The following is a 72,089-nucleotide window of genomic DNA, read 5'->3' as shown; positions in this document are numbered from 1 at the left end:
CACTATTCAATTACACAGTAGTACTTAATGTGGATGAAAGATGAGTGAGTGTGTTTTGTGTGTTTTCCTTTCCTAATCCCAAATAATTGGTACCGACCTATCTCCTAAATATTATTTTACTTGTTTGTTGTGGCTTGCACTGACACCCATAAATATTATAGGTTTACTGATATTTGTGTATTTGTAATATTTAATATGACAATTATCTGGTATCATTTGTGTGTATATTATAATTTTAGTGTAAGAGCATTGATAATAATTTTGTAAAAGATTGTGTGTGCCTTCAAACTGTTGTTCGTGCTTGCACCTATTCAACATTGCTGGGTGCCACTAGGAGATGTTTAATTTCTGCTGATAAACCCTGATGAACTGTCTAATTAGTGATAGTGAATATTATGGACTGTTACATCACTTGTTCAACATGATGGGTGCCACTAGGAGATGTTTAATTTCTGCTGATAAACTCTAATGAACTAATTAGTGATAGTGAATATTATGGACTGTTACGTGCACTTGTTCAACATGATGGGTGCCACTAGGAGATGTTTAATTTGTGCTAATGAACTCTGATGAACTGTTTAATTAGTGATAGTGAATATTATGGACTGCTTCCTGCACTTGTTCAACATGATGGGTGCCACTAGGAGATGTTTAATTTCTGCTGATAAACTCTGATGAACTGTCTGATTAGTGATAGTGAATAGTATGGACTGTTACCTGCACCTGTTCAACATTACCGGGTGCCACTGATGGACTGCTTCTACTGAAATGATGTCACTGGTTGGTGTCTGCACCTGTTCAACAATGCTGGGTGCCACTGATGGACTGCTTCTACTGAAATGATGTCACTTGTTGGTGTCTGCACCTGTTCAACATTGCTGGGTGCCACTAATGGACTGCTTCTACTGAGATAGTGTCACTTGTTGGTGTCTGCGCCTGCTCGCCATTTTTGGGTGCCACTGTTGAAGCTGTTTAAATACTGCTGATGAAATGTTATGAGACTGCTATTTGCACCTGTTGATCATTGCTGGGTGCTACTGTTGGAACTGTCAACTACTCTGAGGAGTTCTACTTGTTTATTGAACTATTGAAAGGATTTTATGTGAATATTTGTACGAACTGACTTTTTGTGTGTTTACTGTTTATGAAATGTTATGAGACTCTTACCTGCTACTGTTCGTCATTTCTGGTGCCATTGATTGATTAATACTTGTGTAAACTATTATGTAAAATCATATGTATGCAAGCATTTGTATTCCTTACTGTATTTATTTAGTTATGTGTTATTTACTTATTAATATTACTTTTTAATTTTTGTCTGTATTTTTTGGAAGAATTTGGTGGTATTTTCACCACCAACGCTGGCAAAAATACCATCAAATTCTAGCCCATGGAGGAGGGGCATATGAAAGGTGGCTACACTGAGTCACAGCGCCAGAGATTGCGCCAAAGAGTATTATTCAGCCGCCTCCACTGGCAGTGTTTGTTGAGAAGTGGTAGTGGAGACTTCTTGTCGAGAAGTCGTCGTGGAGAGTGCATTTTGAGAAGTGGGCAGTAGGAGTTCCGATGTAGCCATGACTAGTTGTGAGCATGTTGTATGCAGTTGTTCTGATGGGCTAGACAGCTGATGCTGTTCGATTGCGGATGTTGTAATGATCAGAGTGTATGTTTCGTCAATATATATGAAGGTAATGATTTTTTTTATTTTTATTTCAAATGTCTTAAACAATAATGCCTCTTGGTCACAGGTTCAGTCAACAAAGCATCTGGCTTGTGTTCATGTATTAGAGTGTAATTCTGGTTTCTATGTGCAAGTATAGTATTTCAGTTTTATTTAATTAATTCAGTGTAAATGGTGCTTAAATTACCTTGTTTTATTGAGGAAGAACCGTGCCAGATGTGTACGTTGAATCACACTTCCATACACAGAACAGTTACACTTGTGTTTTGTTGTTTCGTAGGTTTTATAGTTGCTGGGGACTTAATTAATTAATTGTGTTAACGGAAGTTTTCTTTCATTCTTTGTTGTTATTCTATGCAGTCAGATTGCGTACTAATACTGGTCAGGGCCAACCGTTTACGAGACTGCGTAACCGGACAGACAGCGACTAAAACTTAAAAATTATTTGCATTTTATTTAATTAAGCCCCCATGCGACTTTCACTCACACAAAACCAGTAAACCACAAGATTCCGCACTCACAGCTCCATTCCATTATGGGACCTCCACAACAGCAAAACACAGTTGCAAAACCGACATGGAACGACGAATGATGCTGTACATCAAATACTTGCCCACAGCCATCTCGCTCAAGTCCATCAACTTTGTGCAAAAAAAAAAAAAAAAAAAAAAAAAAATCCTCAACCTCATGCATAAACATTCATAGGATTGTGACAATGTGTGAAATCATGTGATGTAGGAATTGTGCAAAAGACACGTGTGAAAAACTAAATAAGTAAAGCACACCAGACAGCTAATAAACTACAAAATAAGAGTAATTGACTATGGACTTAAGTAAAAATAGACTATCGATAAAAATAAGTCATTAGTTCTGAAATGGACAGTGTATAAAGAACAAATGTAAGGCATAATAAACACTAAAACTGTATGCTACTTATTTTTTCCTCATAAAAACAAAAGAATAGCTATTTTACTTATTTTCTCCTTATAAAAACCAAGAATAAAAAATTATCTTGTTTTCCCTTTTTTAACACTTGTAGCATTTGTTAGGATAATATCTCAATACTTATGTATGTATCTTTTTTGTGAAAGCAATTCTTGGAAATAATTATATGCTAGTGTAAAAATCACATTATTTACTTGTACAAGATATTAGAAAATGTTTTAGGAATAGGTTTTACTTAATTACTACATTTATAAAAAAAATATTTCTAACAAAACTGATGTGAAAGACTACTCACTTTCGATAGCAAACTTCTTAAGAAACAAACTTCACACTTAAATAAAGAAAGAAAATAATTCAAAATTAATAATGATAATAGCATTAAAATATTCTTCTCTTGTCAATATAAACATATTTTTAAGAATAATGTAGAAGAATATAAATATATAAATTAGTAATACAAACTAGCATAGAACTAGAATAATGTGGCTGAATAGTAGGCATCAAAATTTAGATAAAGGAATAATTTTTGACTTAGACAACGATTCAATCATTGCCTAACTTCAGTGCAAAAATTAAGTTCGAAGGGTGGTGATATGTAAGGTGTCAGGCAAATCCAACACCTTCCATGAAAACCCTGACATGATAGCAAATCCGGCAGTATGTCACATAGCTCCAAATAAATCCTGACATCAAATTAACCAAAGTAATACGATCAACGAGTGAGCAAATGGAATACCACAGACTAACACAAGAACGCCGAAATGAATATCATACCTTCCCACTTTGAAACAGCCGCAGTTCCGAGGGGAGAAACGAGAACAGAAGCCGAGAGCAGAGTCGTGTAAGCTAGAAGGCCCTCCGATAAGGGACGGACACCCACATCGCCGGCCGACTACCAAACCCCCCCCCCCCAGCCCATGTTAAAAGATACATCCCTCCAGAAGAACAGTATAGATCTTACGATAACACTAAAAGGGCCACACCAGCTGCAAGTTTTAGCGTGAGAATATACGCGTCTCTGTTACATTGCGAACATTGCCCCACCACGAAAAGTATAACGTTTCTCATTGGATAGACAGAATGTTTGTAGGCAGAGCTTAAGGTTGACATTGAGACTCTGATTGCATTGCGTTGCATTATAAAAGTCTTAATTTAATTTTCCAAGCTACAAGTAAGTGCCACATTTGTAGATGATCGTCTCTGTAATGCGCACCTACAAATCTGTGCTAATTCTGTTCCAAAAGTTATACCGAATCAAATGGTTCAAATGGCTCTGAGTACTATGGGACTTAACATCTGAGGTCATCAGTCCCCTAGAACTTAGAACTACTTAAACCTAACATCAAACACATCCATGCCCGAGGCAGGATTCGAACCTGTGACCGTCGCTGTCGCGCGGTTCCAGACTGAAGCGCCTAGAACCGCTCGTCCACTCCAGCCGGCTGCTTGCCACACTCTTCAGATGTAGTACTAGCTTGGCCTATATTTGCAATTATTCTGCAGAAGGGAACAGAGCCCTCACCCAAGATCTAATACAATTTGCAAAAAAACTGTGCAATAATTAAATGCACTCTTTCCAGTTCTGCAAAATGCTCTTTTTACAGCTGTTTCTCAACTGGTATAATATCCATATATGTAACTTTATTTTCGACAGCAATTGTAAACTTCAAGCAATAATCGATTATTTGTGAAGACAACTACCCTAAACATTTAGTCTGTCAACGAACAGACAATTCTCCACAGTTTGTTTGTAGAACTGTTTGCGCTAGAATCAACGGAAGAGAACACATGTATAGCTTGTGAATGCTGTATTATTGTTTCTCCGGATGCAAATAATCGACACGCTACGTAGTTAGAGCACCGATGCAAAACATTGATGGATTATTTTGCATGGCACGGGTTTTGACGAAGTAAAGAAAATGAAATAGGGAAATAAGAATTTAGGCACTCAATTTGTAGGTTGTGTTGCAGTTATAACTTTCCTCAGCGTCAGTCGAAAACTTCGAATATACAGATGTTGGACAAAAATTTGGAAACACCGCGAGAAAAGCAAACTTGCACATAAATGCAGATGCTAGCCAAACCTGCGGGTTGCGCTGTTGTATTTGACCATGATCAGCACCCGTGCAGTGTCCCCAAAACGTTGCACGTATCAGTCGTGGACAGAAGAAGGCTCTGTGTAGCTATGAGTGCATTTTGTCGGATCTAAACGACTTCGGATGTGGGCAAATGTTTGTGCGCTTATGGGGGGTGGGGGAAGGGTTAACCAAGCGAACCAATGTATTTCGTGTTTCAATATGCACCGTATCAAACGTGCTGTGAACGACTTCATACACAAAGGTAAGGAAAGTTGGGATACATAGTGGAGCGGCAACTATTGCCATAGGAAAGCTGGACAGGAACAGAAATGATTAGCAAACAAGTTAATACAACAAACAGAAGATTTACTTGTATTTCTCCAAGTGAACGAAGACTCAATACAAACAGTAGAGCAACAAGTAGAGTCCATGCTATCACAATTTCAGCTACGATAAGGCTGTACTAGGCACCATCGATGGTGTCATCACGAAGTGGGTCTGAGCGCAAGTGGGGCTGAGTCACAGCCGCCCGCTATCCAATATGGTGCTCGTGGTCCAGGGTCATTGGAAGTGTGGCAAAGCAGGCGTGCATGATTGGGTCCACCAGATCCCATGCTATTGGCATCTAATGGAAAATTACGATTCCTTAGCTATGAGGCCCATGGATTGGTATCAAAATGTGGCACTATGTATACGACGTACAGGGAAAATGGAAAATCATCATCTGCTGTGTCATGCTGTCAGAATATGAACTACGATAAGGCTGTACTAGGCACAATCTATGGTGTCATCGTGAAGTGGCTCCGAGCGTGAGTGGGGCTGAGTCGCTGCTGCCCACCATCCTATATGGTGCTCGTGGTCCAGAGCCATTGGAGGTGTGGCACAGCAGGAGTGCATGATTGGGTCCACTAGATCCCACGCGACCGCTGTTGGCATCTAATCCTAATGCTACGATGCCGGAGGAGTGATATCAAAACATGAAACTACGTATATCGAAATGTGGCACTATGTGTACGACATCCAGGGAAAGTGGAAAATTATCATCTGCTATGTCATAATATAGACGAGTGATCGTGAATGCTGTTTAAGAGGACTCTGACGAAAAATAAGAGGAGAGCAGCTGCGAAAGTCACTAACGAATTGAATGTTGCATTCACGAACCCTGTTAGCACAAAAACAACATGCAGGGAGGTCATAAGTACGGAACTGCAGGCCGATCTGGAATTTCAATACCTCTCATTAGTGATTCTAATGGCCGTAACAGGAAAACACTGAGTTGTCAGTTAAGTATTTAGCATGCTGTCGTTGGATAAGCAGCTGCAGCAGCAAGTCGTATACTCCTAGCTCACTCATTTGTCCCATAGTTTAATTCTTAATTTCTTTGCGTGTTTTTGGTACTTGCATTGTTTAATTCATAAAGTTCGGGCGTATTATAGTATTTGAGAGTGTAGCATCGCGTTTTAGTACCTGAATAGTGTAAATTCGCGTAGTCGTTTGTCTTCTGTTTTTGTTTTGAACGGCCAGTGTCGGTTGGTCACAGTCAGTGTGCTCCCTGCCGCCGTTGGATAAGCAGCTGCAGCAGCAAGTCGTATACTCCTAGCTCACTCATTTGTTACATAGTTTAATTCTTAATTTCTTTGCGTGTTTTTGGTACTTGCATTGTTTAATTAATAAATTTCGAGCGTATTATAGTATTTGAGAGTTGTAGCATCGCGTTTTAGTACCTGAATAGTGTAAATTCGCGTAGCCGTTTGTCTTCTGTTTTTGTTTTGAACGGCCAGTGTCGGTTGGTCACAGTCAGTGTGCTCCCTGCCGCCGTTGGATAAGCAGCTGCAGGAGCAAGTCGTATACTCCTAGCTCACTCATTTGTTACATAGTTTAATTCTTAATTTCTTTGCGTGTTTTTGGTACTTGCATTGTTTAATTCATAAATTTCGGGCGTATTATAGTATTTGAGAGTTGTAGCATCGCGTTTTAGTACCTGAATAGTGTAAATTCGCGTAGCCGTTTGTCTTCTGTTTTTGTTTTGAACGGCCAGTGTCGGTTGGTCACAGTGTGCTCCCTGCCGCCGTTGGATAAGCAGCTGCAGCAGCAAGTCGTATACTCCTAGCTCACTCATTTGTTACATAGTTTAATTCTTAATTTCTTTGCGTGTTTTTGGTACTTGCATTGTTTAATTAATAAATTTCGGGCGTATTATAGTATTTGAGAGTTGTAGCATCGCGTTTTAGTACCTGAATAGTGTAAATTCGCGTAGTCGTTTGTCTTCTGTTTTTGTTTCGAACGGCCAGTGTCGGTTGGTCACAGTCAGTGTGCTCCCTGCCGCCGTTGGATAAGCAGCTGCAGCAGCAAGTCGTATACTCCTAGCTCACTCATTTGTTACATAGTTTAATTCTTAATTTCTTTGCGTGTTTTGGTACTTGCATTGTTTAATTAATAATTTTCGGGCGTATTATAGTATTTGAGAGTTGTAGCATCGCGTTTTAGTACCTGAATAGTGTAAATTCACGTAGCCGTTTGTCTTCTGTTTTTGTTTTGAACGGCCAGTGTCGGTTGGTCACAGTCTGTGTGCTCCCTGCCGCCGTTGGATAAGCAGCTGCAGCAGCAAGTCGTATACTCCTAGCTCACTCATTTGTTACATAGTTTAATTCTTAATTTCTTTGCGTGTTTTTGGTACTTGCATTGTTTAATTCATAAATTTCGGGCGTATTATAGTATTTGAGAGTTGTAGCATCGCGTTTTAGTACCTGAATAGTGTAAATTCGCGTAGCCGTTTGTCTTCTGTTTTTGTTTTGAACGGCCAGTGTCGGTTGGTCACAGTGTGCTCCCTGCCGCCGTTGGATAAGCAGCTGCAGCAGCAAGTCGTATACTCCTAGCTCACTCATTTGTTACATAGTTTAATTCTTAATTTCTTTGCGTGTTTTTGGTACTTGCATTGTTTAATTAATAAATTTCGGGCGTATTATAGTATTTGAGAGTTGTAGCATCGCGTTTTAGTACCTGAATAGTGTAAATTCGCGTAGCCGTTTGTCTTCTGTTTTTGTTTTGAACGGCCAGTGTCGGTTGGTCACAGTCTGTGTGCTCCCTGCCGCCATTGGATAAGCAGCTGCAGCAGCAAGTCGTATACTCCTAGCTCACTCATTTGTTACATAGTTTAATTCTTAATTTCTTTGCGTGTTTTTGGTACTTGCATTGTTTAATTAATAAATTTCGGGCGTATTATAGTATTTGAGAGTTGTAGCATCGCGTTTTAGTACCTGAATAGTGTAAATTCGCGTAGTCGTTTGTCTTCTGTTTTTGTTTCGAACGGCCAGTGTCGGTTGGTCAGTCAGTGTGCTCCCTGCCGCCGTTGGATAAGCAGCTGCAGCAGCAAGTCGTATACTCCTAGCTCACTCATTTGTTACATAGTTTAATTCTTAATTTCTTTGCGTGTTTTTGGTACTTCCATTGTTTAATTCATAAATTTCGGGCGTATTATAGTATTTGAGAGTGTAGCATCGCGTTTTAGTACCTGAATAGTGTAAATTCGCGTATTCTCCTTCCGCCGCCGAGCAGTGTCAGCAGTGCGCAAGTAGCAGCATTACTGCATTTACTAGGCAATCTTGTATTTTAATAACCGTTTAAATTTGCGATTTGTTTGCGCTCTTTGTAGATTAGTTCAGACGTTCTTTGCAAAACAGTTTTTAGCATGGATAGGGACTGCAACTGCTGTGCTCGGATGCAGGCTGAGTTGGCATCCCTTCGCTCCCAGCTTCAGGCAGTGTTGGCTTCGGTCACACAGCTTGAGGCTGTTGCCAATGGGCATCACTGTGGGGGTCCGGATGGGGGTTTGTCGGGGACGGCCAGCTCGTCCCACGCATCCCCTGATCGGACTACGACTGTGGTTGCCCGGGATACTGCCCGCATTGAGGCTGATCCCTCACCTGTTGTAGAGTGGGAGGTCGTCTCAGGGTGTGGCAGGGGGCGAAAGACATTCCGGAGGGCTGAACGGAAAGCCTCTCCAGTTTGTCTGACGAACCGGTTTCAGGCTCTGTCTCAGGCTGATACTGATCTTCGGCCTGACATGGCTGCTTGTCCTGTTCCAGAGGTTGCCCCTCAGTCTGCAAGATCCGGGCAGTCGCAGAGGGTGGGCTTACTGGTAGTTGGGAGCTCCAATGTCAGGCGCGTAATGGGGCCCCTTAGGGAAATGGCAGCAAGAGAGGGGAAGAAAACCAATGTGCACTCCGTGTGCATACCGGGGGGAGTCATTCCAGATGTGGAAAGGGTCCTTCCGGATGCCATGAAGGGTACAGGGTGCACCCATCAGCAGGTGGTCGCTCATGTCGGCACCAATGATGTGTGTCGCTATGGGTCGGAGGAAATCCTCTCTGGCTTCCGGCGGCTATCTGATTTGGTGAAGACTGCCAGTCTCGCTAGCAGGATGAAAGCAGAGCTCACCATCTGCAGCATCGTCGACAGGACTGACTGTGGACCTTTGGTACAGAGCCGAGTGGAGGGTCTGAATCAGAGGCTGAGACGGTTCTGCGACCGTGTGGGCTGCAGATTCCTCGACTTGCGCCATAGGGTGGTGGGGTTTCGGGTTCCGCTGGATAGGTCAGGAGTCCACTACACGCAACAAGCGGCTACACGGGTAGCAGGGGTTGTGTGGCGTGGGCTGGGCGGTTTTTTAGGTTAGATGGCCTTGGGCAAGTACAGAAAGGCCAACATCCTCAACGGGTGCGGGGCAAACACAGGACATGCGGGGACCAAGCAGCAATCGGTATTGTAATTGTCAACTGTCGAAGCTGCGTTGGTAAAGTACCAGAACTTCAAGCGCTGATAGAAAGCACCGAAGCTGAAATCGTTATAGGTACAGAAAGCTGGCTTAAGCCAGAGATAAATTCTGCCGAAATTTGTACAAAGGTACAGACGGTGTTTAGAAAGGATAGACTGCATGCAACCGGTGGTGGAGTGTTCGTCGCTGTTAGTAGTAGTTTATCCTGTAGTGAAGTAGAAGCGGATAGTTCCTGTGAATTATTATGGGTGGAGGTTACACTCAACAACCGAACTAGGTTAATAATTGGCTCCTTTTACCGACCTCCCGACTCAGCAGCATTAGTGGCAGAACAACTGAGAGAAAATTTGGAATACATTTCACATAAATTTTCTCAGCATGTTATAGTCTTAGGTGGAGATTTCAATTTACCAGATATAGACTGGGACACTCAGATGTTTAGGACGGGTGGTAAGGACAGAGCATCGAGTGACATTATACTGAGTGCACTATCCGAAAATTACCTCGAGCAATTAAACAGAGAACCGACTCGTGGAGATAACATCTTGGACCTACTGATAACAAACAGACCCGAACTTTTCGACTCTGTATGTACAAAACAGGGAATCAGTGATCATAAGGCCGTTGCAGCATCCCTGAATATGGAAGTTAATAGGAATATAAAAAAAGGGAGGAAGGTTTATCTGTTTAGCAAGAGTAATAGAAGGCAGATTTCAGACTACCTAACAGATCAAAACGAAAATTTCTGTTCCGACACTGACAATGTTGAGTGTTTATGGAAAAAGTTCAAGGCAATCGTAAAATGCGTTTCAGACAGGTACGTGCCGAGTAAAACTGTGAGGGACGGGAAAAATCCACTGTGGTACAACAACAAAGTTAGGAAACTACTGCGAAAGCAAAGAGAGCTCCACTCCAAGTTTAAACGCAGCCAAAACCTCTCAGACAAACAGAAGCTAAACGATGTCAAAGTTAGCGTAAGGAGGTCTATGCGTGAAGCGTTCAGTGAATTCGAAAGTAAAATTCTATGTACCGACTTGACAGAAAATCCTAGGAAGTTCTGGTCTTACGTTAAATCAGTAAGTGGCTCGAAACAGCATATCCAGATACTACGGGATGATGGCATTGAAACAGAGGATGACACGCGTAAAGCTAAAATACTAAACACCTTTTTCCAAAGCTGTTTCACAGAGGAAGACCGCACTGCAGTTCTTTCTCTAAATCCTCGCACAAACGAAAAAATGGCTGACATCGAAATAAGTGTCCAAGGAATAGAAAAGCAACTGGAATCACTCAATAGAGGAAAGTCCACTGGACCTGACGGGATACCAATTCGATTCTACACAGAGTACGCGAAAGAACTTGCCCCCCTTCTAACAGCCGTGTACCGCAAGTCTCTAGAGGAACGGAGGGTTCCAAATGATTGGAAAAGAGCACAGATAGTCCCAGTCTTCAAGAAGGGTCGTCGTGCAGATGCGCAAAACTATAGACCTATATCTCTGACATCGATCTGTTGTAGAATTTTAGAACATGTTTTTTGCTCGAGTATCATGTCGTTTTTGGAAACCCAGAATCTACTATGTAGGAATCAACATGGATTCCGGAAACAGCGATCGTGTGAGACCCAACGCGCTTTATTTGCTCATGAGACCCAGAAAATATTACAGGCTCCCAGGTAGATGCTATTTTTCTTGACTTCCGGAAGGCGTTCGATACAGTTCCGCACTGTCGCCTGATAAACAAAGTAGAGCCTACGGAATATCAGACCAGCTGTGTGGCTGGATTGAAGAGTTTTTAGCAAACAGAACACACCATGTTGTTATCAATGGAGAGACGTCTACAGACGTTAAAGTAACCTCTGGCGTGCCACAGGGGAGTGTTATGGGACCATTGCTTTTCACAATGTATATAAATGACCTGGTAGATAGTGTCGGAAGTTCCATGCGGCTTTTCGCGGATGATGCTGCAGTATACAGAGAAGTTGCAGCATTAGAAAATTGTAGCGAAATGCAGGAAGATCTGCAGCGGATAGGCACTTGGTGCAGGGAGTGGCAACTGACCCTTAACATAGACAAATGTAATGTATTGCGAATACATAGAAAGAAGAATCCTTTATTGTATGATTATATGATAGCGGAATAAACACTAGTAGCAGTTACTTCTGTAAAATATCTGGGAGTATGCGTGCGGAACGATTTGAAGTGGAATGATCATATAAAATTAATTGTTGGTAAGGCGGGTACCAGGTTGAGATTCATTGGGAGAGTGCTTAGAAAATGTAGTCCATTAACAAAGGAGGTGGCTTACAAAACACTCGTTCGACCTATACTTGAGTATTGCTCATCAGTGTGGGATCCGCACCAGATCGGTTTGACGGAGGAGATAGAGAAGATCCAAAGAAGAGCGGCGCGTTTCGTCACAGGGTTATTTGGTAACCGTGATAGCGTTACGGAAATGTTTAATAAACTCAAGTGGCAGACTCTGCAAGAGAGGCGCTCTGCATCGCGGTGTAGCTTGCTCGCCAGGTTTCGAGAGGGTGCGTTTCTGGATGAGGTATCGAATATATTGCTTCCCCCTACTTATACCTCCCGAGGAGATCACGAATGTAAAATTAGAGAGATTAGAGCGCGCACGGAGGCTTCCAGACAGTCGTTCGTCCCGCGAACCATACACGACTGGAACAGGAAAGGGAGGTAATGACAGTGGCACGTAAAGTGCCCTCCGCCACACACCGTTGGGTGGCTTGCGGAGTATAAATGTAGATGTAGAATGTAGATGTAGATGCTCCTGAAACGCTATGAGGTTAGAACCTGGTGACCTATACAGTGAACCGGTTGCCCCAGTGGTATCATGTCAAATGAAAAAGCAATACCGCACACCAGATAATTAATTGAACTGAACATGAAAAATGAGTATCACAACTCAGAATTATTGATAAGGGTTACATCAAGGTACTAAATGAAACTACAAGTCACTATAACAATCTGTTTCTTTGCTACATGCATTTATATTTTTATAATAACTGAATGAAGAATAGAAATAAATACAAAAGGGCACAAGGATTCAAAATCATGTACGCTACCTGAAATTGCCAATATTTTTCAAGAAGAATTGCATAACAATCTCTGATACACCACACAGCATCTTTGCTCATCCATTCCGAGATGACTAGAAGCTGTATTGTATTGTAACGGATTTCCTACACCACATTAGGCATAGTGATGTGTCGTGTTCAAGGTGATTCCATATTTTGTGTCCATGCCTTGTGATATAGAATGTGATATCTACTCAGCGTACGTTTCTGTTTATTTCCTTCGTACACACGGTGTATTCGATTTCTTTATTTACTATTACGCTGTGACTTTTCGCATCTGAATAATCCCGTTTTATTGAGCGTATTCTGTCACGCACCTAACATAATTTGCTCAAAACTGTGACTTTCTCTTTAATAGCTGCTTTATTTCCTTACTGTGCCTTACTCTTGTGCTTTACTCTTGTTAGTATCTGAACTGCTGGGTATTAGGAACAGACGTTATGTTAGTGATGTTGGGAGAGTGATTAAATAACATTAAATGGGATACAGTGTGGCCCAAATACGATGAGAAATACATTTATCTTCGGAACATGTGTTTTTACACAGGAATGAGCAGGGAGGATTTTAAAGAACATGTTTTATTGTGTACTAGAAAATTAAAAGCAATACTGCATATATTGAAGGAATATCGGAGTGAACAGTCAGAATTATTTTAAAAATAAAGAAAAGAAAGTCTGTCGGTATCATACTAGTATAATGCATCAACATGCTCAATTTATGCTGAAGAGCTAAAGGACCTCTACAGAGAATGGCCGAAGCTGATAGATGCAATGACATAGCCAGGATATTGTCAAAGGAGGTGTTCCGATTTATTGAGGAGGACCTCAAAAGGGCTCATGTTTTTCATTTATTCTGAAAACACGGTTTTTTTAATGTTATGTACCTAATTTGCTTTCGGGAGGTCTTCATACAAATGGTAATTAGTACATAAAATTAAGCTACACAAGCTTATCTTATGAAAGTGTAAAATATACTGTCAACAGTATGTAAAAATACCTAAACGCACGATTTCATATTTCTATATTGGCCATATGGTAACTTTACTCCGTTGCCAAACGAATTATAATTCCAACATAATGTATTGCCTCTTTGCTATTAAAACGCAGCTCAGTCTTCTAATAAAAGGTTCACTAGCACCTCCCCGAATCGCGGAAGCGGCTTGCTAACGGATGCGACTATCTCTGTGGGTCGGATAAAACTTCAGCCATTATAAACAGTTCATTACCATTCGTACGATATCACTGCAAGAGTAAGCCTCAGGGGTTTCTCATCCATATCTGCATATTTTGACCTTATAGGAAGTAAATTCAAGTATGTAGCAAACTTTGATTTCTTTTATACTTAACATGATATATTTTATACTTTAATTCAGCATATTAATCAAATTTTCCTGCCTTTAGTGCATAATATTACAGAATTGTGCGTAACAATGCGTCTTCTCAATTTTTCAGCATAAAATATGGAATTTCCATAAATAACGACTTACCATTTTCTTCAACAACGATAGCAGAGTTTTCAGCAAGCGGAGGTAAAATCTCGCTGCGTAGAAGTGCTGTATTTTGGCAAACAACTCTTCTTCTTTCAGTCTCGATTTGAGTTCAGGAAGCGATCAGATACCAACGAATATGAATTTTATCGGGCTCCATGATTATTACCGACAGGACTGTTGGAATAAACAGATCTGGTATTGTTGGGTTAGACAGAGAAGTTAGAACAGTTTCTGTTGGCGAAAATGGAAAGAATCTGGAATTATTCAACCTTACACTTTCCCAAATTTCCTCATTTAGGTATTCATCTACCACTTCTTGCAATGGAGAAATATCATTTCCTGCAGATAAAAGCATCAGCCTAAATGAGGGGAATGTGGATTACTATTTATCAGACAGAGAAAAAATGCCCCTCTCGGAACACAAGAAAGACGAACATGTTCCGTTTAAAAGAGTCTGACTGAAAAGTAGGGTACCATCTGCCTTCAGTCTACCTTCCTCAGCACCTTTAAAAATTTTCCTAAATACTTTGGCATGCGAACATATTCGCACTCTTTTTAAGCTGCAACTCACCTCTCACTCTCACACTCCTAACTCTAACTCGTTCACGCCCAATAGTCCGTCGCTCAACGTCGCTCATAACATTCCACTCCCAATTCCCATTCTCATTTGCTCATTCAGCCTATCTCATTGTCATTGTCATCTGTGTCACTGTCTCCCGTCTCACACCACAGTCTCCTTCGTTCTATCCTACCACTATTGTCTCATCTCACTGTCACAGTCTCCCTCTTGTTCTCTCTCACCACTACTATTTCATTTATTCCTTCCCAGTGCTGCTGTCCCTTCTCGCTGTTATTACGACTCTCTTCCTCGTTGTCATTGTTATAGAAAATTAAGGCTTTCGTGGCCACTTGTTGACAAACTGCCTATTGGCTTCTGTCTCGGGTTCTTCAGCCGACGTTCATCTAATGATTTTTCTGACGCTTCGCCAGCACGAGTGGCTGGCATTGTCAAAGCTTCACCCTCCATTGCCGATGGTGAACTGGAGCCGAGCTTTAAAAAAAGAGATGGGGCCCCTCCACGCCCGCACCAACGTGGTGACCAAACCAAAAGTTCTACTGTCACCTCCGTAAACATGTTAGTTGTCTAGTATGTGGATCACAGGATGCTGGGCTGTGATGTTGTCCGTGCGTCTGGGTAAGGCTACGCATTAACACGGTCCATCAGGTGATAGATAGTGGACGAAACGCGAGTGAGGGTAGCGATTTGAAGAGCAGAGGAAAAAAGGTGCCATGGCTCGTGCCGTGGGAAAAAAACCTCTGCGACAGTGGGATGGGTAGTAAGAGCAGTAGTGGCTTACTAGCTGTGATAGTTCATGCAAGGTTGGATTTGTTAGTATAGGTATCATGCATCATTACCATGACAACCGATGGCGATGTGTCCCAGTTGTTGCTGCTGCTGCGTTTCTGGAACAATCAAGATCGTTATACAGTAGTGGGAGATCGGCCATAGATCATCTCACTGTGTGGGGGATGTGTGGAGCTTGTTTGCATGCAGTGTACGGTACGGCTTCCCTGTGTGGTGCCAGTTATTAGGCAGTGTACTCCAATCCAGCTGGATATCCAGTAATGGGTCTGATTAACAGGGGCTCGCCTGTGCCGTTATGTTTGCGTATGCTTGGCCATAGATGTTATGTCCTTACAAGTATGTCTTTTGGTCTTTTATGTTTCCATCTATGGTTGTGGTCGTAGTTCCCCAGATTCAGAATAAACGGGTTCTGCGAATGTCTGGAGTTTCTGTATAGTCTTGTGGTGAGTTTGTGGATTACCTCCGTGAGAGTCTCAAGTCGGTATTCCCGGTGAAGGTCCGCGATGCGTGTGTATCGTGGAGCATTGCTTATGATTTTGAGTACTTTGTTTTGTATGAGCTGCAGACGGCGCAGACGTGTAGGCGCAGCGTATCCCCAGACAGGAGCTGCGTACGTCATCAGGGGTCGGATAAGTGTCATGTACATGGACCTCGACACCCTTCTGTTCAGTGTGCTACGCCTGTTGAGCATAGGATAGAGCTGTTTGAGCCTCGCGCTAGCTCGGTTGGTCATGTGTTGTATGTGGTCCCCCCAGAGTAATTTCCGGTCCAGCCAGACACCGAGGTATTTGACTTTCTCACGGAAACGTATTGGGCGTGCATGTAGAGTTATTGGTCTGCAGTAGCGGTGTTTGCGCAGTTGCTTCGGTCTTCTAGTGAACAGAACGGCTTCGCACTTGTCGACGTTTACTCTAACACGCCATTTCTCCAACCAAGGCTCGGCCACTCTGAGTGCAGTCTGTAGGCGTGACGTAATGTTTGATGGTTTCCAATCTTGCGCAAGGATGGCTGTGTCATCCGCGTAGATTGCCATCATTGTGTTGTGTTTGGTTGGGAGATCGTTTATGTAGAGGTTAAACAGCAGGGGCCCTAGGATGCTTCCCTGGGGTACTCCCGCATGTATACCGTGTTGTGTTGATTGTTTTCCCTGCACGTCAGTGTTGAAACTCCTGTCTGTGAGGTATGAGTGTATTAGACGCAGCAGCCCGTCAGGGAATCCCGCGTCGCTGAGTTTGCGGATGAGGCCGTTGTGCCATAGACGGTCGAAAGCCTTTTCGATGTCCAGGAACACTGCCCCTGTAGCTTTGTTTATGTTAAAGCCATGTGTTATATGTTCAACGACCCGTAGGAGTTGTTGTGTTGTGGATTGGTGATTCCTGAAGCCGAATTGCTCCGGTCTCAGGATGTCATTTGTTATGCAGTGCCTAGTGATGCGTTTGAGAATCACCTTCTCAACAATCTTACTGAGCGAACTCAGAAGGCTGATGGGTCGGTAATTTTGTGGGAGGCTGTGGTCTTTCCCCGGCTTCCTGAACATCAGGACCTTGGCCGCCTTCCAAAAGGCGGGGAAGTGTTGGTGTTTTAGTATGGCATTCGTTATGTGTGTTAGGTACTCAGTTGCTTTATCCGTGAACTCCTGGAGGACACGGTTTTGAATGCCATCATGACCAGGGGCTTTCCTAGCAGCGGAGTGCATTATAGCCCAGGAGACTTCGGCTGTGCTAGCATGTCGAATGTCGTCGCGCGATGGTTGGGCTAGAATGCGTGTAACCTCTTGGTCAGTAGCAAGTGTGAACACTGGATCTGATGGTACCAGATTCGGTGTGAATGACGCTGCGAGTGTTCGAGCCATTAGTTCTGCTTTCTCTTCCGCTGAGTATGCAGGTCCGTCAGGCCCTTGAAGCGTTGGGGTGTATATTTTCTCCCTGGTGAAATGTCGGGCTAGCTGCCACACGCCAGGTCGTGCGGTGTCCAGCCCTTCGAGTTTTTGATTCCACTGTTGTGTTCTATGTGTTTGTATTTTATCGTGTATGATGCCCTGTAGTCTGTTAATGTGCCGTTTGAAGTACGGACGCCTGGTGCGCTGCCATTGTCTCCTGAGGCGATTCCTCATTGAGATTAGGCCCAGGATTTCCTGGGGCAGGGCCGCACTGCGTTGTTGTGAGGTGCGATCAGGTATGGTGCCTGCCATTGCGTCCCGGACGGCGTTAGTGAGGGTTTCCACTGCCTCGTCAATTTGTCCTGTTTCGTTAATTTCGTGTATAGGTGGGATGTGGCTATCAAGCGTTTGCTTGAACAATGTCCAATTCGCACGCCCGTAGTCCAACATCTTGCGTTGTTCTGTGTGCTGCAGTGTTTCCTCGATGTATAGTATTACAGGTTGGTGGTTTGAGGGCAGATCGTTTTCAACGGCAACGTTGAGTGTCGCTGTAATGCCCTTGATGAGGGCCATGTCTATCACGTCTGGCCTGTGTCCCCTCTGATAGGGAATGTGCGTCGGTTCAGCCGGCGCTAGTGTAATGTAGTTTGCTCGCGGGCGCAGACTATATGTACCTGGCGCGCCAACGTCCGAGGGCTTCTCCGCGGTCATTTCCGGTGCGGTTCTCCTCTTGCTACCTGCGACGGTCGTTCGCTGCAGTACGGGAAGCCAGGATCCGTTGACCTTGAGGCTTTCCTCTTTCTTGTTCAAACTGTTCGCGTGTTTTTGTATTTCTACAGCTTCTCTGAACAAGCGCGTGTGATAGTGCTTCTCTACAGCCAGAACTTCCGTGTCGGCGAATTTTATTATGTGGTCGGTCTCATTGAGTGCGTGCTCTGCCACGGCCGATTTCTCCACCTGCCCCAACCTACAATGTCGCTTATGCTCGTTGATCCTGGTGTTGATGGATCGTCCAGTCATTCCGACATAAACTTTACCGCATGTGCATGGTATACGGTATATTCCCGACATTGCAAGTGGGTCTCTTTTCTCCTTCGCCGATCTAAGACACTCTTTGGTCTTCCTTGTCGGTTTGAAAATCGTCTTTACGCCATGTTTGCGCATAATACGGCCGATTCTGTCCGTCATTCTGGGAATGTATGGCAGAAAGGCCGTACCCGACATTTCTTTTTCTGGTTCCTTACTTCGTCGAGTGTTTGGCTCTGTTACACTTCTAATATAATTTTTGGAGTACCCATTGCTCCTCAGGACAGTTTCCAGGTGTTGCATTTCTCGTTTGAGGTGTTGCGGCTCACATATTCGTCCTGCTCTCGTTACGAGCGTACTAATCATGCCTCTTTTCTGGCTCTGGTGGTGGTTTGACAGTTTGTGCAGGTATCGATCCGTGTGTGTCGGTTTTCGATACACGCTGTGTGCCAGGTTTTCGCCGTCCCTTGTGACCAGCACATCTAGAAATGGCAGTTTCTTGTCCTTTTCTACTTCCATGGTAAATGTTATGTTGGCATGGAGGCTGTTCAAGTGTCTTAGGAAGTCACCGAGCTGTTCTTCACCATGGCTCCACACCACGAAAGTATCATCGACGTACCTGTACCACACCTTAGGTTTGCAAGTCGCCGAGTCCAGTGCCTGTGCTTCGAATTGTTCCACGAAGAAGTTGGCCACCACTGGACTGAGAAGACTACCCATGGCCACGCCTTCCAGCTGTTCGTAGAAATCTCCATTCCACGTGAAATAGCTCGTGGTGAGACATGCATGGAAGAGCTTTCTGATGTCCTGCGGGAAAATGGAACCGATGTGCTCCAGAGCGTCACTGAGTGGCACTTTCGTAAATAACGAAACAACATCAAAGCTCACCAAGATGTCGTTTGGTGCAAGTTTGTTTCTTCAGCTTCTCAATGAAATGTCCTGAGTCCTTAATGTATGTGTCGGTCTTCCCCACGTGTGACTGGAGCAGAGAGGCCAAGTGTTTTGCCAGCCACTCGTGCTGGCGAAACGTCAGAAAAATCATTAGATGAACGTCGGCCGAAGAACCCGAGAGAGAAGCCAATAGGCAGTTTGTCATTGTTATAGACTCTGTCTCTCCTTATAACTGTCTCCCACTCACTTACGCTCCCTGCGTCGCTTTATTCTTCTCCCACTGGCAGTGACTCCATTCGTCCTGGCACTGTTCTTTCAGTATTAACTATGTTCCACTGCTACTGTGTCTCTCTCCTTCTGACTGCCGTCGTCTCCTTCACTTTTTCTATACCATAACCGATGTCTACTATCCTTCAGTATTTATCACTTTTCCATATCTGTGCAACTGTCTTCCTTTTCAGCATAAAAATGCGCAAATATATTCACATACCAAACTTTTGGAAAAAAATTTGAAAGTGCTGGGGAAGGTAGAATGAGCCAGCTGGTACCCCACCTTCTCAGTCAGTGTCTTTCTAAACAGGAGCATATCCGCCTTTTTTGTGCTCGGAGAAGCCTTTTTCCATTGGTTTCCTTTTTCTCCCTGCTACAGCAGGACATGTCACTGATATGAAAAAAACTGTATGGGTAATTAAAATTTTGATAATTTACTTACGTGAAATTGAAATATTGCTAAATTCATTTTACACCTCATTTTGCTTGAACAAAAATTTTTCCTATGGTTAAGTACTACGAAATGCGGTTCCCAGAACCATTCTAGTGACGACAGACACACGTTACAGCATACGTCTCCTTGATAGTCACTTTATAAACTACGTTTCCGCCTCGCACCGGATTTTAAGAGCGTATTTTTCGCCTACAAGTACGGTAACTTTGAACCTCTGCATCTCGCAAACGGATAAAGATGACAAGAAAATTTTCAAGGTTGTGTGAGATCGGTATCTTAGGATTATACAGTGAAAATTACACCCTTTTGCTGAGCGTAACCGTCTTGCACTCTGTGGCTCTGTTTTGGTACCGAAAAAATGTGTTTTTGCGGTGTTTCTCGATAACAGATAAGGATTTTTGAAAACGGTAAGGCAGCACTTCTAAACAAATGTCTAGAGAATATGAAGTTAAAATTTGAGCAATTTGGTGCAGTTAATAATTATTTAGATTTCGCTAACCACAGATTTTACGTGCGTATTTTACGTGTATATGTAAGGTAATTTTGAACTTCTGTATCTCGGAACCGGATGAAGATTCCAATAAAATCTTCAAGGTTGTTCGAAATCGGAATCTTAAGCATATATCGTAAAAATTTCAACCGTCTGCGTGCACATCCAACTTCGAATCCGCGTCTTGGTTTTGGTAAGAAAAAATGGTAAAAAGCTCTTTTAAGGGGATTGCTAAGGAACCGCCCACGAATTAATGGTGCCCCCATAGGTTCCTAAAGGCCTGCAGTAAAGCACATTAAATACAAAAACAATCAACCGGTGGGCTCCATTTGCCTGAGCAGGAGTAAGTGCGTAGTATTCATATTTTGACTCTGTACACAAAGATAGTGATACTAAGACGATCGCTCTGTTGGGTAGACTAATAGTTTCTTAGCTTAAGGGCTATCCACAACAGTTGGCACTACCATTCTGTCACCAATAAAACCTGAGGCATGAGCCACGGAAGAATTCCGTTTTTATGCGCAGTGTTTTGGAACATATTAGGTAGTGCATACTATTCCACACGTACCGGTTTATCGGTGAATTTCAGTACTGGGAGCCTCCGAAGAGATATTCTTTCCGCCTTTGATGCAGCTCTTTTCATTTAATCAGAGAGACTGGATCTTTAACATAATTAGAATCTGCCAGGAAAGAATGGAATTAGGAAGGAATTGGCTATGGCCTATAGTAAGGGACAAACATCGGCAATCGCCTACACTGAAAATTGGGAGACATAGAAACCCATTTTCAAGGTTCCCGGCTCATGGAACTACCTCGCCTCCCTAATCAAGAGTACGTCAAGGCGTGGAGCTTCCCCAGTCGGTGGAGAATTTAGAAATAAACTAGTTGTTATGCATTATGTTTTAAATAAAACAAAATGCATCGCAACAAAAGATAGAATTCTTATATTTCTTTTTTTTTCCTTCAGTGTGCTTGTCTAGCCATTTGACAGTGCACGAATGCACACATATTATAACGTTTAATGTAATGGAATTTATGGCTTCAGTTGTTATAGCATTACAAGAGCGTAAATAGATTTTGGACGAAAGGGGTGGAGGCAGAATCAGGACGCTATAGACTCGAAAGAATTGAAGCACCCCGCTGATAAAAGCTTTTAGAAACAAACGAACTATACAATGCACTTTTACCATATGCCCCTTCCGCTTTCCAACAAACCCTTCCCCATTGATCCGTATCGGAATTCGTTGGAACAGATAGGGCGATATTTTGCCATTTGGGCTACTAATGATAGAAATTTGAGCAAATTCTTAAAGAAAGGCAACCATCGATGTTTGGTCAATAATTTTGTTCATTAATGGGATATTTGGGCGACACAGGCAAATCGAATCGTATTTTTATGCACTGATTTTAACATAATTTTACTTGTAATATTATTTACCGCTCCATTGTCCTGTGAAACACTGAATTACAGCAATCCAAAAGTTCTACCAGTCCCCAACTAATGACTCCAGTGCTAACATTAAACAGCTGTAGATAGGTAATTAGGCTGTTCTAGCACAAAGTACATATTTTTAACTTATTGTAATGCAAGTGGACGAATCAAAATCGATTTTCCTCTTCTTTCCTGTTACTGATTTATTCATAAATAGAAACTATGGTAACAGCAATAGGCATAAAAACAATAAACAGCACCACTTACAATAAATTCAACTGCAAGTAAGAATTGAAATTATTAACAAAACAACAACTGAGCTGAAGTAAGGCCAACAATATGAAGTAGCTGGTCTTGGCTAAGTTAGGGATGGACGATACCTGATAGTGCTATCAATATACAGATAATATCTGTGGATAGCCTTGATAATTGTGAATAGTATGTATCCCTTTTTCATCGTATGACTGAAAATAAAAATATATTTCAGTTACACTACATGGAAACTTCGTTTAGGTAATAAGGGGGGTGGAGGGGGGGGGGGGTTCCGGACCCACTGGAGCCCTCTTGCACTACGTCCATGATAGATGACAGCCAATACAAAAAAAAGATCGTGGCGGATTTCAATGTAAAATTGGGACAAAAAAAATAATTCCTTTGCTGTGGGAAAATTTATGTGTATATAAGAACTGGCAGGTATCATACGTTAGCAAAATTTGTCAAAGACCATAATATATCCTTTCAAAAATACTAACATAAATTGGCTTTGGCAAGGACTCAGTGCAACAAAACTTAAAATTGTTTGTATTTTATCAATCAACAAAGAAATTCTACAGGATGTGGTGAACTAAAACTATCTTTGGATTGCAAATGATAACACTCGTAAGAGTAAAAATAGATGCAAAATTAGAAGTCACTGGGCAAGAATTTGAAATTACACTACGAAAATTTATTTTAGAGTGGGGAATTGCACTAAACTAAATCAGACAAAAAGGTCATCATTTTAGAAAATTATAATGTACATGGACACAGATGAAACAAACAAATTTATGACGAATTACTTATGCAAGCAACAGTACGTGCTTTAAACACATTATTTTCGTCGAAAGGGGCTTGATCTATCTCGGTTGTCTCATAACTGCCTAAAATTCATCACAGTTTCGGTACAAGGAAGGAAATGTCATTACATGCTGTCACGTACTAAACTAACACAAATTTCTGTTGTATTCGAACTACGGTAGGACAATAGTTTTCATATGTCATTATGTAACGCCAAATTTGTGTTATTCTTGCAGAACGCTGGTATCATCAGAACTGATTATTGAACGCACATAACATGTAACATACATTTAGTGAAAAATGAACTAAACCACCTCACGTTAGTTTTACTTCACAGTCTAATAGCGTCGTAACTCATTCACGATTTTGTATTCTGTAATTGTACAGTTCATATATATTATTTTCTGCTGAGTGCTACTAAGAGTAAAAGCTCTGCATAGAAAGAAAGTATATTTACTTACTAGAGAATTGCGTAATTTGTTTGATATGTCTATTGGTTCTCTTTATTTTTGTTTATTTCACATGTTGGACCCAATGTCAATCAAAACCAGAAAGGAGCACCATCCTCAACAATACTACTGAATATGTAAATCTGTACTTCGGTGACGGTTATATGCACTGAAGCGCCAAAGAAACTGGTGTAGGCATGCGTATTTAAATACAGAGACACGTAAATAATACGGCACTGCGGTCAGCAACGCCTGTATTAAATAACAAGCGTCTGGCGCAGTTGTTAGATCGGTTACTGCGACGGCGATGGCAGATTATCGAGATTTCAGTGAGTTTGAACGTGGTGTTATAGTCAGCGCACAAGCGTTGGGACAAAGAGTCTCCGAGGAAGGAATAAAGTGGGGATTTTCCCGAGTGACCATTTCACGAGTGTACCGTGAATATCAGGAGTCCGCTAAAACATCAAATCTCCGACATCGCTGCGGCCGGGAAAAGATTCTGCAAGAACGAGACCAACGATGACCGAAGAGAATCCTTCAAGGTGACAGAAGTGCCACCCTTCCGCAAAAAGCTGCAGATTTCAATGCTGGGCCATCAACAAGTGTCAGCGTTCGAGGCATTCAAAGAAACATTATCGATATGGGCTTTCAGAGCCGAAGGGCCACTCGTGGCCCTTGATGACTGCACGACACAAACCTTTACGCCTCCTTGTGCCCGTCAGTACCCATATTGGAATGTTGATCACTGGGAACATGTTGCCTGATCGGACGAGTCTCGTTTGAGATTATACTGAGCGGATCGACGTGTACGGGTGTGGCGACATGCTCATAAATCCATGGACCCTGCGTGTCAGCAGGGGACTGTTCAAGCTGGTGGATGCTGAGTAATGCTGTGGGACTTGTGAGTTGGAGTGATATGGGACCCCTGAGACGTCTAGATAGGACTCTGACAGGTGACACGTACAGGAGCATTCTGTCGGATCATCTACATCCATCCATGTCCATTGTGTATTGCGTCGGACTTGGGTAATTCGAGCAGGACTATGCGACGCCCCAGACGTCCATAACTGCTGCAGAATGGCTCCAGGAACACTCTTCTGAGTTATACACTTCCGCTGGCAACCAAACTCCCCAGAGATTAACGTTTTTGAGCATATCTGGGATGCCGTGCAACGTGCTGTTCAGAAGAGATCTCCACCACCTCTTACTCTTAATTATTTATGGACAGCCCTGCAGGATTCACGGTGTCAGTTCCCTCCAGCACTACGTTAGACATTAGTCGAGGCCACGACACGTCCTGTTGCGGCACTTCCGCGTGCTCGTGGGGGCCCTACACGATATAAGGCAGGTGTACCAGTTTCTTTTGCTCTTCATTGTATTTCTTCTAGCTATTATCTTAATAAGCAAATCTCGTTGCGTAGTTGGTACTACAGGTAACTTTCAGTAACTTTATAAATATTTTACTTTATTTAGCTAAAAAATTCCTCTTGTACTTTGTAACCTCCCCACAAAAATTTTAGTAAAATGAATAACAATATGAATATGATTATAATTTTTTTTGTGTACCCTCAGAACAAAATTGGTTCCCATTTATAATCTCCGTACAAAAATGCATTCACATTTAATGTACCCACAATATTCTTTTCTTATCTAATGTAAACTTGAAACAGAAAAATTCCTAAACCTCGTAATAAAAAAATAAATTCAGTAACCTGGTAAATTTTGGACGACAGCTGTGCTGCGTTATGGCCCTGTAAGATAATTTTGAATAAAAAAGCAAAAAATTCTTACCTCAATAAAAACGGCGAATATGTATGCTCTTATATAAAATTTTTCCGGCACAGCTCTGTGCAATGCTGGCCGATAGATTTGTCATTTATGAAAGGAAGCAACTGATTTTTCTTTTGCAACAATAGGAATGATCATGGATTGAAGAAATTAGTAAATTCTTTAAACTGAAATGAATGTTTGTTAGAAATTACTTTATATCACGAAGATTATTATTAGGACATTTTTAAAAGATTTACATGGGAGTTCACATAACATTACCAGATATGCGCGAGGCTGCTTTTTACCTTATACAATAAAACTCAGGCTCCGGCATCGCTGCATCGCGACCGGCCCAGCCAACACGATACAACCAGAGCAGACTAGCGCAGACTAGCACAGACAAGCAGACTAGCAACCACTTACTGCTACAGCTACACAGTTCCTACTCAGTCAATACTGCTCTCTGGTCAGCGATTCTCTTATACTTTGCATATCGCAGGCAGCGCATGAGCAATAGATCGAAATTACCTCTGCTCGGACCTCTTACATAAAATTATATCTGCTCGGACCTCTTACAACTTTATTGATTAAGTTTTTTCATTAACATTGTATGATCAAAAGTATCCAGACATCTCCATGTATATCACTGTTGACCACCAGATGACACGAGAGGCGGACACGCCAGTGTAGAAAGAGACGGGGTGCATCGTGTTGTCAGCAGAGGAGCAGCTACAGTAGACTTGGTCTGTCAGGAGAGCTCGGCGACTTCGAATGTGAGTCATTAGTTGTCACCCGAGTAACAAAATCCGTTAGTGCTTCTAAAGCTGTCGTAGTCCACTATCGGCTGTGTGATTGTGAAGCGGAAATGCGGAAAAACAACCACAGCTCAACGAAGATCAAGCAGAAGTAATCTACTGATAGCGACCGTCGATCAATGCGGAGGGTGGTGGCAAGAAATCGCATGAGATCAGCAGATGGAATCACACGTAGGTTTCTGTTTCCAGCAGTCCAGCTAGGAAATGCTGTGGATAGGGAGTCGAAAGAATCAGGTACACTTATAGAGCACTTCTCAGAGGCCGTAAGTATCTCTAGTCAATGCCAAGTGACTCTTGAGGTGGTGTATAAGTGACTGGAAACGAGTTATTTGGAGTGATGACTCACGCTATGCCCTGTGGCAATCCGATGGAACGTTTGGCGTTTGATAGAGGTCTGGAGAATGTTATGTCTCACTATGTATAGTATCAACAGTGTGTAACCTCCCCGCAGAAAATGTTAAATAAAAATGAAAATGGAGCCAAGTGTAACCTCCCCACAGAAATAATAATTAAAAATGGTAATGGAAATGTAGCCAAGTATAGGCTCGCCACAAAAAAAATAATTAAATGAATTTTTCTAATAATATTGTTTACCTCCGAACAAAACTGGCTCCGATTTATAGTCTGTGCGCAGAAATGCATTCACATTTAATGTTACCACAAAATTCTATTCTCATTTTATGTCAAGTTCGAAACAGAAAAATTCCTAAACACCAAAATAATAAAAAAAGTTTTATAACCTGATGAATTTATAAGGACAGCGACGCTGACCTTCGGCCCTGTATTCTGAATAAAAAAAGCAAAAATTCTTACCTCAATAAAAGCGCAATTACATCTGATCTTAATTAGTCATTTTTCGACACAGCTTCGTGCAATGCTGGCGTATATTTTTTTTTGATTCTTGGAAGCAATGATAATGCATTGGAAGTATTCTTTAAATTGAAATGAATGCTTTTCTTTAAAAGAGTTGCTTTATATTACAAAAATTATTATTGGGGCATTTTTTTGAACAAATTAAATTACAATTAACATACATTATTAAATATGCGCAAGGCTGCTTCTTTACCTTCTACAACAATACACATCCTCCAGAATCCTGACCAGAGTCGCGAGCAGAGCACACAGCCGACGCATGCCGACTCCCGCAGACTACACCAGACTACTACTGTCGACTACTGACTCGCTACTACTACTGTCCACTCGCTACTAAAGCCGACCGACTACTACTGTCGACTCGCGCAGTCAAGCGCAGACTAGCGACAAGCAACAACTAACGATAAACTACTCTCTGGTCAGAGATTCTGTCATGCCTCGCCCATCGCTGGCAAAGCATACGTCTTACACAACCCTCCACTGGTGGTGGGGGGGGGGGGCAAAAATTTGGCAGCGATGGTGATTCAATTGGACTTGCCATGAGCAACAAATTTTTCTTAATTAACTAAATTTACAATCACAGAATATATATATATAAGTACAGAACATGAAATAAAATATAGTGCACATGCACTGAGTACAGAACATATCAAGCAAAGACAAAATGTATACACAATGAGTACAAATCAAATGACATAAAGTGCACACGCACTGTAGTTCAGAATCATGTTAACAAAATGACAAAGTGCACGTGCACTGTAGTACAGAACATATCACAAAATTTATACGTAATGAGTACAAATCATATTAACAAATGCCATAGAGTGCACATGCACTGTAAAACTCTTTGTCATTTTTACAATAAATAAACATAATGAGTACAAATCATATTGACAAATGACAAAAGTGCCCACGCACTGTAGTTCAGAACATATCAGCAAATCACAAAAATGTATATGCAATGAATACAAATCGTGTTAACAAAATGACGAAAGTGCACATGCACTGCAGTACAGAACATATCTGGGAATCACAAAATGTATACGTAATGAGTACAAATGGCATGAAGTGCACATGCACTGTAAATATCTTTATCATTTTAGAAGAATTAGGAAAGGAATGGGAAGGATTGCGTCATGGTTGTAGCACTTTAGGTTGCACGCAGCGGCACTGAATGTCCATATCTTTCTATAGAAACATAACACCAAGTGAGACAATCTGAAGTTCTTTTCCCTGAAGTATTAATCAGTGTAGCCAAAACACTGAAATGTAGTAGTAATATTCCATGTTATCATTTTTATCCTACATTAGGTACACCAAACAGTGGGACCATAATAACATTTCCATCGCTCAAGGTGGTGGACAGCATGTCGTGTCAACACCATGTTCTTGTAAAGTACACCAACGTAGAATTAGTGCAAAAACCAAATATAGTGCTCCATGATCATGAGGATAGACAGGACAAACGGATATTGCAGTAATTTCTGGTAATTAGGTCAGAAGGTGAAGGACATTAAGTCACATAGTAGTCTTCATTGAGAATTACACTAGTCTAACAACTGATTTGAGTAATTGGTGGCACTCATCGCCCAGTTACTGAATATTTCTGTACCATGTATGTAGTATTACAGAATAATGTTCATAAATTATCTGAATATATTAATTATTGGCACTCATTGCCCAGTTACAAACCATCAGAAGTCATCATTCAAAACAGGAGCTAATAAATGGCATAGTATTAACATAATTCACTTAATTATAGTAATCATTGGCATCATAGGTCATCTTATTACAGTAATCAGTGGCATTCATTGGCCAGTTACAAAGCATTTTTTTATGCATTATTCAGAAGTGATAATTCAAAATGAGTTAATTATTGGTATAGCATTTATAGAGTATAACAAAAATATTATTTACAGAAATACAAAGCATCATACAGTATTATTCAAAAGTCATTATTGAAGTGACATGCTATTCAGAGCTGATCAGTATTACTCAGAATTCTCTTAAACTGGTAGCATTATTTGGGACTAGTAATCATTTTTTTTTTTTTGTGTGCTAGCAATGCATTGCGTTGGGATCGATAATTAATCACCATAAATGACTTAGGTTTAATGAACAACTGCTTATAGCACATTAATTTCATGAATAATTTCTCCTGCAAAATATACAAAATGGATTATTAAACTGAAAGAAGAAACGCATATTATGCTGAAAAGTAGTGAACTTCGAATTAACAGGTAGTGAAATGTGTATAAAAAATATATATGTTCTCTAGCTGTCCTTTCCAAAACCTTCAGTCATCATACCATGCAATATAAGACATACTGTCAAAACCAACTGCAACAAATACTTAAATAACTACATAGCATCTTTTAACTAACAGTAAATATATAAACTTCATCATGATCCTCATCTGTAAAGAAAAAACTTCATTATTCATATTACCATAACTCCATTATTATCATCACCTGGAAAGAAAAACTTCATTATGCATAGTAGCATATTCTTCATCATTATTCATCACCATTCATTATCATCTGCAAAAAAGTCACTTCATTATTCATTATACAACTATTCCTTATTTCTAGCATATTTCATCACTAAAACTAAGATGTGTAGTTCTGTCTGACAGCCTGCATCAATCGCCTCGTATTCTGAAAGAAAAAATTAGTTAAGACTGTTATTCTACGATGTGTATAATATATTCTTGTTAATGCTTATTAATTCTGATCCATTTACTCTTCGTCACGAGGTATTGCATTTTCTTTCGTTCATTCCGAAGGTGAAATTCCATTTCTGTTTAATTTATTTCTTTTACACGTTATTTCTTTCTGAAAATGATGAACAAAGATTAATGTCTTGCATTTAATTCATATACCCATTAAATAAAAACTGGTTTATAGTAACATAATTGAGCATACAGCATAGAATGACTGAAAACATAATATGTCAAAAACATCAACAGTGTTCAGAAGCAAAAATGTGCACAGTGTATCACAATGTAGCAGCAAAAAAAAAGTAAAGTAGTCACGATGTTGAGATATCATATGGCAAAAATGTCAAAGTCAAGTGGTGTTTGTTATATCTTAACTATTTCATAGTGCATACAAACAAAACAGGAAAACAATCATACATACATAAAAAATGGAAACATATGCACGGTCTGACATGTAATGATAAGAAGAGCAACCTGCTAACCTTACCTTGCCGGGCACTTGCCAAGAAAAAATACGATAATCATCAGTAAGTGTTCATGTGGATATACTTGCATAAGTGGTCATAAAAAAATTAGGAAATGGCATTACAGTGTGATAAATCATAAAATATGTTCATTCAATAAAAGGTTTGATGTTCGACATGTGGTGGTTCCCATTGGTTTTTCTGGTTCTCAAAGTTTCGGTGTGTACTACATTGGGGTGAGGAATGCTGCGAATTCGATATGGACCTGCGTATAGAAGCTCAAATTTACTGCACCTAGTCTTTCTTTTGTTGGATAAATAGTGTGTACGTACTAATATCTTCTGTCCAATGTGAAAGTCAAGGCGTGTACAAATCTGTTTTTGCTGTCTTCTCCGCCGCTCTGCAGCACGTTTGATGTTGTTCAGCGCAATGTCAATTATTTCATGGTGTCGTAGTCGACGAGATATAGGAAAGGTTACTAATTCTTTAATTTTGTTAGGTGGTTCATTTTTCAGTATAACAGACGGAGATAGCATAGTAGATTCATTTGGTATGGAATTAATTACATCTTGGAATGAGAGTATGTGTGTGTCCAAATCAATATGTTTTTTATGGCAGTATATTCTACACAGTTTACCAATTTCTTTCATTAATCGTTCACAAGAGTTCGAAGAAGCATGGTACCTGGATATATAGATCGGAGAAATGTTTCTAGCTCGTAACGTACGTGTCCATATAGCAGATCGAAACTGTGATCCGTTGTCGGATATTACTTTCAACACATGCCCTACATGAAATAGAAAATGTTTTACAAATGCTTTCGAAACAGTTTTAGCAGCAGCTTTGCGTAACGGAGTGAAGGTAACAAATTTTGAAGTGAGTTCAACAGCGACAAGGATGTAGCAAAAACCTCTATTAGTTCTGGGAATCGGACCAAAATGTCTACAACGGCAATATGCCTTAATTTAACAGGCACAATGGGATGTAATGGAGGAATATGTGAAGTCGTGTCTGATTTAGCTTTCTGGCAGATTTACATGACGCTAAAACTCGTCGTATACGTTTCTCCATGTTGGTAAAATAACAGTTCAGTTCTGTCTCAGTATAAGGAAACATTTTCTGGCTCCGTAACGTGCCTAACTTAAATGAGTATACCAGATTAATTTGTTAACAAGTTCGTCAGGAATGCATAATAACCAATTGTTGCTGTCAGGATGAGAGCGGCGAAACAGAATGTCATTGCGTACAGTATAATGGTTTCTAATGGTAACATTATTCCTATCTTGCGAAAGGTGTTTGATTTCTTTCCATACGTTGTCTTTACTCTGCTCTTGTGCTATGTCTTGTAATGACGACGAAATGAAATTTTCAAATGCAACTTGTTGAACGTACATGACGCTGAAATTTGCTTTGCTGAATTTGGTAGCGATGTCTTGCTGATTGTTGTTAAGAGAACGGGATAGTGCGTCTGCTACAATATTTTGTGTACCGGGAATGTGAACAATTGTAAAATTAAATTCCTGCAAATAAAGTTTCCATCTACTTAATCTGTCGTGTGTAAATTTAGCCGAAAGTAAAAATTGTATCGCTCTATGGTCCGTGTAAACGGTGATGTGTCTTCCATAAAGGAAATGCCTAAATCTGGTAAAAGCCCATACAACACATAATGTTTCAAGTTCAGTAACAGAATAATTGCGTTCAGCAGCTGACAGAATGCGACTTGCAAAAGCAATGTTTTTAATTACTGTACAACCATCTTCTTCAATTTCCTGAAAAATATGTACGCCTAAAGCGGTGTTAGAGCTGTCGGTAGCAATGGAAAAATTTCTAGTAAGATCTGGGTGCGATAAATGTGGTGCATTCGACAAAGCATGTTTCAAATAACATTCTCGTGAACAAGATTCTGCGTGTCAAAAGTATTGCTTGCATTACTGGAATAGGCAACCTGTACTGTATCTAGTCAAATTCCATCTGACGTGTCATTATTTTCGGGAGGATACTGTGGCATCTGTTATTTCTTCCTGACGTATTACGTTCTGGATGATACCTACTGTCTGGTTCATTCATGATAATATGTTGTTCCTGATGTTCTTGCTGCTGATAAGATAGACTGTTATTAAATGTACGCTGAAAATTGTGCTCATTATTTTTACGTCTGTCATGATAGTCATTTATATATGGCGCATTGCGATAGGAATTAAAATAGTATGTTTTCTGTATGTTGTTACTTCCTTATTGCTGTGCGTTACTATTTGTTGGAGCTGAAACTATATGTGCACGCGGCGAAACGTTAAAGCTTGGTTGACCTTGTACATTACATTGTTGGTTAGGTATGCTAACCGGTTGGCTTTGATGCTGTTGCGGAGAAAAACCTGTATTGTTACCAAAATCTGTTTGCGACTGCTGAAAACTTTGCACATACTGATGATTGAATTTTTTGTCTGGTATTAAAGTTCTCGTGCTTATCATTTCTGGAGTGTCTAATGAAAAATTGTCACTTTCGGTAAAAGCTTGTCGTATCGGGTTTTTTTTACTCATTTCTTAATCCTAGATAGAGCAATAGTTGAAGAGCTGTTTTGATAGATATAAATGATAGTAGAAGAGAAGGCAGCAGTGCAGAAAACTAAAAATGAAACAGCACTACTACGGCTCGGGGCCCTGTGCACGCTACGGCACATATTCATTAAAGCGTAATGAATGCCCTGAGGTTTATTACGTGCTGCAAATAAATTTTAGCTTTTGCGTTACAGGCAATGCCGGTGAAAATTCAAAAGTAAATTGTTGTATCCAGTCCAAAGCTAGTTTCTGCATTACAGGTAATGGCGGTGAAAGTACAAAAACAAATAGTTGTATCGATGCTAATTCTAGTTTCTGCCTTACAGCCCAAGCTGGTGAAAGTACAAAAATAAATCGACGTATCCAGTTCAAAGCGTATACCTGTGCTCTGTCATTATTAAATTCTTTAGATTTTCTTACGGATAAAAATTGATCGTAATCAACGTTATCGTCTCTGAATTTGAGAACACGTTCAGGTTTGTGTGAGAATTTGTTTGTCTGTGTCATTTCGGATTTTAAGTCCCGTAGTCTCTGTAAATTACTTATGTTACACTGGCTGTGTGAGTGTGACAAATACTCGCAACGTGGCGTATGCTGTGACGTGTTTTAACTGAGACATTTTTCATCTCTGTCACTTCTTGCTGTAAAGTTGACAATTTTCTACGTAATGTATTATTAGACGAATCTATCTCACTGATTGTCTGCTGTAGATTTTGGAATTCAGGTGTTTGATTAAACGAAATCGGTGAAGTATCATCTGATTTGCTGTCATTATTACTTTCAATAACTTCAATATGACTGGCCAATTCATCATATTTTTCAGTCAGTATTTTTACCTGATCATCGTTTTTAGTGTCAGAAGCATTAATTTCTTTTTGTATTTTACGTGTGGTTTCGTTCAATTTTTTAACGTCAGCTTTGATGACATCGGAATCCTGTGTTAGTTCTAATTTTTCGAGCCTGTCGGTCACTGTCTGAAAGTCTACTGTGTGTTTATCTGTTTTTGATTTAAGATTCGGTGTTCAACTGTTTGATTGTATTAATTTCGTCTGATACAGTAGCAATATTGTTGTCTACGTATGTTTTTGCTTTCGTAAACAATTTGCGTTTATCTTCCTGTCTCTGTGCGGTAATTGTTTCCATAACTTGTCGCTTTACTTTATTCTGTCCCTGTATAAATTTACGCAAACGCGTTTCACTGTTTTGTAGGTAATGATTAAAGCGATCGTCAATTTGACTGTTCTGTTGGTCGAATTTCGCGTCTACTTTGGCATCCAGTGTGCGCGAAAGTTCTGCTGTCATTAATTTAAACTCGTCGAGTAACTGTGTTGCTTTTTCAGAGCATTGTTTACCGACTGCACTAATTTCGTCTCTAAGTGATTCTGTTGTAGCTGTTTGCATATCCCTTAATTCTTGAGCAACAGATCTAATTTCTTCACTACTTTTCGTAGCAAAAGCCTCAATTTCCTCACGTAATTGTTCTTTAGTATCATGACACTGCGCGGCAACGGTTGTAATCTGTTCACTAAGCTGTCTGGAATTGTTGTCTAATTTTTCATTAAGTTGTTTGTTCTGTTCACTAAGTTGTTTGAAGTTGTCGTCTTGTCTTTCATCCGACTGTTTGGAATTGTTGTCTATTTTTTCATTAAGTTGTTTGTAATTTTCACTAAATTGTACCAATAATGCCATAACTTGATCCATGCCAATACTACCTACGCTATTCTCTGTGCTGTTTGATGGCGTACCTGCAATTGTCACGTTTTGTGTAACCATTTGGTTATTCTGTGATTCTTGAAAATGTTTGCCAGTCGGATGTGCACTGTTAATCACTACACCGGAATCTAATAAATCAGCCGTATTTTGAGCACACTGTTCATTTTCGTTAGAAATAATTATCTGTTTGGTACGTAAATTCTGTAAATCGGGCGTGTCGAACTGGGCAGCGTTCATTGTAACAGAACGTCCCGCGTCATCAATTGTCGTCAAATTAACAGAGGACACAATTGAATTTGTTTGTTCCTCATTAGGATAAAAATCATTACTAGTGGTCAGTACACACTCATTGTCTGTAAATGGAGGACTGTCATTAAGACACTGAGTGTCGCAAGTACTATCGGTCAAGTTATTTGAGTCGGCTATTTCACTCATTGTACATCGCGATGTACTATTATCAGTTTTTCGCGGCATTTTTCACAAATCAAAATTATTCACAAATGAAACAAAGACAATGCAAAATGCAACAAACACAATTACAACAAAGATCAAACAAATTGCCGATGATCTGTGAAAGAAAGAGTGACAAATTAGTAAATGCGTTGCGCCAGATGCAATCTACGTTTAGGTAAATAAGAGCAGATATATGACTACTTATCAGAAGATTCACAAAGAAATACGATCCTGGTCCGGATGTCGTCAAGTGTAACCTCCCCGCAGAAATAATAATTAAAAATAGTAATGGAAATGGAGCCAAGTATAGGCTCGTCACAAAAAAAAAAAAAAAAAAAAAAAAAAAAAAAATGAATTTTTCTAATAATATTGTAACCTCCGAACAAAACTGGCTCCGATTTATAGTCTGTGCGCAGGAATGCATTCACATTTAATGTTACCACAAAATTCTATTCTCATTTTATGTCAAGTTCGAAACAGAAAAATTCCTAAACACCAAAATAATAAAAAAAGTTTTATAACCTGATGAATTTATAAGGACAGCGGCGCTGACCTTCAGCCCTGTATTCTGAATAAAAAATGCAAAATTCTTTCCTCAATAAAAGCACAATTATATCTGCTCTTAATTAGTCATTTTTCGACACAGCTTCGTGCAATGCTGGCGTATATTTTTTTGATTCTTGGAAGCAATGATAATGCATTGGAAGTATTCTTTAAATTCAAATGACTGCTTTTCTTTAAAAGAGTTGCTTTAAATTATAAAAATTATTATTGGGACATTTTTTGAACAAATTAAATTACAATTAACATACATTATTAAATATGCGCAAGGCTGCTTCTTTACCTTCTACAACAATACTCATCCTCCAGAATCCTGACCAGAGTCGCGAGCAGAGCACACAGCCGACGCATGCCGACTCCCGCAAACTACACCAGACTACTACTGTCGACTACTGACTCGCTACTACTACTGTCCACTCGCTACTAAAGCCGTCCGACTACTACTGTCGACTCGCGCAGTCAAGCGCAGACTAGCGACAAGCAACAACTAACGATAAACTACTCTCTGGTCAGAGATTCTGTCATGCCTCACCAATCGCCGGCAAAGCATACGTCTTACAAGTGAAGGACGGAGAAAATGATTTTAAGGTATCTGGGTATTTTTCGTGGTTATGATGTGATTACCTCATTACGCGAAAGAAATGTGAATACATTTTGCCTGCATAATGTACTGCATACAGCAGAGTATCAGCTTGATAATATACCACGTCGTGAAGGAACATGTGTCAGGTACTGGTTTGTGGCCAATAATATTCCTAGAACGGACTGTCCTGCGCACGGGCACGACCTGGAGCCGATTGGAATGATTTCGAAGGTCGATTACCGTCTCTGGTTTAGGAAGAATAGTCTATCAGTACTCCACAGAAATGCACACACCTAACTGAAACTGCCTCCTGCAGAGTTCAAGTTGTAAAGGTGGAGGATGGATACATCCCATACAAATGTATGTGTCGTGATGGTTTTCTTTAGTCTACGTAATGATTCTAAGCATTAGTTTGAATTTACGTTGTCTGCCCATGTCAAGAGTCGAGAATATTAGTTTCATAGATTTAATGACAGTCAGGGATTTTCCTTATAATATTCTGAAGCGGTAGATGATTCACCAGGTGACAGAAGATGCTTACCACTGCCACAGAACGAATGTCTAACATTCTGAGATAGCATAAGAAAAGAAAATACCCTAAATAAAGACGGCCTCTTCCAGCCCAGTACAACGTGGAATCCGGCCGCCGCCTGAATGAATCGCGTGCGGCGGACGCAGTACTTAAATATTGCTCTATTTGGCAAAGGAGTGAGTTTCAGCGACGTTACAGCCGGCAGAACGGCTTTAAAAGAACGAGGCCGTCTACGGAGCGGCATCCCACCAAGCCTCCATGTGGTGTAGACCTACTACAAGAATGACGTCATCTGCACAGACAAAAGATAGTTCTTCCGCGCTCTTGACCGAAACACACTAACACGTAACCGACTTCTCCAGCGACAATTTCGCGTTAATTCTGAACAGCGTTGGGACTGGCACATATCGTGCATTAAACTAAGCGAAGCACCTGTAAATTCATTCCACACAACATGAAAACAGCCTATCCAGACATTCCGTGCTAACCAACAAATGACCCGTCCCCGACATTATCAAGCCCATTTACACTGAGCCGGCCGAAGTGGCCGTGCGGTTCTAGGCGCTGCAGTCTGGAACCGCGAGACCGCTACGGTCGCAGGTTCGAATCCTGCCTTGGGCATGGATGTGTGTGATGTCCTTAGGTTAGCTACGTTTAACTAGTTCTAGGGGACTAATGACCTCAGAAGTTGAGTCCCATACATCTACGTTGATTCCAACGTTTATTTAGGAAGCAGCACTAAAAGCGCTTACAACAGCTAAAAGAACCTTCCCATCCTCTACAGTATCACCCTTTGTATACAGGGGAAGGGCGAGAGTATGGCAACACCAAAAAGACATCACACTACATTGCCTAATATGAAGTAGGGAAACCGTTGGCACTCAAAACAGCTTTCAGTCATTTCGGAATGGGTAAATAAAGCTTCAGTATGGGTTTAGAAGGAGTCTTAAACCATTCTGTTTTGCGGAATAGCGAAATGCTTAGATAACGATGATGGAGGTGAGCAGCTACCGTGCACTCTTCTCTCCAAAGTAGTTCTCAAAGGCTCTATAGTATTGAGATCTGGTGACTGTGGTAACCGGGGTGGATAAGACAATTCATCCTCGTGCTTACAACATCAGTACTGGACGACGTGAGCTGAATGAACAGGTGCCCTTTCGTCTTGGAGCACATCATCATCACTGGGAAACAAACACTGTATCATGGGACGGATATGTTCAGCGAAAATGGTCACATAGTCCTTATTACTAACGCGGCCTCGCAGAATAACAATGGGTCCCATGGAATACCATGATATGGCTCCCTAAATCATCACCGAACTCCGTCCCGTTTCACTCTCGAGACGAAAACTCGGGCTGAAGTTACAGAAACAAGACTCATCTAACCAAATGACATTCTTCCATTGTTCCATAGTCCAGTTTTTAGGACTGAAAGGGTTCTGCAGTGCCTTTTACAGTTGACATCCTTCCATTTTTCGCCACCATCTTTTTCAACGAAACGTCCGTCACGATCACTCAACACACACTTCCGTCCGTATTGTGTCCCAGCAGATGATGTTTTTTCGCTTTTCCTGTATGCCCCGTAATCTTCAGTACTGTGCCTTTCGAAACACCAAACACTTCCGTTATTTTGTTATGGAATCATACACCCCACGAGAACCAACTATTTGCTCAAGTTCGACTTCACTTAGCTCCGATGTAATGCACTACCGACTACACACAACACTACTCTGACCATTACTGACAATTGCACCATACTGAGGAGCCGCGCGGTCTTGGGCACCTTGCTACGGTTCGCGCAGCTCCCCCCATCGGAGGTTCGAGTCCTCGCTTGGGCATGGGTGTGCTTGTTGTCCTTAGAGTAAGTTAGTTTAAGTAGTGTGTAAGTTTAGGGATCGATGACCTAAGCAGTATGGCCCCATAGGAACTTACCACAAATTTCCAAATTTCTGCACTGAGGACACTGCACAGGTGTTGTTCGTGGTCACATGCAACAACACAATCTGCAGCCTTAGCTAGCATCTGCTTTTATGTTCCACCATGCATTTCTCATGTGAATCCATATTTTTGTCCAATCGATGTTTTTAGCTCCTCTATAGTTAGTAAAATCTTTAAAGTATTTTCAGTCATCCAATCTGTTAACACATATGAATACATCCTTCCGTTCCTAACTTGCAATGTGGCTTCTGTCCTAACTATTGAGTAGATGACCGCCGTGTCTCCTATCAGCAAAACAAACGAAAACTTACCATTTCGGTTTCCTCCGATATCCGAAAAGCCTTTAGCCAGGAGTGCCAATCTGGTCCCTGCATTCTAAATATCTATGCAGTGCCAGTTAGCTAAGTCGGTGGAATGGCATCCTTCCTTCACCATCGTCCTTCATATATCATTATCAACGGCATTCGCTCCCAGGTTTTTCTTCCTGTTGTTGACGTTCTGCCACGCACCCACTCCTCGAATATACTGGCAATATCGCTTACCTATCTAACCATCACAACCTCCAGCTCCTCGACAATAGTGTAATAAGTGGAACGTCCAAGATAATTCGCATAAAATTCAAGCTACTACCTTTGGTAATGGAGCGCAAATTTATTTCTGTTTCTTTACTTTCATAGCATGTTAAGTGTCATTCTGTAGGGAAAAAATACGAAATAGTGGAGATATTATGCGATTGGTTAGAAGACTTCATAGTAAACTGGGTAACAAAATGTAAGGTCCGCGAAAGGGAGATGCTAGAGGCGAATGTGGCCACTAACACAGCTTAGAAAGGAGTTACAGATCTTATATTCAGATTAGAATCCCGCAACTCTGACCTCTATGTTGGTAGTCCCTACGCTGCCTGTCACATGTCAGGAAGGAGATGGTGGAGGAGTAACACCTCCTTAAAAGCAAACATCGGTGGAACTGGTAGTATTCTGTAAGGTTTGTAGGTAGGCTGTTTAGGTTTTTATGTTGGTGACGCCACGTAGTGCACTGTATGAAAATCGCTGACTGCGCTGTGTGCAGTCTGTGGCTGGTTGGACTCATTGTTGGAATATTCGCTTGTGTAGTGAGGAGCAGTTGGATGTGAACAGCGCGTAGCGTTGTGTTGTTGGAGGTGAGCCGCCAGCAGTGATGGATGTACGGTGAGACATGCCAGATTTTTGAGCGGACGATCTGCACGTGTGTCCGTCAGAAAAAGGCAATTTGTTTAATTGGATGCCATAAAATGATTTTTGAACGCTGTTAAGGTAAATACATTGTTTGTTCTCTATCAAAATCTTTCATTTGCTAACTGTGCCTATCAATAGTTAGTGCCTTCAGTAGTTAGAATCTTTTATTTAGCTGGCAGTAGTGGCTCTCGCTGTATTGCAGTAGTTCGAGTAACGAAGATTTTTGTGAGGTAAGTGATTCATGTTGTTAGTCAGGGCCATTCTTTTGTAGAGATTATTGAAAGTCAGACTGCGTTGCGCTAAAATATTGTGTGTCAGTTTGGTGATGACCAGAGCAAGTAAAGGGAAAACCATCTTAAGTACGTTGAGTTTTACTCAGCCGTTTCTGTATCAAATAACTTAAGAGTTTTTCCAGCACTGTCATTCTCAATTTTCAAAGGGGACGTTTCAGGTTCTTATGTCAGAGTTACAGTGACTACTGCAAAGCAATACGACATGAATACAAATAGATCATCAGTAAGGCTCAAAGAACCCCATAGCAGACATGCTGAACATTTTTCCGATTTTTCCACCCCTATTATCTCTAATTTCTCTTCGTTTCTTTTTTCATTTTTAACTCCATGTCTCAAGTCATCACAATTTTTATTCATGTTCTCCTTCAAACAAAATTTCCTTTCCATATAAAACTGCTTGAAATGTACACTATCGAAGAAATGTAGTTTCACGTCAGTTATGGATAACCATAGATCCGTTACTTAAGCTATCCTGTGTGATTTCGCTTTCTACATGAGTAAATTCTTCCTGTTGTTTTGCTACTGTACTTTTCACAATTTTGGTGCTAATTAAGTTGTTACTTTCTTTTTTCATATTCCTTATCTTCCTAGCTTCGATTCTCCTTATCTCATGTAATTTGACGCGCATCTTTCAATTCTTTTCAAAAGATCTTTTAAGTCGCTCCCATTTTCACGTGTAAGTACAATATCGTCTGCGAACCTTAGTGCTCGAAACTTAGTATTTGTGTTTGTTCATCTGAGTTGTTGTTGTTTTATTTTGTTCCCTTCAGTGCTTCTTCGACATAGAAGTTACAGAACAGAGGGTAGAAGCTGCACTTCGGTCTTACGCTCCTTTTAAGACGAACTACAATCAGTTTCACTTGCTTCATATGACAGGTTATTGCCTTATCTCTGTATGAATATTTCTATACATGTTTACTTATAGCCAAACGACTGAAAGCGTTCATAATGTGCTTAAAAGCGACTGCAGACTATTTTTAAGTGTCGACAGTGAAACGGCAGAAACCTGCCATAGCCCATGTACGTCGGTCACTTTCATTAGAGGACCACACCGATGTGGTAACACGACCCATGGGTTCCCATGTCTGCAAAAGATGCGAAGGATCACTTTTCACACTTAGTGTGTATGTCTCCAGGCGTCATTCAGCAACCTGAACAGGCTTCTCCAATAGTCATAGAACTACCAGCTTGAAATTTAGGTTCGTCGAGTTATCTCACTTTCCTCATGCACACCCAATGAATATTTTTAAGCGAGAGAAGGTGAGTAGAAACCGATGGCATATTGGTAGTACGGTTATTCTCAGAGGTTTCGTCAGAACTGTCCCATCAACCACAAATGTAACTGTGCCAACATCACCGATACGCCTTGTGCACGTCGGTCACTTAATGTTCCGCAGCTTTATTTATCTCTTGATAGGAATTATGAACATATATCTGTGGTAGCGTTGTTGAAAAGCCGCGATTGACTGTTATTCTGTCGATGTTGGGGAACTGATGTCTGTTTGATACAATCCCGCTCAACCTGTTTCCACTATTACTATTATTATTTCAATTTGTTGACTTTCGGGTCGTGCCCTTTCACCCACCTCAATAATGAAGAGATCATACCACAATGTATTAGAGATGATTTCCTTGTCAGTTTGTGAAGATACGAGCGGAAGGACAAGACAACGTCCATTCTTCTAGTGGAGAAAATCTCTGACCCTGTCAAGAATCGAATCTGAGCTGCTTCGGTTAGCAAGCTGTCGCGGCTAACATCATTCGACTACAGCGTCACTCAATAGCTTATCGACCCATACTGCACTAGATACGTTAGTGTGAAATTGCATTTTAATATAATTATTTCGTGCTATTTCTTAATTAGTACATCACACCCCTCTGTTGTACAGTCTTTCGGATCACTTGTAGATGCACATCTCAAGTCTTCCTTTTATATGAGGTAAATACTAATTTAAACCTAATTTTATGAAGTTGCAGATATTATCGTTACTGCGCTCAGTGAGTTTGCAGTTTGGCTTAATTTGCTGCATGCTGACTGAAAGTGGCGCAGTGCTTAGCATACTGGATTCGAATTCAGCAGGAAGACGCTTCAAATCTTCTTGCTCGTATCCAAACTTAGATCTTCAGTTGCTTCCCTACATGGCTTAGGGCAGGGGCGGCCTACATCTCAGTTCGCGGGCAATTAGCGAGCCCAACTGCCAAAGCGCTCAGCCTCGCTTCACATTTCCCTGACCGCCAAGCCGCGCTGCCTATCGTATTGTAGATGACGGGGTTTTATATTTCACCACATTTCTCACCAACATAGATCACAAACAAAACAAGATTTCAGTATTAATTAAGTATTTTTGAGGCCCTGAAGATATAATGTAAATTTTTCTGCCACAAACTGTCTGCATACAGACAGGCGCAGATGATTTCCCAGAGTTTAGCACTCATGTTGCCACTTAATCGTGACTTATTTAGTTTCATAATCGAGAGAAGTGTTTCACGCAAATATGTCGATCGAAATACTGTAGCACTTTTCTAACCTCATTTTGGAGACTTAAAAGCTACCTGACAAAAGCAATGTAGACTTCCTGTACAGTTTTAACGTAAAAAAAATTGTAATTAAAACTGGAATTACCTAGGTCAGTCAATTCTCGTTTTCAACTTGAAAGAAGTCTACTGGGGTACACTTGTATGTGGAACCCAATAATGATAATACTAATGTAAACTAAAATGAAACTATGATGATATAAGCGATGTATGTCTCTGATAGGCTTTATAATGCGAATCGCTGACTGCAGGACCGCAGAGCCAAAGATACTGCTCCTGGTCTGCGATTGTAGAGTTGGAATAAGAGAGCGCTTGGCGCACTGTAGTGGGTAGCTGCAGGGGGGCGCAGAAAGCTATGCGCAGAAAGCAACGTGTTTTCTCAGTTGTGCGCATGACGTCACGGTGGAAGCAGCTGTGCCAAACGGTACACAGCTCGAATTGTGTGTGATTGTTTTTCTTGTGTTGTTTTGTGTTTGAAGGAGTATTTTGATTGAGTTCTTTCTTCTGAGGTACTCAGTCAACAGCGGAAACATTCGGAATTCGGGAGTGTTAACGGTTTTTGCTGTAATTGATATTTGATTCGGAACTGAAATAGTTAGCGATGGTGGACAGCGGGATCAACATTGTGTTCGCCAGCTCTATAGTTTATGGTTCGTCCTGTGAAATTCTTATTGGAGAATCTATAAGTGAGTGAGAAAATTAATTTTTACAATGCCAGGCTGTGCTGTTACGGGCTGTTTTTGCTACAACCGGAGCACAAAGGTAACTGACGTAATGTATCACAGTTTCCCGCGTAATGAAACATTACAAAAACTATGGTTGTCGAAATGTTGTACGAAAGGCAGTGTAAATGTTGCGCATGCACGAATGTGTTCTCGCCATTTCGCAGAAACAGATTACTTAAGGTATTTACAGTCTGAATTGCTTAATTTGCCCCGAAAAAGAATGCTCAAGCCAGATGCAGTTCCTTCGTGCAATTTGCCGTGCAGTAGTGCGACTGTCAATGTGTCACCCGCAACAAGAAGACAGAACCAGACGGTATAAGAAACGAGAACTACATAAGAGATCTCTGGAAACTCTGGAAAAGCAGTCACCAAATAAGAAACATTATAATAAGAGCACATGTACAGATGACAGTTTTTTTTCAGACACAGATAAAGTTACTTTGATGAATACTATAGCGGCTTTAGAAAGAAGGAATGCTGTTCTTACAAACAAGTGTGTGCAACTTCGAGCTCTTAAATTTATTTCAATGCGATTAAATGAGTAGTTTCCGATTCATCTGAGCCGAGGTTTCGAATTTCAAGGGTGTGTCAGTGTGGTTGTGATCTGATATTTTACCGATGTGTGAGGCATAAGCTGCGAAATAATATAACTCATCAGTTTTAACTGTAATATTTTAGCAGTAGAAAAGCAGTTTAGACATCTCAATTCTGGTATAAACAAAATCTTCCACCAAAAACTTGACGTAAACGCGCATGCCGTGTCGTCTGCTTCTGAGCGCTTGCTTCCACGCTGACGTCACTAGGTCAGCCAATAGCAGAGCAGAGCGCTTACTGCCCAACCTCATTATTTAGTAACCTTGGGTAGTTGGCTGTGAGCGAAAGAGGATGGAATAGGCAGCTTTTGTGGTGTGCTCTGTAAAGCCACCAACTGTTAGATTATAATGTAGGAATTATGGGAAATAGGAACGTGGAAACAGAAGTATTCACGCAAGCAAGGTAAAAATATTAAATAATAGTCACTTTCGTTTTGCCAGCGCTTTCGTATAGTTGACTTAGCTGATAATTTGTAATTGTTCAGTAACCGCAGAATGGACGTAAATTTATTTGGTGTAAAACTACTTCGATATTTCCCTTTTGTATTGTTTCTAAGATTTGTTAACGCAGGTATATGTAATTTGATGATTTATATTTGCGCTTTTTTAGTGAAGTTAGATAATACTTGCTGTGTAAATCTCATTGTTTGTGAATCAATTAGTGAAAAAGTAATATTTTTGAGTAATATAATTTCAATTGTCAAATGTTTTGGAAAGCCAAACGTAACTTGGGATATAATGTCACTAAAAAATCAGTGCTAGTAATTCAACACAATCAGTACCGTCTCCCCCGTCCAGGTCATGTGTGTTTCAAAGACGTTGGTTTTTTAAAAAAAATTTTAAAATTTATCAGCTAAAAGAATTTCAGGTACATTTCAAAGTATTATGGGCAGCTTTGCACACCGCTGAGCCTGTAGCTGGGATATTTTTATTTTCTTTTTCGTGAGAGACCGGAATACATCGCGTTCCACCGTTGCTGCTTTAGAAGTAAGAAAATTTCATGTATTTGTTATGTCAACAGAGACCAAAGTTATTTTTGAACAGGGTCAGAGGATTTAGTGTCAAAGGGGCTGAATGTATTTTGCAGTGACTGTATTTCTTTATTGGTATTCGAAGTTACATTGCCCAATGATTTCGTATAAAGTTTTGCTAACAACAACACAAAGTAAGCACACCACTTGCAGTTACAACACGCTACACGGTAATTCCAGTTTTATTTGTTATGTACACAGACACTCAATTAAGTATCTTAGAGTAAAATTATTGTTAAGAACATTATAAACTGAAACAGCAAACTGCCTCGAAAAACAGCAAGAAAACGGATGTAAGATTGACAGTGCCCTCAAAACCTTTAAACTTGCAAGACCGCAATGAATTCTTCAAACCTCGCGCTGTCTTTGTCAGAATGTGTCCCTTCTACAACGTGGTTACCGTTTTAAATGATTCCCCATAAAACCAGAAAGAAGTTACCTTGCAACGTCTTACTGTTTTCAATGTGCGGTCAAATCCATTTAAAATGCGAAGTCTGCAATCCAATCCGGATATTCTAATTTTCGTTCCTGCACTCCTTTTTCGTTCATAAATTCAAAAGTAGCGAAATCTAAATCGAAAAGTCGTTCCAGACATGCCCCTTGACTTAAACAACACGCTTTCCAGTAATGTATGAAGTCTCCATACTCCTTGTTCATTTCCATCCAAATCTGTTGCAACTGAAAATGGAATAATGAGTGCGACTTCAGAAATTTTACTATCCGTATCACCAATTTCTTCAAGCGCTCAATGCCTGAAAATTTTCCTAAGAAGTCAGTTTTACTCTTGATGTACAAAAGGGTGAATCCTGTCTGTCGATCGTTGTAATATTTTGCACTTTCATTATCATCTAAAATTTTAGTTCTTTCTGGATGGTACTATAATGTCGTTTCGTAGCAAATAAGTAGTACCCGTCCCTTATGCGAACTGATCATTCTCATCCGTCTCTTCTGTCGTTCCAATTCATTTTAAAGTATTCGATAGATCGCTAGACTGCCTCTTTTTGTGCAAACAGTCACTGGACCTGTAAACGTCCTTCATACCACTAACAAACGGCGAAGGGTAAACTGCGCTGACATCACGATTCTTCCGAACTCAGTTGCGGGCCCTGGCTTAGGACAAATGCGGGGAAGATTTCTTTGAAATGGATATTGCTGATATCCTTCGCCCGTATCAAGATTTCGTGTCGACACCTCGTCGTCAACGTGGCATTTAGCACCTAGTTCTGCATGTATTTATAGAGCTGGTAAATTTTAACAATGGGGGTAAACTACAGCAAATTAGTGTTCCACCTCTCGCAATATAGCACATAATGTACCCTGGTTTTTGAGTTATAGTGTGGGCAGCATACTGTTGGATGAATTTACTGACCTGTCTTTGAACAAGATACACACACCGATCAATATTGTTGCGTCACTTTATTCCTTCCGCCATGTGCGTCTTTTTAGGGGTGTGCGACCTGGTAGTCAGGGAGGGACAGGATAAGGCAACGATTGTGGATGGGGCCGTAATCAGCTACCTTTGGCTACAGTAAACACATGCATTTTATTTGAGGAAGTAATTTGCAACAATCATTTTAAGGCAATTTAGTACACTGACGGCTGAAGGCCTTACTCAGAAAGAATTCAAAATTATTTGTCGGCTGGAGGCCACAAGCAACTTCAGAATACTCAACAGCTGAAGGCCTGAATCACAAGTGAGGACGGCAATTACACGTTAAAAATACTAAAACCTTTTTTAAACAATAGGCTGAGGGCCTTATCAAGACAGAATTGAAAATTATTTGTCAGGTGAAAGCCACAAGCAATGTTACAAACAATTAACGGGGGAGAGCTTGAATTACAAGTGAGGAAGGCAATTACACGTTAATATATTAAGATAAATTTTAAACAATTATGACGACTTGACCAAGTAAGACGGAGTGATCCACAGACAGTGCTCGACAGATAGACCTGAGGAAGGTCACTACAGATGTGTGATTGGTGAGACTGGCAGCCAAGAGTAATGTTCACCTAAGGAGGGCAACTCAGAGACAATTTAAACGCCGACCAACCCTCTTACCAAATCCACCTAACGCCAGATAACCAGTATAACTTTGGAATAATTCAGGCGAGAGCGAAGTGACAGACAGCACTGCGTCTCCAGAATCCAGTGTTTAAAACACCAAAAGGCAGAAGAAACCACTATAACCAAGGTAAACAAGGAAAACAATTATCCATACCCCAATCAAGGAAGCTGTCAAATTACACGCCATGCCGGACAGCGTCGGCAAGACGAGGAAAAGTACACTGCCGCAAATTACGCTAATTCCCAGGGCAGGTAACTGTGGCGTTAGCGGCCACTAGGCAGTAAGATACCGCTGGTTGCACTTTACCAATAATAACACCAAATTCAAACTACGAGGGCGGCTCAGAAAGTAACCTCCGATTGGTCACAGTGCGGGTTGTGGGGGAGTAGCGACGCCATCTGTGCGTTCACGCACTCAACAGGTCAGTCGGCATCAAGCCGTGGTCGAGTGAACGTCGTACCTGCGCTAGTTTAGTTTTTGTGGCAGTTTGAAATATGTGCTGCAATAGAAAACCCCGCCAAATGTGAAGTGCGTGCTGTCATAAGGTTTTTTACAGCCAAAGGATATTCTGCAGCAGCTATTCATCGTGAGCTTTGTGCCGTGTACGGACCAAGAGTTATGAGTGAAGGAGTTGTCCGTGAATGGGTACGTTTATTTAAAAGTGGACGAGAAAACGTTCATGATGAAGAGAGGAGTGGTAGACCATCATTGGTGACTGACGAACTCGTTCAGACCGTTGATGCAAAAGTTCGTGAAAATCGACGTTTCTCAATGTCGGAGTTGTCTACTGGTTTTCCACAGATTTCTAAGACTCTCTTGTACGAGATAGTGACAGCAAGATTGGGTTACCGTAAGTTCTGTGCACGATGGGTGCCCAAAATTCTTACCGACCACCACAAAACTCAAAGAATGGCCTCTGCATTAGACTTTCTATCACGTTATGAGGACGAAGGAGAACCATTGTTAAACAGAATCGTGACCGGTGACGAAACCTGGATTAAGTACGTGAACCCTGAGACAAAAGAACAATCAAAGATGTGGGCACATTCAAATTCGCCTACCAAACCAAGAAAAGCCTCGCAAGATTTTTCTGCCAGAAAACTGATGGCAACGGTGTTTTGGGATGCCAAAGGGGTGTTGTTGGTTGAATTCATGGAACGTGGTACGACCATTAATCAAGACGTGTACTGTGAAACAATAAAAAAGTTACGACGGGCTATACAGAACAAACGCCGTGGTATGCTGACTTCCAGTATCGTTTTTTTGCACGATAACGCCCGTCCTCACTCTGCTCGCAGAACAACGGCCCTTCTTGAGTCCTTCAAGTGGGACGTTATCAACCATCCACCTTACAGCCCAGACCTGGCGCCAAGTGATTATCACCTCTTCATGCATTTGAAGAAATGGCTCGGGTCACAGCGGTTTGATGACGACGAAGAGCTCAAAGATGCGGTCACAGGCTGGCTCCAGGCACAAGCGGGTGATTTTTATGCAGAAGGAATTTCAAAGCTTGTGAAGAGATACGATAAGTGCCTCAATCGCTATGGAGACTATGTAGAAAAATAGTGCAAAGATGTAGTTGTAAGATGTATATATTAAAATATTTTTATTTAACTTGGTGTATTTTTTTAAATCAACCGGAGGTTACTTTCTGAACGGCCCTCGTAATTTCAAGCAGCAGAATGCCGCTAATAGCTTCTGCCAACCTGACAGACTCCGCATGTTGCGGTTGGTCTCACCGACCTTGGGAGCAGCAACACGCAAACAACAGCGAGATCTCAAACAGTGGAGCTTTCACTACTGGATAAGGTTCACTCAACTTCAGACGTCCTGGGTTCGGTCGTCGGCTACAGCCCCTCGATCAGACGGTGCCTGCTCGCCTCCAGCGGTCCCGGCCTGCCCCTCGCGCTGTGGACCACCTCGCTGCTCGGTCCGAAGTCGAACAGAGCATTCTAGATACAAGGTCTACGCACAGCGGCCATATTGGCACGTGACGTCACAAACTGTTGGCCATCTTATCTATAGTCGCCAGTCCTGTTGACGTGTATGTTGTGTTCAAAGTGTGTGTCACGTGAAACTGATATAGATTTCGTACAGTATTCGCCTACATTTCTTCGAAGTATGGGATACAAGTGTTGCGTTTCTTTTGCCAGGGAAATTATCACAAAAAGGCCTCAAGGTGCACATGTTTCGATTTTCCAAATGTGTGAAGTTGAGAAATCGCCAGATTGCAGCTATTCCCAGACACGAATTTGTGTTACGCATCATTCAATGGTAAGTAAATGACAAAAAATTTATAGCGCATTATTTGTTTCCACAAATGAGACATTTGTTACCACATTTGCCAATTGTTTTTAAAAGCAGTTATGTATTATGTACCAGTATAATTTGTTTCTTAATTGCTGCGAGGTTAATACGAAGCTGGCAGTGAAATATCTCTCATATTTGCAACTGTTGTCACACAGAATAGTCATATTAATTAGTGTGGCTCGAAAATGTTTAGTATTCCTTATCATTCCTACCAGATTACTGAGTTTCCAGTACTTTTATTTGGAAGAGCTACTAAATGATTTTGTTCAGTTTTACATATACAGCTATTCGGAAATAATTTCAATGTGAGTAAACGACCTTAGAAAATTGTTTTAATGAATTCAGCGTTCGACAGATTAAGCAGTATAGAAAGCAGAATTTCGAGGTAAGTGCATTGTGATTAAATTAATAGCACTCTGTGACACGAATTTCAGTCAAGGATATAGGAGAGACAATCTTTTCATGTTTAAGGTTCTAAAGTTATAGAGAAACAGGGAAATAAAATATTTTTTCGGGTTTTTTGATTCATTAAACATTATGTCAGGAGGTGCTCCATTTCGTCGAATGATTTGAGTTTCATGTGAGGTCAGCAAATTTTGAAGTGGAGAGGAAAATTTACGAAAATAACCAGGGAAACAAATTCTTAAATTCTGTAGGAGCTCCAGCTGCTTTATTTAAAACCGAAAACGTTTGCTTGTTGTTGTATATTGCCGATTTTTTACTGCAAGAAAGCGTAGCTCCTGAGGTGAAAGACCGAATTTAAAATTACAGTTTTTTTTTTCAAGCCTAGAAACTCGTATTTAAGGCAAATCGTCAAAATAATTTTACATCTTGAAATATCCTTGGGGCAGTTTTGTTCAGTTACTTTACGCAATGATATAAATTTTCATACTTTCATTACGAGGCCATGTAGAAGAGGAAAGCACGAGAATCCCTAGGCGGTTTCAGCTCTAAAACTCGTAAAGTTCGTATAGCAGCAGAGTGCTTAACAGGAGCGTTCCGATACAGACCCGGCCATCAGTATGTGACGTCACAAGTGTGCGCGCAGGCCTGTAGTCTAGGTGGTGTCGAGTCGAACTGCCTGACACACACGACGACCCATAGAGACAAGCGGTCGCACCAGAGACAGTACCACAGTACTGGCTATCGATAACCGCTGCTGCTGCCACTTGCGGACAAACAATACCAGCAAACTCAGTGGCGCCATTAACACAAGAAGGAAACGAGACGCCATTACCGCTATTACAAGACACCAAGGTATGAACGGCAAGAACGCGAGCCGCACGCTGCTCAAGGTGTATTCCGCTCTGACTGCGTGTTTATGAATGACAATCCGCGACCGTATCGTATGGTGCGGGTGGAGCAACTCTAGGAACGAGAGGATGTTCCCTCGACTTAAATCTCATAGAGGGCATGTGGGATGCGTTGGGAAGACATACTGCATCAGTTTCACATGCACCAGTGACCATCCAACAGTTGTTAGCTACGCTGGTGGAGGAATGGAACGCCCGACCACAAGAACTCCTTATCAGCCGTGTTTCCAACATGGCGGCACGTTTCAGAGCGTGCACTGCTGTATGTGGGCAGTTGTGAGTGTCGCAACAATTTTTGCAGCTTATTTTATATGGTGTTTCTAAAAACAGTATACATATTATGAAGTATTATGTCGTCAAAACTACCGATCGCTACACCACGGCTTGGTTGTAGGTGGACCGAATACATTGTCTTGTATATATTCATTGCAACTGGATGTTGTCTGTTTGCCTGGTTACACCGTCACATGTTGCAAAGAGGCTACTCTGCCACAGAAATCATTTTGTGTTCTCGAGTCTGCGAAGTATAATTACGCGATTACAGTGCAAAGACATTTCAGGTCGAGGTACCAAATTAATCCTCCGAGTGAATGGAAAATTCTCAGATGGTATTGACAGTTTGCAGACAGAGGGTGTGTATGGGGAGCGGCAATAAAGTAATGAGACATTTTCTTTGCAAGATGTGGCAACCCTGCAAGTTTGTGTAGGCACAATATCTTTGACCTTGGTCTGTAAGCTGCTCCTAGTACAAGCGGCACATCGATGCAACCGCTCAGTCATGAGTTGTGCTGTAATAAGTTAACAAGTGTTTATGTCTCTCGTCACGGAAATGGAACTGCATAATATTGCGCAACGCTATGTCATTTCTTTTTGCGTTAAATTTGACGAGAATGCGACGACAGCTTTCCGTAAGCTTCAGAAGGCTTTTCGAGAGGAGGTTATGTCAAGAGCTCAAGTTTTTCGGTGGCATAAAATGTGTAGTGGAGACAGAACGAATGTTGAAGAAGATGACCGCAGTGGACGACCATCAATCACATGGACGGATGTCAACTTGGCTAGTGTGCGTGAACCCGTACGATCTGATGGAAGATTATCCGTGAAAATTATTGCAGAAGTATTGAACATCAATCGAGAAACGGTTCATCTAACAATAACTGAAGTTCTTGGTATGAGACAGATTTGTGCAAAAATGGTCCCTAAAAGTCACACACTACAACAGCGCGAAACACGGAAAAACGTGGCAGCCGATCTGTTAGAGCAAACGGAAATCAATCCAGAATTGTTGAGCCGTGTTATCACTGGAGATGAAAGTTGGTTTTTTCAGTACGATCCAGAGACAAAACGCTGAAGTTCACAATGGTGCTCAAAGGGATCACCCAGACCAAAAAAAGCTCGCATGTCAAAGTCAAAAGTGAAATGCATCCTTGTGTGCTTCTTTGATTCCAAGGGAATTGTTCATAAAGAGTGGGTACCTCCTAGACAAACAGTTAACCAATATTACTACAAAGAAATTTAAGAAAAATTCGTAAAATAGTTCTTCATGTCCGTGCCAACATTGCTGATAATTGGATTCTGTATCACGATAATGCGCCATCCCATACTGCTCTGTCAGTACAGCAATTTTTAACCTCGAAATAAATTTCGGTACTACCACAGTCACCTTATTCAACAGATATCGCTCCGTGCGACGTTTTGCTATTTCCAAGAGTCAAAACGGAGGTCAAGGGACAATTTTCAAACAACACAAGATGTCCAAAAAGCTGTGACGAGGGTCTTTGAGGACATTACCGAAGATGAGTTCCAGAAATGTTACCATCAATGGCATAAGCGCTGGAAAAAGTGTGTGCAGTCAGAAGGCAGCTACTTTGAAGGAGAAAACGCTAAACTTGACTGAAACGGTAGCTACTTTGAAGGAGAAAACGCTAAACTTGACTGAAACGGTTAGCAACATTTTTTTTTTCTCAACGGTCTCATTACTTTATTGTCGCACCTCGTATGTAAGCGAACGAGTCATGGCCGCTGTCGGGTTTCTGACGAAAATGTCGCACGATTTCAAACCGCTTCAGAACGTAAGCCTACAAATCAACTCCTCGTGCCAGGTGGGAGTTAAAACTGTCTACAGCAATTTGACCTGTATTGAAGCGTTGGTTGTTTATGACGCTATACAGCCTCTGCGTCGTGACGACAAATACAAACACGTGTCGTTTTCTGACGAGCTTCAGAATGCTGTTGACAGTGATTACTCATGTATAACACTTCGCGTTCAGTGATGAAGCGCTTTTCCACTTTCGTGGAAAAGTAAACAAGTACAGTGTTCGAATTCTGGCCTACAGAATCCGCGTCTACACACTGAACATATACGAGATTTCTATCCAAAAAGTTAAACTACAAACCGGGTGAAACAGAGGAACTAATTCCCAAAATTTATTAAACCTAATGTTTTCCATCATCATGTGATTATGATCTGTATGCCTCTAATCCCATATAGCTTTGCGTCAGCAAAAGACTGAAATAAGTACCTGTTTAAAAAGTGTCGTTTGAAGTTCTTATCCTTGAAATTATCTTGTGAGCTCACAACAAACATTACTGTCTGCATATGGCGGCTTCATAGACAGGATACTGGGAAAATGCAGTCAATCTAGAAAGGAGACTGCGTAAAAAGCACTCTCGCGACCCATTCTGCAATACTGCTCATGTGTCTGAGATCCATACCGAAAAGGTCTATCGGCAGACACTGAACTTTTATACAAAGAAAGGGCAGCATCAATGATCACATTTTTGTTCGATCCGCGAGAGAGTAGCACGGAAATGCAAATAAACCTAATCTGGCATATGTTTGAGGATAGAACCAACTATAAAAAACACTAGCTACAATGCTTCTAATACCAGTCTTAAGTGAGGAATCCAGCAATATACGACAGCTCCCTACGTATCGCTCTTGCGTGACCACAAAGACAAGATTTAGCTAGTTACAGCTTGCACAGAGACATTGAAGAAATTATTTTCCAGTTTTTCCATACGCGAACGGAACGAGAAGGTGCCTTAATGTGTCCTACAATGGAAACTACCCACTGTCACATATTTAACAATATGTTTGCTGAGCCTAGATGTAGATGGAGATACGTCACCCGCCAACAATTAGTTCATATAGCGCAAAATCAGTTTCCAATTGGAAATAGAAATTACTGTAAAAAGTCACATTTATTATTCTTCCCATTATGTGTCTTGAAGGGGTAACCTGGTTCATCATGTGGATGTTTCAGCAAGGGAGGACTGATTTGTATGCACAACTTCCTGTGGGTAGCGTGTGACACTTTCTGGTAGTTGAAAACAAAAAGCTACTTTAGTACAAAGCCAAAGACATTGGACTGTTTTGCTTGAATAGACAAACACTGATGGTAGAGTAAAATCTCTCGCAGCAGGATTTGACTAACCCATTAATTATAAATTGTACAATGCTCTCACCAGTGTGATAGGAAGTAACAGTCAATCGTTCTTGATTTCTTTCTCTTACGAATAAAAATCTTTGCCTTGCGTAGCTGGTCAGTCATGTGTGCCCACAGGTAACTGCAACGATTATACACTCCTGGAAATGGAAAAAAGAACACATTGACACCGGTGTGTCAGACCCACCATACTTGCTCCGGACACTGCGAGAGGGCTGTACAAGCAATGATCACACGCACGGCACAGCGGACACACCAGGAACCACAGTGTTGGCCGTCGAATGGCGCTAGCTGCGCAGCATTTGTGCACCGCCGCCGTCAGTGTCAGCCAGTTTGCCGTGGCATACGGAGCTCCATCGCAGTCTTTAACACTGGTAGCATGCCGCGACAGCGTGGACGTGAACCGTATGTGCAGTTGACGGACTTTGAGCGAGGGCGTATAGTGGGCATGCGGGAGGCCGGGTGGACGTACCGCCGAATTGCTCAACACGTGGGGCGTGAGGTCTCCACAGTACATCGATGTTGTCGCCAGTGGTCGGCGGAAGGTGCACGTGCCCGTCGACCTGGGACCGGACCGCAGCGACGCACGGATGCACGCCAAGACCGTAGGATCCTACGCATTGCCGTAGGGGACCGCACCGCCACTTCCCAGCAAATTAGGGACACTGTTGCTCCAGGGGTATCGGCGAGGACCATTCGCAACCGTCTCCATGAAGCTGGGCTACGGTCCCGCACACCGTTAGGCCGTCTTCCGCTCACGCCCCAACATCGTGCAGCCCGCCTCCAGTGGTGTCGCGACAGGCGTGAATGGAGGGACGAATGGAGACGTGTCGTCTTCAGCGATGAGAGTCGCTTCTGCCTTGGTGCCAATGATGATCGTATGCGTGTTTGGCGCCGTGCAGGTGAGCGCCACAATCAGGACTGCATACGACCGAGGCACACATGGCCAACACCCGGCATAATGGTGTGGGGAGCGATCTCCTACACTGGCCGTACACCACTGGTGATCGTCGAGGGGACACTGAATAGTGCACGGTACATCCAAACCGTCATCGAACCCATCGTTCTACCATTCCTAGACCGGCAAGGGAACTTGCTGTTCCAACTGGACAATGCACGTCCGCATGTATCCCGTGCCACCCAACGTGCTCTAGAAGGTGTAAGTCGACTACCCTGGCCAGCAAGATCTCCGGATCTGTCCCCCATTGAGCATGTTTGGGACTGGATGAAGCGTCGTCTCACGCGGTCTGCACGTCCAGCACGAACGCTGGTCCAACTGAGGCGCCAGGTGGAAATGGCATGGCAAGCCGTTCCACAGGACTACATCCAGCATCTCTACGATCGTCTCCATGGGAGAATAGCAGCCTGCATTGCTGCGAAAGGTGGATATACACTGTACTAGTGCCGACATTGTGCATGTTCTGTTGCCTGTGTCTATGTGCCTGTGGTTCTGTCAGTGTGATCATGTGATGTATCTGACCCCAGGAATGTGTCAATAAAGGTTCCCCTTCCTGGGACAATGAATTCACGGTGTTCTTATTTCAATTTCCAGGAGTGTATAATCGAGATAATGTTGTACGACTCAGGTTACAGCATGTGTATTTATGTTCATTGTAACATTAAAATGAGAATAATGCGTACACAGATCGTATGAACGATTCCTTTATCGAAATAGTGTAGACGTGTCAGTTTACAGGACCTATATACAGGCTAGGGTAACATTAACATGAGAAAGACTAAATACAATACCTAAACGTGAGTGAATGACGATCAAAACAATAAAGTGCCGGGTGATCAAAAAGTCAGTATAAATTTGAAAATTTAATAAACCATGGAATAATGTAGATAGAGAGGTAAAAATTGACACACATGCTTGGAATGACATGGAGTTTATTAGAACCACCCCATATTGCTAGACGCGTGAAAGATCTCTTGCGCGCGTCGTTTGGTGATGATCGTGTGCTTAACCGCCACTTCCGTCATGCTTGGCCTTCCAGGTCCCCAGACTTCAATCCGTGCGATTATTGGCTTTGGGGTTACCTGAAGTCGCAAGTGTATCGTGATCGACCGACATCTCTACGGATGCTGAAAGACAACATCCGACGCCAATGCCTCATCATAACACCGGACATGCTTTACAGTGCTGTTCACAACATTATTCCTCGACTACAGCTATTATTGAGGAATGATGGTGGACATATTGAACATTTCCTGTAAAGAACATAATCTTTGCTTTGTCTTACTTTGTTATGATAATTATTGCTATTCTGACCAGATGAAGCGCCATCTGTCGGAAATTTTTTGAACTTTTGTACATTTTTGGTTCTAATAAAACCCCATGTCATTCCAAGGATGTGTGTCAATTTGTACCTCTCTATGTACATTATTCCGTGATTTATTCAGTTTTCAAATTTATACTGACGTTTTGATCACTCGGTATATTACATCAAAGATTTCTGGTAATTAACAGTGAACACTTACAAACATTAAAGCACACAACACCAATGTTTTCTTCTGCAATTTAGAATACGAATAATAAATAAATCCCTGCCAATACGAAAACACAAGATGCAACAACGTTAAAGGCCAATTTCTTACTGAACTAAATCTGAATTGTGGTTTTAGTATGACCATATTATTTGTATATCGTGTAATCTACTTGAAGGTGGTTTATTTCATTCCTTGGAAACGACGTCGCAGACAAATCATAGCAATCGGGGTATTTTGTTCTCTGTCAAACTGGGTGATAAGTTGGTGCGTTGTGGACAGTTGATAAAGAGATAGCAATGTAGTACGCCCTTTAGCATTATGTTAACAAAACCATAAAAATTACTAAGTGAAAAAGAAGTAAAGTTTTATACTGAGGTAAAAGAACTGATCGGTGCAATAAAAGTTTCTTGGGTTTCTTTCCGCGTTTACTGGCAGTGTGCCTGCGACGTTTCGGAAGTCCCCGTCCTTCCATACTGCAAAGATGATTTCTATGTCTTCTAAAAGAGCAGCAAGTGGTCTCTGTCCTATCTGAATGAAGAACTCTAGTGTTGTTGTTAGGCAAAAGTTTTCGATGATCCATATGAGATTAAGGTTCACTTACTTATATTTAAAAACTTCATTTCACTGACTGCAAAAGTGTCTGAAACTGGGTACTATATGGTCAGTACAGCTTCATTAGATCAGTGATAAAAAGAATATGTCCTTCCTTCATATTACTTACAAATTTCACAATTTATGTCTTGTGGTTTTGTCCTGAATACGCTCCCAGTAAATTTTGTGCTGCGGAAATATTCTGTATCCCTGGTAATTTAACGGTGTATACTACGCAGTAAGTTGCCAAGCGTATGCAACTCTATTCCCGAAATTCATAATGTGTCACTTTGTACTTTAACATCAATTGTCAAAATGGCCCACATATAGTACTACGCGCCGGCCGAGGTGGCCATGCGGTTCTAGGCGCTGTAGTCCGGAACCGCGCGACTGCTACGGTCGCAGGTTTGAATCCTGCCTCGGGCATGGATGTGTGTGATGTCCTTAGGTTAGTTAGGTTTAAGTAGTTCTAAGTTCTAGGGGACTGATGACCTCAGATTAAAAGTTCCATAGTGCTCAGAGCCATTTTGTAGTACTATGCATTCGTCAAATATGAACTGAGATTTCCGACGTAGTTTGACAGGAAAAGACAACGTTAAGAAACTCTTTCCAATTGTTCTGTAGTTTATTATTTATTTTGTCACGAACTGGTTTTCACTTTCTTACACCATCGCCAGGTAGCAGCTGAGTATCGCAACCACAGATAAAATGACGTGTCAATTACACAGTTATTACTTACACAGATGATGCATTAAATAATGTGACGCAGAGTGTTTATAAGATATAGTATTTCTTTTTCATCTTAAGCAAAGTCATTACTTTAAAAAATGAAGTTTTTCGTGTAATGTGGAAGGCCTTACTTTTTCAAAAAGACGAAAAATAAAATTGAAGTTGCTGTTGTATGCTGACGTTTCAGTGTTGTTGTTGTGGTCACCCAGAGACTCGTTTGACGCAGCCCTCCACCCTACTCTGTCCTGTGCAAGCCTCTTCAACTCCGAGTAACTACTGCAACCTACATCCTTCTGAATCTGCTTACTGTATTCATCTCTCTGTGTCCCTCTGCAATTTTTACTCCCCACACTTACCTGCTATACTAAACTGCTGATTCCTTGATGCCTCCGAATATGTAGTATCAACCGATCCCTTCTTTAAGTCGGGTTGTACCACAAATTCCTTTCTCCCCAATTCTGTCAGATCACATTTCATAAGCTTCTATTCTCAGGTTAAGTAAACTGATTATCGTCCCTGTAATTTCCACACGTTGCTACACTCCGTACAAATACTTTCAGAAAAAGACTTTGATACTCAAATCAATATTCGTTGTTAAATTTCTCTTCATCAGAAACGCTTTTCTGGCCATTGCGAGTCTACACTTTATATTCGCTCTTTCTCAGTCATCATCAGTAGTTGTGCTGAGCAAACAGCAAAACTCAACTACTACTTTTAATACCTCCTTTCCTAATCTGATTCCTTCAGCATCATTTAATTCAACTACATTTCATTATCCTTGTTTTGCTTTTGTTGATATCCATCTTACATCTTCCTTTCAAGACACTGTCCATTCCGTTCAGCTGCTTTTCCGAGTCCTCTGCTGTCTGACAGAATTACAGTGCCATCGGCAAACCTCATAGTTTTTACTTCTTCTCCCTGAACTTTAATTCCTACTCAAAATTTTTCTTTCAATAGAAAGTACTTAATTTACTAGTGGGAAAAGCGGAATTTGTATCTGGTCGTTCATTTGCGTCAAATGATAACTGATTTCAGGTATTGCACATGTCATCTTCCTACTTTTCTTCATAGTAAGCAAAACGTGACAATCTACATTGTAGGAGTTGTTGGATACTAAAACTGAATCTGTCTTTCCTAGTCTCCAGTTTCTCTCATGTTCCTATCAACTAAGTGCCACTGCTCTGTGGCCGGCCAGAGTGGCCGAGCGGTTCTACAGTCTGAAACAGCGCCACCACTACGGTCGCAGGTTCGAATCCTGCCTCGGGCATGGATGTGTGTGATGTCCGTAGGTTAGTTAGGTTTAAGTAGTTCTAAGTTCTAGGGGACTGATGACCTCCAAATTTAAGTCCCGTAGTGCTCAGAGCCATTTGAACCATTTGAACCACTGCTCTGCCTGACTGACCATTCCATACTTTCCCAAGTCCTTGCGAGGGGTCTGTATACGCCACTCTGTGACAGTAGTTTCATTTGGTCTTTACTATTGAATAATAATGTAGATACGATGTTATTATAAGACCCTGTTTTGCAATGCCTAGAGTTTAACTTTTTTGGAAAGCTATCTGAAATTTTGCCAAAATATGGGATGGTGCACCAAATTTTTGTAACTAATACCTGGTTTCTGTAGCCAAGTGTACAGAGATGGTGTAACATTGCACAGTTTCCTGTTTAGTAAAATATCAATAAGGTCAGAGCCAAACCATCTAGATAAAAAGTTTACTAATGGCTGCCACCGGTGTCTGACGTGTGACTCTCACCGTGTTGAGGTAAGAAACGCCAGTCTACATTCAGCGCGGCCCGAGGCCTTCTTCAGACTGTGAGTTAAGCCGCCGTCACACGGGAGGAGGCACCTAACGATGTGCACGCACACGGGATATCCAGTGTCAGGAGACACACCACCGTCGTCACACAGCACAATGTAATTTTGCGGTCTCAGCGTTCTCCAGCGGCAGTTGTCTGCTTTATTTAGCTCGTAAACCAAACTGTTTGTTCATAAAAATGGACGCTCAAAATTTCTACGTAAGCTCTATTAAAATGCACGTTTCCTTTCTTGATAATATGCTAGTCGTGTTTTTCTGTCTTTGGCATATGTAAATAAAAATTTGAATATCCGTGGATATTTAATAAGCATAAGACAAAATAGGAAATGTACGTGTCCAGCCAGTAACGACACTAGGTTACAGAAGTTCATCAAATCTAACAAACTCACTCCTCACGGACAGTGCCCTTACATTTACATTACATCAAATATTACAGAAATTATTTGTATTAATTTCATAGGAAAGTCCAACAACCTTCTAGAAAACTCATAAGCGAAAATAAAATTGTGTATGGTGTTGTGTCTAGACAAGACAGCCTAGACACAATGAGAGGAAGCCGAAAGGCACGCACTAAGCTAAAGCAGGATGGCGTGAGGTCTGAAACAGGATACGTAATGAATGCTATAAAGAAAAGTACGTAGCTGCTGGAATACTTAACTTTAATCCATCCTTGTGGTACATCTGGAGATTGTGGCGATACAAGTGAGACTCTTTAGATACATGCAATGTTACTAATGGCGCCTTGCTAGGTCGTAGCCATTGACTTAGCTGAAGGCTATTCTAACTATTGGCTCGGCTAATGAGCAATGCTTCGTCCATATAGTCGCTAACAAAGTCGTCCGTACAACTGGGGCGAGTGCTAGTCCGTATCTCGAGACCTGCCTTGTGGTGGCGCTCGGTCTGCGATCCCTGACAGTGGCGACACGCGGGTCCGACATGTACTAATGGACCGCGGCCAATTTAAAGCTACCACCTAGCAAGTGTGGTGTCTGGCGGTGACATCACATATGGCAGGACACAAGTCCTGTAACGATCGAGCCTTAGTTCTGTAATGTGGCGCCTCAACCAACTGTGCTGTTCTCTAACACCGATTACAGCAACTTCGTATTTTATGTTAATGTGTTATGAAGGCTTTAATTGCTGAAACGTTATTAATTGAAATTTAATTATGACAAATCCTCACAAGAACGACGCGTTTTCATGAATCTTCAATAATTCATTGCCTTTAAACATCTTACTCTCGTAACACGCAAATTATAACACGAAAATACCTAAATACGGAACTTCTGTAACCACCAATAAGACAATTACCATTATTTTATTAGGACAAATCGTACCAATAACGGTTCGTTTACGACACATTCAATGTGCTGGTACTTAGGAACAGCAAATACAGGGTGAAGAAAAAATGCAACACTTTGAGGTCGGCGTGCGATTCCTCATCCAGATTCAAGACGAAAGTTTATCTAGCAAATCAGATCGGACACATTTTGAAAACACATGTATGAAAACGACGAGCTGGCAACACTGTCACATAGTGCAGCGCATCGAAATGTACAGAGGAACGTTTATCGCCCCGCACTACCGTACCAGCCGTAAAATCAGTGAGTAGACTGCTGTGACATGAAAATCACACCCACCATTTTTTAGACGTCCCTTCCCTAATTTTTGTCGTTTATAAACAGGAAATAATTTTGTCAAATGACGATAGCCTCTCAAATGACAGTGGGATCCATTGAATTGCATGCATATGTCTACTAAACGTCCTATCAAGTACATGTACACTGGCTTCCCTAGTGTTTACACAAACGGTGAATATGCCGATATGGTCTTGGTATTGGGTGCATCTGATAACCAAGCTGCTGTTGCTGCTTCTTGTGTATTAGCTGCACATCCCTAAAAAAATCGTTGCTTAGAGCAATGCCTTCAGGAAACCGGCAATCTTCGTCCACGTGTAGTGGACAGAGGTCGTCCAAGGTTCAAATGGTTCAGAAAACTATGGGAATTAACATCTGAGGTCATTAGTCCCCTAGAACTTAGAACTACTTAAACCTAACTAACCTAAGGACATCACACACATCCATGCCCGAGGCAGGATTCGGACCTGCAACCGTAGCAGTCGCGCGGTTCCAGACTGAAGCGCCTAGAACCGCTCGGACACCGCGGCCGGGGGTCGTCCAAGGACTAGACATACTACACAAACAGAGGACATGATTCGCGTTTAAGTGTTGTACGGTGAAGACATGCATACGTATCATTATACGTTTCCTCGACACCAGCGGCCAGAAGACCGCATTCGACGAGTACAATTTTGTGATGGCTTTTGCACGAAGTGTAAGAGAATGAACATTTTATAAATGAGGTGATATGGACAGACAACTCTAGCTTCACTCGTGAAGGTATTTTCAACCTCCACAACAGCCATTATTTGTCAGAACACAATCCACATGTCACCCGTGAACTTGGCTTTCAGGCACAGGCAAAAACCTGCGGGCCACAATCGTGGGGAAGTGCTTTTCGCCCCTTACTCATTGCCAGACAAGTTTAATGCGCCCCTATAGCATCCGGTTCTTCGCAATAGTTTAACTGATGCATTAAAAAACGTTCCACTTGGTGTTCGGCGACCACTATGGTTTAGCATGATGTTGCACCAGCACACTTCGGAATGAATGTGCGGAACTATTTAAATGAGGTGTTCCCATGGAAATTGATTGGTCGCAGAGGTGAAATATTCTGACCTCCACGTTCCCTGAAATTAATCCATTAGAATTTTATTTGTGAGGACATTTAAAGGAACAAGTTTGTAGTACTTCACCCACGGATGTAGACGATCTAATAGCTGTAGTGCACGCCGTTTCATCAATGGTGGATGCAGGTGTGTGTTGTGTTGGTTTCATCAAAGAATAATCCAGTGAGTGGCAAATGTTTGCAAATGCAAAATGGTCGTTATGAACATCATCTCTGAAGCAGACGTTGCTCGTACGTATACAAACTGACAAAATATGCCTGGACATCAAATGTACAGAATGCAGTTATTGTGCATACCGTAATATGCAATCTAGTGTAGACTACGTATTGTGTTTTTTGTACTTCACTGGATATGGAGGATATCACTGTACCACTATTATTTTCTATTGTAGTCATTTTTGTCATGGACGAAACAAACTTACGTCTGTGTGAAGTTCATGTTCTGTTTTAATGTATAAATACAGCTAACGGTAACAGAAAGACATACATACGATTCCATATTATGGAGTTGTAAATTGGATACAGTCTGATACTGTAACGGAGAAAAAGAAGTTTGGCGCGAGCGCGACTCGAACATCAGCAAGTAGGCGTACCCTCTACCTACGGCATTGCCTCACCCCACTGAGCTAACTGGACACCTCCGGCAGAGTGCACAGTTCATGCCACCTATTCTTGGCCAGGCAGTATGCAGTTACAGCGTTGCCAGAGCCTCGTTTCTTAAATCACGTTTCTGTTAAACCTATTGGTGGGACTAGGTTTTGCTGGATACAGTTTAGTCTTGAACTGGGATGAGAAATCGCAGGCCAACCACCAAGTGAGGCATTTTTCTTCGCCCTGTATTCACAGAATACAACGTATGAAATAAACACCACCAAATATTGGCTTGCAGTGAACACGACGAAAACAGTATGGCGTCTTGCTTTCTCCCTGCAATGTAGGACATTTTCTTTCTATTGGTTCTATTGTACGTGGCTCGCTGCCGAAATACCGCAGAACTTTGTTTTCACGTGACGAAGAGGCTCCTCAACAAGGAATAGCAAGAAGTGATGTCACAAAACCTGTAGAGCACCACGTGAACATTGGCTAACTCGTCCCGCAAACGATAGGCAACATGTAAACAGATATCGTGAAATCCATAGTTAGTTTCGGATTCCCTTATCGAGAAGAATGTCGCCGTATCTACGTCGTTGACAGCTGGTTAGTCAAAACAATCGGTTTTTCCGAAAACAAAGTGTACAGCTGCCAGTACGATTTTCTCACCTGTGCGATTTCCGTAAAAGTAAACAACGATAATGTAGAGATGTACAAGACCAGCAGGGCACTTCGATGGTACCGTTGGTTTTTCTACTTTCATAGAAGGGACGTACGAGTACGAAGTATCTGTGGAATACGCCGGTATCGGTCTATGCACTGTGAAACTATACAACGTGCCCTTTGAGACATTTAATAAGGCTCTAAGAGAGCCTCTGTTTCTCTTTGGAAGTGTTCTGCAAATAGAGCAGGAGGAAATGGTAATAAATAGTTCCATGTGTTGACCCACAGGAACAGGTTGCATCCACGACATTAGGAGTCGAACCAAGCGCCAAGTCAACATGCTTACTGACCCAGCTTCCTCTTGGCACAACAGCCATTTTGCCTTCTACATCAGCGAGCATCGCCACTTCTCTAGGAGAAGAGAGTGATCCAAAATATACGTACATTCACAAATACTTCATATCTGCCGCAAAATACGGGGTAAAACACAAATACCGGGTGATCAAAAAGTCAGTATAAATTTGATAACTTAATAAACCACGGAATAATGTAGATAAAGAGGTAAAAATTGTCACACATTCTTGGTATGACATGGGGTTTTATTAGAACAAAAAGAAAGTTCACAAAATGTCCGAAAGTTGGCGCTGGACAGCAAAATGTCAGTGACTGTGCATGACAATCGCGTATAAAAGGAGCTGTAATGAGAGAGAGAATCAGATGCGCCAACAGTCGCAGCATGTTTACGTTACCTGAAAATACGCTTTTAGTGAAGCTGTATTATCAGAATGGGGAATGTGCTAGTTCAGCGTTATGATCCTATCGCCACAGGAAGGGGATTCGAACAGGTAAAGGTCCGTTGACAAATGCAGCTGTGGCGAGAATGATTTCGAAGTTCGACCCCACGGGTTGTTTAGACGATAGACCCCGTAGTGGCCGACCGAGCCCAAGGCGTAATGCTGCTGAGACAGTTCAGGAAGAAATGGAGACTGTAGCGGATTCGTCTATGCACGGGTAAGTCAGCGTTCGTGCAGCCGCCCGTCGCACCGGCATTCCATACACTACTGTTTGGTTGGCGCTTAGGCGTACCCTCCGATGCTACCTGTACAAAATCCATCGGCATCATGAACTGTTACCTGGCGATTTAGTGAAGCGGAGGGCATTTGCGTTGTGGGCGTTTCAAAAGATGGCGGAAGATGACGGTTGGTTGAGTAACGTGTTGTGAACCGACGAAGCTCATTTCACGCTCCGAGGGTCTGTCAACGCCCACAACTTGAGAATTTGGGCTACCGAAAATCCTAGAACTATCGTGTAAACTCCATTGCACGACGAGGAAGTCACGGTATGGGTTGGATTTACATCTACCGTTATCGAGCCTTTTTTCTTCGAGGAAATGTGTGATTCTGGTTTTGTAACTGCTACCGTGGCGGGTGAGAGGTACGCCGATATGTTATAGAATCGCGGAACGTACGATGTTTATGCAGGATGGCGCTTCACCCCATATTTCTATACGCGTGAAAGATCTCTTGCGCGCGTCGTTTGGTGATGATCGTCTGCTCAGCCGCCACTTTCGTCTTGCATGGCCTCCCAGATCCCCAGATCTCAGTCCGTGCGATTATTGGCTTTGGGGTTACCTGAAGTCGCAAGTGTATCGTGATTGACCGACATCTCTAGGGATGCTGAAAGACAACATCCGACGCCAATGCCTCACCAGAACTCCGGACATGCTTTACAGTGCTGTTCACAACATTATTCCTCGACTACAGCTATTGTTGAGGAATGATGGTGGACATATTGAGCATTCCCTGTAAAGAACATCATCTTTACTTTGTGTTACTTTGTTATGCTAATTATTGCTATTCTGATCAGATGAAGCGCCATCCTTCGGACATTTTTTGAACTTTTGTATTTTTTTTGTTCTAATAAAACCCCATGTCATTCCAAGCATCATGTGTGTCAATTTGTACCTCTCTATCTACATTATTCCGTGATTTATTCAGTTTTCAAATTTATACTGACTTTTTGATCACCCGGTGCCACTAGCAGATTGTCTACATTATAAAAACATGTCCTAATATACTGGAGCATGTGGCATCGTCGACTGCTAAACGCAAAATCAGCGCCAGCATCGTCACACACATATAAGTAATAGTATACACAAGAGTCATCGTGTCAACAGCAGTACTGTAGCCAAACAAAATTTTGTGTTGCAAATTTGCCAGATGTCGCTACTGTAGGCGTACACATAATCTTCAATGATAATTTTACGATGTAAAATAAAAAGAGCGATACAATCAGTAGAGCCTGTAGTGGGCTAATAAGGTGTAAAAGTCATAGTAATAAAAAAACAATGAAATAAAACACGACAAAAGTTAGATTGTTGAAAAGGAAAAGGCTAAGAGGAATTGAGATACCCTCGAGATATTTTAGATAATGACATAAATAATAAACAACATTCCAAGTACGCAGAATAATATAAAAATTACGAAACAAACAGCTAAAGAAGCCCAGTGAAAGAAAACAGACTGCAGCACGTAATCAGCGCTCTCTGTTTGCGCTACCGCCAGAACGCCGCATAGGCGAGAAGTAGGTAGAGGAACATGGCCGCCAGAGAGCCCCTCGTACCCTGCGGCACGCCGTTCCAAGAAAAGAATGATAAAACACCGTACCAGTGCATGAGCAAGATTATCTAGTTAATGGAGTACATACGCACAACGTAATAAAACTAAGTAAATATGTGAAGCACTCTACACTAGGTGAAGCTAATGCAAGATATATAAAATGGAGGCGTTCAGTAGTTTAAGTACAACATTGTCAAATAAAGCTAACTAGGCATTGGGAACTACATCGCTCTGCCTATTAAGCACTTTTGTTGCCTTTTGGCTGGTCGGTTTGGCCGAGCGGTTCTAGGCGCTTCAGTCTGGAACCGCGCGACCGCTACTGTCGCAGGTTCGAATCCTGCCTCGGGCATGGATGTTTGTGATGTCCTTAGGTTAGTTAGGTTTAAGTAGTTCTACGTTCTAGGCGACTGATGACCTCAGAAGTTAAGTCCCATAGTGCTCAGAGCCATTTGAACCATTTTTTTTTTTTTTTTTTTTGGTTGGCTTTTGTTTCCCCGCTTTATAAATTTCGATCTCTTCTCACAAAAGCACTGCCCCCTTCCATCTTGTGGAGAATACTCCATGTTTCCTATAGCATTACCGGTTTCTGGTAAATGCTGCCACAAAGCAGTTTTGTTACGTCGCTATGAATGTTCTTTAAACCTTACGTTAAAAGAGCGGCCACCTTGACCGATGCAATGTTTCTCCCAATTGTTACAAACAATTCTTTATACTCCAGAGCCATCAAATTTGTCATACGTCCTTTTCAGTTTATGTTTTAATCGCAGTTGTAGGGTGACAACCTGAGAACCACATCTAACATCAGATTTCCTGAAACATTTTTCTATTCGCAGGGCCATTTTGCCGTTGAATGTCATAGGAATGGTTTTCGTTGTTTACTGTTTCTATTTTCTGGGTGAATGTGTGTGTATGGGACTGCTGTTTGTTATACCTTTCTTTAGCATACTTTAAGGGCAGCATCATGTCACTTACAGGAAAGCCGTTAGCTACAGCAATCTGCTTTAAAATGCTGAGCTCTTTACGTATTTCGATTTCGGCCAAAGGTTGACGAAGGAGCCGATGAATCATGGAGGTGAAGATAGTCTTTTTATATCGGGGAGAATGGTATGAACTGGCGTTGATGACACTATCTATACAAGTAAGTTTTCTGAAAATCGAAATGTTTGTTGTCAACTTTCTTAATAGTAAGGTCTATGTAGTTAACTGAGCTCTCTTTTTCGATTTCCATAGTAGAAATTATTTTTTGGTGCATGCTACCTAGGTACCACCCTTCATTAGTAATGAAATGTCGTGAACATAACTTTTATAGTAAATCGTTTCATCTTTTAGCTGTGGAAACTTGACAAAAAATTTACATTCTACATTGTTCACAAAAATATCTGCTGAAGTACGAACTAGACTATTACTCATCCCAAGCCCATCTATTTGATAATATATTTTGTCATTGAAGATAGAAAAAACTGTAAGCTACGAAAAAATCTAGAAATTCAATTAGTTCTGTACACTTCGCAGTACTCAATTTGTTAAGGGATAGAAGATTGCGTCTAATAATTTCTATATTTTCTTTTACTGGGGCATTACTGTAGAGATTTTTTTTTATTTCCAAGGATGCTAATATCGCATTATGAAGTTTATGTATATCCTTGATTGCATTTGCTAAGTCGGAACTGTTTTTGAACCCAAAATAATTACCCAACGTGTAAATCGATTGAAGTTTTTGTTAAGATACTTATTTAATTTATAGCATGGTGATGAAATATTCTTCACAATCGGACGAACCGGATTTCCATCTTTATGAATCTTACCTTGAAATCTAAGCTGGGGAAACTAAACATTCATCATTTTAAGCGATTTCTTTCCATAATCATTAAGAAGAAACTGGGAGCTGTCTATCTTCCTACGCAAACAAGTCTGAAACTTCTCAGTTGGCTCTTTGTGAATTTCTTTAACATCGTTTTCTGCAAAAAATTCTTCATGCATAAGAACTAACGTATTCCCCTTGTCAGCTCGAATGACCATTACTTTCTGCTTCTCTAACTTGATGTTGAGACATTTTAGGTAAAGCTTTACTGACCTTAACAGCTGTGTCCGCAATTTCTAATTTCGTCATCCTAGCCACTTCGCATGCTATTTTAATTTCAACTTTTACTCCCTTATTATTTTCCTTAGTGAAGTCTGAAGTAGTGTTATGTGTACGCCTACAGTAGCGAAATCTGGCGAACTTGCAACACAAACATTTTGTTGGCTACTGTGCTGCGGTTTGTTTTGAACAGTAGTGCTGCTGACAAAATGACTTGTCTGTACTATTATTTATATATGTATGACGATGCCGGCGTTGATTTTGTGTATAGCAGTCGATGCCACTATGGCTCCAGTGTATTAGGACATGCTTTTATAAAACAGCGCAAAAATTCACATTTATGGCAGTAATACATTTCATCATGGTCTATTCTATTGTGTTAAGCTGTAGACAATCTGCTAGTTGCATTTATGTTTCTTCCATATTTTGCTGCAGATCTGAAGATGGTGATTGCTGACCGAAACAGGTAGTCTGAGGACCTACAATTTTGTGACCATAGACGCGAAATAAAATAAATTTATTATACGTACATTCACCCGAAACATAGACCTCTAAGGCGCATGACCTTGTGGCACGTGCTTCGGCGACAGCCGAGATGAGGAAACACTAGCCCTCATCAATTCCACCCTCTGAAACACAATGGGCTTGCGATCAGTCTTTAGAAACCCGAAAGAGGCAACTGATCCCGAAACATACGAGAAAAATTGACTACAACCTACTCAGAACAACGGTAATTTCAAGCAAAATGGACACAGACAATGAGAGGTGCGTCACAGTGTCTCCCCCACCGATGAGACTGATACACGATAACGCCCCTCGGCAGCAGAATCAATGAACACCAGGCCACAACATTTTGTTGGCTAACTGCATCTCTGCATGGAAACCCACACGTTTGTCACCTTAAATCTCAACCAGATAGTGTCTGATACCAATATATTAAGTTTCCATCAACATTTGTATACTGCCGACGCAGATATCATCCATCTTCAAGAAGGCACCAATAGCAGACTAGCACTCTCGACAACTTACGACGCAATTATCAATACTGGTCCTGACGCAGGTATTACGATCACGTTCAAGCAAGGAATTTGAGAGAGGCACAGACGCTCTGTTGCACGACTTGCAGTTGAACGTTTATGCTTCTCAGGAACGAATCGCAGAGTGAAAAGGTGTGACTTTTAGCGCAGCCATATAACGCAGCTTTTCACATCACTGCAAGTGCCGCTAATTCTTGGTGGAGATCTCCGGTGTGATGTATGTAAAAGATAATCAGACCTCAGGCTACCATTACCTCTAAAATGTTTGGCGGCTATTGAAACAGGATACCGTCATCTACAAATATGTCACAGCGACAGAAACGACCCGTCTTGACAGAGTCTTTGCTCGAAAAGAAAGATGTGGCCTGTTACGTATTTGTATACCTCTCTCAGGAACTGTATAGGGGCCGAGGTCTGTGGCACCTCAACTACTACCTTCCAACGCACAAGGACTCGGAAGCCCATGATCAGCAAACTAAGCGTTGGCTGATCTATAAAAATTTTAGTCAGGCATACTTTGATGAACCAAACACTAAGGCGACATTGAAAAAACTTAAAAATCTACGCGGCCAATTGAGTCAGACGGAATAATGGGACTAAACAAGTCTGAAATGCCTGGGCTAGCAGGACAGAGCAAATTAGGTTGTGGAAAGGGGCCAAAATGAGTTCCTGTCAGTTGCACTCAACGTACAAACTTTGTTTATAAACACACAATATTACAAAAAGGATGCAAAACACTCAAAACTTTTTAAGGCCACATTCAAAATCCAAGACAAGGCTTAAGCAAAATTGAAATACAAGGGTCTTCTGGAGGTTTCGCCCAAGAATATTTTCTAAATCTTCAATGGAATCGGCTGAAGGCCTTAGAAATTTAATTTTAATGGAACTACGCTGGACGTCGCATATTAAGCAATAAGAGGAGTTTCGATCAAAAGGCAGAAGGCCTTTTCTTAAAACATTTCATGCAAATTGGACTGAAGGCCCCATTCAAAAGCATGACAATCTTATGCCTTAACGGCAAGAGGAGAAGATTAATTTAAGAGATATTAGAACTCGGCTGAAGTCCGCTCCCCAAATAATATAACGTCTTAAGCTCTAGAAAGAAGAGTTCCAGTTTTAAAGGACAGACGGCCGTATCTTGAAACATTTCATATAAAATAAAGAGTAACAATCTCATGCCTTTAGGGAAAGACAAGAACATTAATTTGAGAGATACTGATTCTCTGCTGAAAGCCACGCATCAACCAAGTAACTAAAATACAAACAGGGAAATTACTACGTAACACAAAAGGAACGGCGTTCAGAAATTTCCAAGGGTCGGCCTTGGACTGTAACACTAACCCCCGTTTAGGTGAGACAGGCAGCCTGTCCAACGACTTCTTAATCTAGAGGCAACCCAACCGACAGACAACCTATCGACCAATCAACCAAATCAGTTCCGCTCCACGCAACCAGCAAAACAACCACAAGATTTCAATACACGACACACACAATATTGGCGCCCACGACGATCAACAACACCTCAGCTGTCGAACTACACGCCGCACTGGACAGCAACAACACGACGGGGAAAATACACTGCCTAAAATTTCGTCAACGACCAGGGCAGGTAACCCGAACGTCAACGGCCACAAGGCAGAAGATACCGTTGGTCAACTTCAATAACAGGGAATAAATTAAGTTAAACTCCACAGGAAGACGGTTGGGATCTTGGCCGAGTTGAATACACACACTTGTTGCTCGCGGCAATGTCCCAAAAGCGACAACCAGGATCAAACGAAGAAATGTAAACAGTTGAGGCTCGATAGTAGGTTAAGTGAGGACTCAACTTCGTGTCCAAGATCGGTGGGCCACGAACTTCGCAGCACTCGCAAGCAGCGCCTCACACTCCAATCGCGCGTGCACGCCGCCAGCAGGATCCTGCCCGACTCCGCAGCACGGGGACTTTCTTGCTGCTCCACGCCAACCGACCGACTGGACAGCTGGTCCGTCCGCGACTGCACTGCTGGTGCTTTTCCCACTCACTGACTACCCGACTCACGACGAACAGGAAATTGTTTCGGTCGCTACAGAGATGGTACGACAGTGAGCTTAACGATAGGCGCTGCTCCTACCACTCACGGGCAAGTAAGGCAGGAAGTTAGTGACGCACTACCGTCATAGAAGATGACAAGCAATTAATGGGATGAACACGAGCCGGGCACGGCTCAAGACCATTTTCTGGTGCTGCTGGTTTATTCTGAACCCTTACATTCTATCCAGTACATAACCGCAACGGAGCATATCAAAGCAAAGATCACGTATGGTACATCAAACGTTGGCTGGTTTCAAAGTCTGTGCCCAGGACAATGCTGATAATACATACTCCCGGTCTCCATTCACCACATGATTAAAGAGTCCCCGCTTGTCCACTCTCAGCCATGGCATTGGAACCCAGTACAGATGTCAGGCTGATATCAAGGCACATGTTACAGAGCAATACATCGCATTGCATTCTAAAGGAATCACAGACGTCACACACATGGCTAAGAGCACCACACCAGTTCCAACAATCGATGACGAACAAGTTACAACCTTAACCGCAAGATCTGTAACAAGGGGACTGCAGTCAGCTTTCAAAACGGCAACACGGCCCAAATCTCCGAGCGGGGACGGTCTTCTGTAACGGTTTATGTACGCTATTGGCATTTCTTCAGTGACTTCTTCGTAAAACTGATTAACAAACTGCTTTAGCGTGCGACCATACTAGCGGATCTCTCTCAGGGAATCAGAGTACTCACTCTCAAAACGACGAAATCTGTTCCCGTCATAGCTGTGCGGTCGATTACGTTGATAAACTCCGACTTGAAATT

Source organism: Schistocerca serialis, chromosome 8 (assembly GCF_023864345.2).
Source record: "Schistocerca serialis cubense isolate TAMUIC-IGC-003099 chromosome 8, iqSchSeri2.2, whole genome shotgun sequence".
NCBI lineage: Eukaryota > Metazoa > Arthropoda > Insecta > Orthoptera > Acrididae > Schistocerca > Schistocerca serialis.
Note: the sequence above shows the minus strand (reverse complement) of the source record.